This window comes from Heptranchias perlo, chromosome 6, assembly GCF_035084215.1.
Source record: "Heptranchias perlo isolate sHepPer1 chromosome 6, sHepPer1.hap1, whole genome shotgun sequence".
NCBI classification, from domain to species: Eukaryota; Metazoa; Chordata; class Chondrichthyes; order Hexanchiformes; family Hexanchidae; genus Heptranchias; species Heptranchias perlo.
Window position 1 is genome coordinate 46,276,583 of NC_090330.1, and position 72,089 is coordinate 46,348,671.

Below are 72,089 nucleotides of genomic sequence, written 5' to 3' on the forward strand. Positions count from 1 at the left end.
TTTAAGGTGAGAGGGGAGAGATACAAAAGGGTCCAGAGGGGCAATTTTTTCACTCAAAGGGTGGTGAGTGTCTGGAACGAGCTGCCAGAGGCAGTAGTAGAGGCGGGTACAATTTTGTCTTTTAAAAAGCATTTGGACAGTTACATGGGTAAGATGGGTATAGAGGGATATGGGCCAAGTGCAGGCAATTGGGACTAGCTTAGTGGTATAAACTGGGCGACATGAACATGTTGGGCCGAAGGGCCTGTTTCCATGTTGTAACTTCTATGATTCTATGATTCTATGAAAAGAAAAGGGAGAGTGGGCACATGTAAATTTGGTTTACTGCCACTCTACCTCTCGATGTGGCGATGCCGGTGATGGACTGGGGTTGACAATTGTAAACAATTTTACAACACCAAGTTATAGTCCAGCAATTTTATTTTAAATTCACAAGCCTCCGAAAGCTTGTGAATTTAAAATAAAATTGTGAATTGTGAAATTGTGAATTTAAAATAAAATTGCTGGACTATAACTTGGTGTTGTAAAATTGTTTACAACTCTACCTCTCCTCCTTTAAGACGCTCCTTTAAACCTACCTCTTTGACTAAGCCTTTGGTCACTTGACCTAATATCTCCTTATGTGAGTAGGTGTCAAATTCTGTTTGATAATTGCTCCTGTGAAGCGCCTTGGGATGTTTTACTAAGTTAAATGCGCTATGTAAATGCAAGTTGTCGTTGATAACAGAGGCAACCCAGTATAATCCTTATCAATTTGTTAGAAAAGGCAGATGCCGGCCTGACCTGTCCCACATTTCCAGCATTTTGTGTTTTCAATTCAGATTTCCAGTAATTTTTATTTTCCTGGAAAGGGACGCCTTAGTTTCCATTCATTCATTTATTTATTTATTCCTTCCTTCCGTTACTTTGAAAAAAAATGTCGCCGTGTCCAAATAATCTCTTCTCTCATGAATAAATCAGATAAAGAGACCCGAAATAAATGTTCTATTTTTAAAGCCCCGAGGCTGAAATGCGCGGGTGTCAGCTCCCTACTATTGACTCAAAGAGACGTTACACAACAGCCTGGTTATATAAATGTCCCGAGAGGCGGCGGCCCAACGGCTGTGCGAGCGCGGGGGCGGGGCACGGAGCACGGAGCACGGAGGCCGGTCTCGCGAGGCGGAGCGCTTGGTGCTGAACGAATCGCCGCTCTTCTAACTCGGTCGGTGTCGGGGCGGACGGTCCTTGGCCGTTTAGAGCAATGGAGGTGTTGGCCGCTCGTACCGAGATGCTGGAGCTGGCGGACGAGGCTTTCCGGGCGAAGAACTACGAGCTGGCGGCCGATATCTACGAGTGTCAGCTGCTGGAGTTGGGCCCCGAGCGCCTCCTGTACCTGAGAAAGGCCGACGCTCTGTCCCGTTGCGACCGCTTCAATGAGGCCTTCGAGGCATATCAGAAGGCCGCGGACCTGGATCGGCTCCGGCCCGAGAACCTGCAGAATCTGTTGGATTGCATCGCCGACAACATCCGGAGTAAAGAGGTGCTGCTGAGCAGCAGGCCGCAGGCTCGCTGCCAAACCCGGGCCAGCGCCAGCGGTCCCGGGACCCCAGCTCACGGGGACGGGGATGGGGACGATGAAGAGGAAGCTGCCTCAGACCCGTTGACCTGCCGCATGTGCCGGGCGCTGCTCTTCGAGCCCATCTCGCTGCCGTGTGGACACACTTTCTGCCGGAGATGCGTGGAGAAGGAGACGGTGACCGAGTGTAGACTCTGCAAACTCCCCATTACTGTGCGCCCCGGGGTCGGGGCTGGGGGCGCGGCCTCCTCCGACCCAAATTTCAGGCTCAACGTGGTTCTGTGTAACTTGTTGGAGAAGTGGTTCCCGTCCGAGATCCGCGCTCAGCGACTGCAGGTCGAGGCGGACAAGCTGGTCAAGAGCCGAGATTACTCGGCCGCCCTACAGCTGTATGACCAGGCGCTTTCTCTGGGTAAGAGGGACATGCAGCCGCTCGAGGAAACACCGGGGAGGGTTGAAAGATGCGAAGTTTGCTCCCAGGGCTGATTGGCGTGGGAAGACTGGCTTGTTTTTTTTTTGGTGAGGGCAGATTAATAACGTAAAGCTGTTATGGGGCTTTTATGGATCTGATCTAGTTAAGACAGTTAAAACCTAAGTGACCTACTTCTGGATTAATTTACGTAATATGCTTGGTCGAAAGGAGGGGATGAAACTCGTTTATAAACATAGGAACTGAAAAGGAAATTTTAAAAAAATTCAGCGAATCACTTCTGTTACTCAACTGTTAAACACAAATAATAATTGGGTTTTTAAATGCCTTGTCATATACCCTGTTCGGTGCGATCTGAAGATGACCATACGAAACCCAAGTAGTTAATCTACTATAAAAGATAATTTTGTAACAAACTCCGTTTGACAAGTGCTTCTTGTTTAAAATATTGAATATTACCTTTTCCAAAGATTGCAGTGCGTTACAAGTTAATGCTTTCTTGAGGTTGAGAATGTTTGTTTTTTTAAGTCTCAACTTTGCAGGAAGTTTTAAAAAAATGCTATACACAATTATAACCTTTTTAGCTAGTGAAGGTTTATTGTCTTCTAGACACGTGACGAATCATGTGGATTGTTTTAACATAATTGGTATATCAGGGTTTGGAAACCAACCGTGATTAATTTTCTTTTGTTGTAAGAGTATCATCACATATATGTTGTGGGTTTAATGACATTGCTTTGGTTTTGGAAGCAGTACAAGTGCAGATTAGTCTGCTAACGTCCGATGATTGTAAACAATTTTACAACACCAAGTTATAGTCCAGCAATTTTATTTTAAATTCACAAGCTTTCGGAGGCTTCCTCCTTCCTCAGGTAAACGTTTACCTGAGGAAGGAGGAAGCCTCCGAAAGCTTGTGAATTTAAAATAAAATTGCTGGACTATAACTTGGTGTTGTAAAATTGTTTACAATTGTCAACCCCAGTCCATCACCGGCATCTCCACATAATGTCCGATGAGGTTTTGGAACACAAGCATTGTTTCTATAATTAAATTGTGATAGTGTTTTGAACAATATTAAATGACATGACTTATGCTATACTATGAATGTGTATATTTTGGAAGCTTTTTAAATAGAATTTAAAACTTCAATTAGCATCTCAGTGGATGATGCAGGATCAAGTGTAGTGATTTTTCATATGCCTATCTTCAGTGGGAGTGGGAATTCACTAGTGCAGTTTTTGAGTATAATTTATTTGGGCTTGTATAGGAGTTTCACTTAGCATTAACCAATGCTGTATTTGATTTGCAAGTCCTTGATGTAAGTGATGAATGCTAGTGAGAATTGTTCCCTTCCACAGCACTGGGTGATCCATCATTTTGCTAAGTTTTTAGATAGCTTTCATGGTGGTGCCTTTCAATCTTTTCTGTATATGAATAAATATCAACACACTCCCAAGAATGCCATGTGCTAACTTGAGCTTGAAGTTTGGGCATTTTATCTGAAGTTTGCTGTGCTGTTTTTACAGCTTTAAATAACAATGGTTTTCTATTTCTCAACAATTTCTAAAGATAATTTTGCTTTATTACATTTAAATCCGTATGCAGTTTTTAATCCTACGAGTGCCTGCTGTTGCAACTTGGTAGCACAAACTAGAGTGTTTTCTCCCAGGCAGGCAGCTCTGCTTAAGATTTCTTTTTACTGAAATTCCCACCTCCAATGGTCAAATGACCAGATATGTTCACAGATGTAATTTTTTTGCACTAAGCATTTACTTATCACTTTTTTGCTATTATTTACAAACTGACTTGTAGTAGTATAAGAATCCTGCAGCTTGGACTATACTGGCTGGAAGATGATCCACAATAACAAATTACCTACACTCAAAGTAGAATGGGATTGTGTTTAATGTGCAATTTAAAAAAAAAAGAAAAAAATGTGGTTGCTGTTTATGGAAAAAATTGAGTTTTAGTAGCTTATTTCAAAAACTGGTGGTTAGACTTAAGGCAGACTTTACAGTTGTCTGCATTAATACCGAGGAATGAAAACGCAGAGTATTTTTAATGTCAAGAAACTTGGCACCAGTCACAAGATGTGCAAGTCAAGTTATTAAATGATACTGAAAAAGATGATGTAGTAGACCATCTTTAATTTTGATATGTAAAACATTTTCTGCAAGTGAACTTTGTCCTTAATATATTTCCTCAGTACCCCATGACTACTTGATGCTGTGTTACCGTGCAGAGCTATACATAACTATAGGAAAATACGAGGAAGCACTTTGTGATGGAGATGTAGCATGTACGCTTAAACCACTAAAGACGAAGGTAAAGCATTGTATCATGGAATTTTTTTTTGGTCTGACTTGAGAACTGCATGTGTATTTTTGAATGGCGCAATTGGCCCTGCTCACACCTTTTATTATTCAGGTTTTTTTGTACCTGTTTTCCTGATAGGGGCATTTTTGGAAAGCTCAAGCTCTTATCGAAATGAGTAGAACGGAAGAAGCTTTAAAGGAGTATTTATACTGCATTGCTCTGAGACCAGACTGGAAATCTGTAAAACTAGAAGCACAAAAGGTAATTTATGTTCATTATTCTCCTGATCCTCATGAGTTCTTCAACCACATATGTTCCAGGTTGGGCACTGGTGTGCCATCTTGCACCTGTGCTGTCCACTGGTCAGCTAGCATGAGCTACAAGTCACACAATATGAATAGAATGAGACAAAACTGGCTTCTCTCTTTCACTTGTGGAGGAAAGAAAATGCGTTGCTATGTGGTCTATCTAGCAGCTCGGCTTAGAACTGCTAACTTGCCCATATAACAAGTGGGTCAGTGTGTTTGGTAGTCCAGAAGTTTTCAAAACGTTCTACTTGTTTATTATACATCTTTATTGGATGATCTAAATGAGATATTCATTGACTTTCATTTCCATCATAGATCTTGTGTGATATGTTTTCACCTGTCTTGGAGAATATGCAGGACACTCTACCAACCAACATGCGACCGCAATCATCTTGCACAAGACCTAAGCCTACTTTTCTCAGCACTTTTAGTTCTGCCTCAGTTGCCAGAGACAGTACAGTTGCTGGGCCTTCTGAGGTATACATTCTAACTTTTAAGTGTCTGCAAATATAAATTTAGTGAAAACAGGAAACTGATCAAATTCAGACTAAACAAATAACACTTTGTATTCTACTTTTTCCAGTAATGCCTAGAAACTTAACATAGAACTTAATTTCTGCGATGAATATCTGTTTTATTCTGGACCAAATCCAAGGTTCAGATTGGATAGGATGAACCTGGTTAGTTCCACTTGACAATTTGAAATAGGAAACTGCAGTTAGTGTTAGATAATGTAAAATGGAAGCATTGCTCTTCAGAAAGTGTTAGCCCAAATAGAACATGGGGTATGTTGTACAAATAGCTAGCCGATTAAAATCAACCCAAGTTTAGCCTCTGCAGAAGCTTGTAGATTTTGAGGTAGTGGTGAGAAAACTTTCAATATAGAGCTTCTAATGTATATGCAGAAATTCTTGGTTTGAGAGCAGTTATTCAGTGACTTGTACATTAATAACTTAGAATTATATGAATGAATCTTGACTGTATTGTCAACTAAGAATTGCCTTTTATTTATGTTCTTAAAAAAAAAAGTGGCCCACGTGTGTTTGGATTTCAAATTGTGACATTCCTTACATTTTTTTTTCCATGCTAGGTTTTGTTCAAAATTTCAGCAAAAGAATCAAACACATCAAGTCAAATAAAGAAAAAGTCCAAGGCACCATTAAGTGAAACCTCTGTGCCAACTGAAGCAGTTCCATCTAGTTTATGTAATGGCAGCCAAAAGAGAAAGCTATTTGAGACAGAGATCTGCCACAGCTTCAAAACGTCCAGCAAAATGGCTAAAAAAGGTTTGATTGATATTTTGATATTCAGTTTTTGAGTGCATGCCTGACTTAGTCACTTTTTAAGTTTAGTACTTGACTATAATTTTTTCCCTGCAGAATAAACAAAATGGATGGGTGGAGATTCAGAAGTTTTTCTGAGGATTTGTGAAGCTGTTTACAGGCTAGGCACAAAACCACTAAGTGTCCAGATAGTGTAATTGCAGTGTGTCAAATTTACATAGGCGTTTGCCATGATAATTGTGAATGTTAGAACTTATAATAGAAAAAATTGACAGCGCGATATAAACATGACAAGAACTCAAGTGGAGCAGACATAAAGTGCTTTCGGGTGCAAGATTTTAAAATATTTATAGATAATCAAATTTCATCTTTCAATTTCCCAAGATGAAGTGAAGGAACATTTTGTAAAGCTTGAACATGTCAAAATTTAGTCTTGCTAAAATGAGACCATTAGAAGGAAGCTACAAGCTTTTTGTGTATTTACTGTGGTTTTAAAAATATTATCATTTTTTCCTCCTAAATTAGATGAATTTGTACCTATGAAATTTGACAATTTTAAAGCATCAAGGGAGATTCCCAATGAACTCGTGGATCCATCTGATTTTGAATGCTCTCTTTGTATGAGGTATTTAAGTTTTAAATATCTTTTCCAAATATCTGTGCAATAAATTGATTAGATATTAGCTTTGAACGCTGTATAAAATGTAGAATTCAAAATTTGATTTTAAACCATTCCTCAATTTTTCAACTTTTCTGTGTAGAGTACCTTTGTGACTCGGTGCTAGAATATGTTCTGTTTATGACCAAAATAGCCTTAGAATCATTAAGTGACTTTTTCAAGATGACTTCTGAAGAGCTAAATTCTGGAGATATGCGTGAGCTGCACTTTTGCAAGGGTGCGGAGCTACGGTAATGAGCAGGTGAGGTTTCACTGAATCGGCGTAAAAGGTCAAGGAAATTTGGGCATAGCATATAAATGGATGATGGATGTAAGTTACTTACTCCCAAATTTCCTCAATCTGTTACGTTGAAAATCGGCATTGCACCATACATGCGTTGTTCCAGGCCAATGTTGTGTATTATACCGATTAAAAGTTTAGTATCAAATGGAACTTGTTTGGTTATGTGTCGAGGAGGAGAAAAGGCCATCAAGTCAATATGTGCTGGCAGCCATCTTCGGCTGATTTCATCTCCATTTGCCAATACTTTCCCCAACCTCCTGAGAGAGGCAGAAAACCAGACCTGTAGTTAATTCAAGAATAAACTTTGATCCCTCATGTGCAATCAAGCAAGCCCTAGGAGGTTCCAAAACCATTAATTACCCAAAATAATTTACTTTCCGCTTACTGTGATCACCTCTTTTTGCAAAAGTATGTCTGTTGTCGTCTTGAACAACTATAAAGAATCAGTCTTTACTACGTTTTCTGGAATCCTATTCAGTCAATCGCCTGCCTGTAAACTAAAACTTCCAGACATCCAACCTCGTTGCCTGTTTCCTCAGTTTGAGTGGCCCCTAGTTCTACCTGTCCTTGTCACCTCAAATACACTGTCTACTTTTATGTTGTCCATGCCTTTGACAATCTTAAATACCTGGATTGGATCCCCTCTAAGTCTCCTTGTCTCGGGTGAGTACAAACCCAAGCATCAAGTCTATTTTCACATCAATGCACTCAGACCGAGGATCATCCTTGTTGCCTGTGTCTGTACCCTTTCCAGAGTCTCACTATCCTGCCTGAGGTGGGAGGAACCAAAAATGGACACTACTCCAAATGAGATCTTAACTCTACCGTTGTCCTAATTTTGTAACAAAGGGTCCGAGCAACACAACCTAGGGATCTAAGTTTTACTCCCTTTGTTGCTTGTAACCTACTCCCATTCATGTTATATTTCAAGCCCTTAAGTGTGCAGTTGCCTTATATTAAAGACCATGTGCCAATTTTGGGCCCACTTCCCCGATCTATCTAACTCCATTGGTATGCTGTTGCCTTCCAAGGTCCTGAATCTTCTTCACAATTTGGTTTCATTGGCAAATTTAAATACTGTGCTGCCAATGCAAATTTCCAGATCATTAATGAATAGAATGGAATCTAATGCTGGACCCCGGCACACCCCACTTATGACTGGATACCGTTGGGAAGCTACCCCATTGCTTACAGCTAGTTCATTACCCACCTTTTCATTTCACAATCTTGAACCCTGAAGAAGAGAAGCAGAAGTTGTCCCATTTAAGAAATGAGAGTTTATCTCCACGCAGAGTGCAAAAAAAATTGTATATGTAGACATCAATGCACACTCAGTCTGAATGGTTAAGCTTTCCTCGCAGCGTAAATGGCCATTGTAGCAGCATCCGATCTGCCAGTCCAACTTACATTGAGCTTCATTATCTGTAATTCTATAATTTATTTGTAACTTGAGCTCTGATTTAAAGTGATGGAACATTTTACACCTGCATAAAATTCAGTTTTTATTTTTTTCCACAGGTTGTTCTATGAACCTGTCACCACTTCTTGTGGACACACCTTCTGTTTGAAGTGTCTGGAACGCTGTCTGGATCATAATTCTAGCTGCCCACTCTGTAAGGAAAATGTAACAGAGGTTAGTCTTGCGTGTTATTAAATAAACAAAATTTGTACTATACTGGCAGTAGTTCCACTAATTTTCATAAATGAGTGAAAGAATTCAATTGTCCGGTATTTTTATCACTCTAAATTCTAGCATCTAGTGGAAGTAAGGCACTGCTTGCAGTGCAGTTAATTATTGCAAGGTCTTTTGGAATAGATAACTGGCTCACTGTCACTAGACATGCTGGGGGTGGAGAAGAAAAATGAATGAGTCTGTTGGCTTCAATTATTAGTGTAATCCCTTTCAATAATTAATCTTTGTTAATACTTTTACATCAATAATCATACAATTTATGGCAGATGTGCAGTTCTCTCATTTTCCCTGCATTTTCTCGTAAAGCTAGGGTTCTCCACAGACCCAACAGCATTGGAGTCCCACATTTTCATAGGATCACGAGATACTATTGGTGACGAAATTGGCCAAGTGACAGGAAACTGTAGTGGTGAACGGTTGTTTTTCGGACTGGAGGAAGGTATACAGTGGTGGTCCCCAGGGGTTGGTACTGGGATCACTGCTTTTCTTGATGTATAATAATGACTTGGGTGTACAGGGCACAATTTCAAAATTTGCAGATGACATTGAGAAGAATAGTGATAGAATTCAAGAGGACATCGACGAGCTGGTCGAATGGGTGGACATGTGGCAAATGAAATTTAACGCAGAGAAGTGCGAAGTGATACGTTTTGGTAGGAAGAACGAGGAGAGGCAATATAAATTAAAGGGTACAATTCTAAAGGGAGGTGCAGGAACAGAGACCTGGGTGGGGGTATATGCGCACAGGCCGTTGAAGGTGGTTGGGCAGGTTGAGAAAGCCGTTTTTGAAAAAAAAAGCATACAGGATCCTGGGCTTTATAAATAGAGGCATCGAGTACAAAAGCAAGGTGGTTATGATGATCCTTTATAAAACACTGGATCGGCCACAACTGGAGTATTGTGTCCAATTCTGGTCATCTCACTTTAGGAAGGATGTGAAGGCCTTGGAGAGGGTGCAGAAAAGATTTACTAGAATGGTTCCAGGGATGAGGGACTTTAGTTACGTAGATAGACTGGAGAAGCTGCGGTTGTTCTCCTTAGAGCAGAGAAGGTTGAGAGGACATTTGATAGAGGTGCTCAAAATCGTGAGGGGTTGAGACAGAGTAGATAGAGAGAAACTGCTCCCATTGGCGGAAGGGTTGAGAACCAGAGGACACAAATTTAAGGTGCTTGGCAAAAGAACCAAAGGTGACGAGGAAAAACTTTTTTATGCACAGAGTGGTTATGATCTGGAATGCACTGCCTGAAAGGGTGGTGGAGGCAGATTCATTCGTGACTTTCAAAAGGGAATTGGATAAGTACTTGAAGGGAAAAAATTTGCAGGGCTACGGGGAAGTGGGACTAGTTGGATTGCTCTTGTATAGAGTCAGCAGGTGTTCGATGGGCCGAATGCCCTCCTACTGTGCTGTAACCATTCTATGATTCTATTTTATGGTTTTTCACTTGCCTGCAAATACGCATATCTTGATTAGGAGTGATGGGATCAAAGGCAGATTGTGATTGCGAATTGGTCATTTGAGTGCCTCTTTTGGGACTGCTACTATATCCATAAAAATGCTTTGTAGACTTGGTTGTGCTTTAGTTTGCTTTGTAGCAGCCTAAAAGGAATATATACACCCTGTTAGTTAACTTAGTCTCTGTCCATCACTCTGCCTTGAAGGGCCCCAGATGTTTGGAAGCTTGAAGGGATCCATGTAATTTGAAAAAGAAAAGTGTCCTTGGCAAGTATTTTGGGAATACGGAATAGAAATTTTGAGGTTCTAGGCTTCAGCTCTTAAAATGTCGATCCTTGCAATAATTAACTTGTCTGCTAATTTTCTAGTTTTCTTTACCTTCAGTTTTTGTATGCACTATCTTCTGATTTATTAAAGACCAAAATAATATCTTCGGTATTAAACAGAGTATTCCAATGATCATGCAGGCACAAATAGCTTTTAAGATATTGAATGTTTTCAAAGATGCTTTCCGGGTTAAGTTTTTAAAAAAAAAACTACAGCATTACATGTTTATCCATCCAATTAGACTTACTAATGAACTGTAACATTTCTTTATTTTCATTTTTTGCAGTATTTGGTAACGAGAGCTTTCAGTAAGACATTCTTGACAGAAGAACTGATTGTTCGGTATCTGCCTGAAGAATTAAATGACAGGAGGAAGCTTCATGAAGAAGAAATGAAGGAACTATGCAGGTGTGTGAAACTTCATATCTGGTTTTAATGACTAGGTTAAAGAATTAAATTCCATTATCCTGAAACTTCCTGAAAATTTGTGCCATAGTAATGGCGCATTCCATTATAATGCAGATATTCCAGGAAATCATGGTGTGAATGATATGCCATTAGTTATGCCAGGCCATAATTTGTTTGGACTTTTGTGCCACTCCGCAGAGACCTTCGCTAAAAGTTGTTATAGCCCCGCCCCCATCAAAATTAATGGCAACCGCAAATTTGCTGAATTAACTCTACTTTGATTGCTGCTGCCACTTAGACCGTTACAGAATGGCGCTGGTAGGTTACTCAATGGTGCTGGAGGGCTCAGAATCTGAAGAGGACTGAGCGGTTGCAAATGTTACACCCTTGTTCAAGAAACGGGAGAGGGATAAACCCGGTAACTATAGGCCGGTCAGCCTAACGTCGTTGGTGGAGAAACTCCCAGAGACCAAAATCCGGGACAACATTATTAGTCACTTAGAAGAACATGGGTTAATAAATGCCTTTAACAAATCCATGTTGACTGTCAAATAGTGTCTGACAAACTTGATTGAGTTCTTTGATGAAATAACGGGAGAAGGTCGATGAAGGTAGTGCAGTTGAAGTTGTGTATGTGGACTTTCAAAAGGCGTTCGATTAAAGTGCCGCACAATAGACTGGTTAGCAAAATCAAAGCCTGTGTGATTAAAGGGACAGTGGGAGCGTGGGTATGAAATTGGCTGAGACATAAAGCAGAAGGTAGTGGTGACAGTCGTTTATCACAGTGGTGTCCCCTAGGGTTTGGTATTAGGACCACTGCTCTTTTTGATGTATATTAATGACCTGAACTTGGGTATAGGAGGCAAAATTTCAAAGTTTGCAGATGACACAATACTTGAAACAGTGAGGAGGATAGTAGCAGACTTCAGAAAAACATAGACTGGTAAAACGGGCAGACACATGGCAGATTAAATTTAATGCAGAGAAATGTGAAGTGACACACTTTGGAAAGAAGAATGAGGAGAGGCAGTATAAAGTAATTATGTAATACAAAAAAATACTAAATAACTCAAAGGGCAATAAACTTGCATGTCGAGAGTTACAAACACGTAAAGTTAATGGACTGTGACTTTTATGGAAATGTTAAATAACCTGTTCCATTCCATCTCCCGTCCTGGCAACTTAGCTGTGTATCGGACATTGGCTTCACTGCATCTGAATTGTTGCTATGCTTGCTGTAGTGTATTCTAATCAGTTCTCCAGCAAATTTTTGGCGTAAATTTGCCACTGGAAGATCGAGGCGCATAATGGTCGGTCTTATGGCATTTGGAGCCAAATGTGCCATTCCAGGAAATTCGGTGCCATTTAGTCATACCAGGAGGAAATTATCGTTTGGCCTTCCCTTGCTGTTTTATACTCTTTAAAAATGCTAATAGTGGGGAACAGGCATAATAAGTAGAACGTTTGAACATCCATTGACAATGCTAATGTTGAGCTGCTTCTGTTCTCCATTCGTGTCAGGTCTCAGCTGTAGCTTATTGGTAGCACACTCCCCTCTGAGTCAGAAGGTTGTGGGCTCAAGACTCACTCCAGAGATTTGAGCACAAAATCTAAGCTGACTGTGGGAATGCTGCACTTTCAGATGCAACGTTAACCCGAGGCTCCATCTGTCGTATCGGGTGGCTGTAAAAGATCCCCTGGCACTATTTCGAAGAAGAGCAAGGGCGTTTTCCTCGGTGTCTTAGCCAGTAGTTATCCCTCAATCAACATCACTAAGACACATTATTTGGTCATTATCACATTGCTGTTTGTGGGACATAAGAACATAAGAAATAGGAGCAGGAGTAGGCCATCTGGCCCCTCGAGCCTGCTCCGCCATTCAGTAAGATCATGGCTGATCTTCTACCTTAACTCCACTTTCCCGCCCGATCCCCGTTTCCCTTGATTCTTAGTGTCCAAAACTAAGTCAGAAGGTTGTGGGTTCAAGTCCCACTACAAAGATTTGAGCACAAAATCTAGGCTGACTATGGGAATGTTGGACTTTTGGATGAGACGTTAAACCGAGGCCCCATCTGCAGTCTCGGGCTTTGCAATTCACAACTTAGAATCATAGAAATTTACGGCACAGAAGGAGGCCATTCAGCCCATCATGTCTGTGTCAGCCGAGAGATCTATCCAGCCTAATCCCACTTTCCAGCTCTTGGTCCGTAGCCTTGTAGGTTACGGCGCTTCAAGTGCATATCCAAGTACTTTATAAAAGCGATGAGGGTTTCTGCCTCTACCATCCTTTCAGGGAGGGATTTCCAGACCCCCACCACCCTCTGGGTGAAAAAAATTCTCCTCCACTCCCCTCTAATCTTTCTACCAATTACTTCAAAGGGAAATTTTATTTTAAAGATGGCCCACGAGCCATTTTTGGATGTGTTAAAACTGTTTGTTTGTGAAATTAAAACTCAAGGTGACTCTAGATAGTAATGTATAAATATTTGTTAAACAAGAGGCGAATCAGTGTGGCTTAAGGTGTGGTATAGGAAGAAAGGTTTCACAGTCCTGGAGCATTGGAACTATTTTGGGAACTATACAGATAAGATGTCCCTCACCTGAATCAATGACATCTTTACCTGAACTGAGTTAGAAAGGCTTTAAACTAGTGGGAGCGGGGGGAAGGAAGACAGTTGAAAGCAGAGCAGACCACCAACTAAGATGATTTAGGGAAAATAGACTAAAGATTGTGAAGGATGACTTAAGTGTTCATATGAATGCAAGGAATTTAAGGAACCAAATGGGTCAACTGGTTGGGATAGTGAATAGGGAGCAAGTGGGCATTATAGGAATAATTGAATCTTGACACAAGAAGGCAGATAAGTGAGGAATGAGCCTGCAGGGTTTTGTTTAGTAAAGACAAAGGGAAGATTGAAGAGGGTTGGGGCTATTGATCAGCTAGGGGTTATCTGTTACTGAGAGGGTGTTGGATTTGGAAGATGAATAAGGGGAAGAAGTTAGTGATTATAAAAAATATACTATCGACCACCAGCAGTCCAAAGGAGGTGGATGCACTGCTGTGGGGAGCCATAATATAGATTAGTACTTGGTCCACTATTGTAATTATGGACGATTTCAATCTTACGCAACGTTGTTTAGGGGTTATGGGGAGCGGGCAGGAAATTGGACATGAATTTAGATTTGAGGTTGGGTCAGATCAGCCATGATCTTATTAAATGGCGGAGCAGGCTCGAAGGGCCGATTGGCCTACTCTTGCTCCTATTTCTTATGTTCTTATGATTGGGATGTACAAAAGAGGCAGTCTGTGTGAGCAGGAATTCATTGGTTATGCAGGACTTGTTTTAAAATGGTATGTGTGGAAACCTACAAGGGAGAGTGCAATATTAGATTGGTTTTCAGAGACTTCTAAGCTAAGTAAGGGATCTGGGACCTAGTTGAGGACCAAGCATAAAAGCAAGTTTATTTAAAAAGCTAAATTTTAGTTGAGCTAACTTTTAAGGCCATGACTAAATGTGTGAAAACATTAAAATAGGAGGAAATATTTAGGAAAAAAAAGATGTGGAAGGAAAATGTTTAAAGGGATTTTTATTTTTTTTAGGATGCTGAAGTAAGTTTTGAACAAGTGCAGATAAGTTAATGGAAGGCATTAGGAAAGAGAAAACATTTTTTAAATATTCAGGAATGGAGCAGGATAGGGAGATCCATAAAGATGAGGCTGAGAAATGCAAAGAAATTGAGAATTTGAGAGGAGGAAAATATTGCTGCCAACGTAGAGACCAACAAAGCCTTCAGATATGGCAGATCTGAGCAAAAGGTAGAAAGAGACTGGGTCACTAAAGACATGACAGTGAGGCAGTAGTGACTGAGGACAGGAAAACAGCTGAAATACTAAATTGTTACTTTATAAGCGTTCACAAATGAAATGGAGAAATGCCAAAAGTGAAAATGTGGTTTGATGGTGAGTGCAGATATATTGGGGAATTTGCAGAAGCTCAAGGTCGATAAAGCTTTGGCTCTGATGACTTTCATCCCAGGATTTTGAAGGAGTTGACTCAGGAGATTGATTCCTCTCACTGATTACTTTCCAGAGCTGACTGATCACATCCCAGAGGATTGGAAAGTAGCAAATGTGTTTTTTTTTAAAAAAAAGCCTGCAGGTGAATTGTCAAACTTAGATTTGTAAGCTTTTCCTCGATATATGGTTAAATTGTTTGAAACTATGGTGAGGGATAGTATAAGGGATCGTCTTGAGCAAAAGGAGTTAGAGATAGCATAGTTTTAGGAATGGCAGAATGTGCTTTAACAATTTATTGGATTTAGAAGTTTACAACGCAGAAGGGGGCCATTTGGACCACTGTCTGTTCCAACTCTTTGCTAGAGCTAAACTAATCCCATTGCCCTGCTCTTTCTCTTCCTCCCCCACCCCCCAATAGCTCTGTATCTTAGTCTGCTTCAAATATTTATCCAATTTTCCCATAAAGGTTGAACTGGCCTTTGCTTCAACACACCCTCTGGCAAAGCGTTCTGTGCCCCAACAACCATCAAGAAATTTCTCCTAACCCATCTCATTGTTCAAGTATTTTTAGATTTCTTTGAGGATGTTACAGATCTATTGGATGGGGTGAGACGGTAGATGTTATACCTGGATTTCAAAAGGCATTTGTCACTGTCCTACATAATAGACAGCTACATGACGTTCAGATCCATAGAATAGATGCCAATGTATTGGACCAGCTGATAGCAACAAGTTGTGCATGGTGGAGTATCTGGGTGGCAGCTGGTTGTTAGTAATGTGCCAAAGGGCTTGGTGCTGGGACAGCTGTTTGTATAATTTTTATAAATGATTTGGAGGCTGGAATCAAGTCTTGGATGTCTAAGTTTGCAGCAGACACAAATTCGGAGCAGACGCAAATGTACACGAATCCAAAAGGATCGTAGTAGGATAAGTTGGGCCTGCGGACAGAGAAGTGGAAGGTGCAGTTTAATATGGAGAAGTGTACAATTATATAATTTAGAAAAGATAGTTGAATTATGTGCCAAATGGAAAAATGCTGGTGATATCACATCAAAATAAATCTGGGTGTTTGTTGGACAGATTAAAAGGACCAGTACAGTGGGGTTTGGGTGAGCAGGTCAGTACAATGTTAACGAGCAATTAGGAAAGCAAACAATGTATAGCAATGGATGTAACTTGGAAGTCAAAAAATAACTCTGAAATCATATCTGGTCTTGGTGAGACCACATCTGTAGTATTGTGTGCAGTTTTGATTTCTTTTTCTATAAAAATGTTAACTTATTGTAGGGAGTGCAATTCTAGAATTAAGAGAACAGCTATGAGAAGAGGCTAGCTACCCTGGGCATATCTATTTTACAAAGAGAAAATGAAGGAGCAATTTGATAGAAGCATTTACGATTGAGGGATTTAGAGAATCTGGATTCAAGTAAGTTTTTTCTGTTGTGTATAAAATTCAAAAACAAGGGGTTGTAGTTTCAAATTAATGATGGCGAAAGAATGGAAAATTAGGCAATTTGTTTTCAGTAAAATAATTAAATAGTTATCAGCTTGCATTTCCAGCGACTTACATGGCAAAAACATTTTGAGCTGAAGAATGCAGGAGAAAGTCTAACCGGGGCTGCGAGATGCCCTGCTCCAGCAACTTCTGGGCCATTAATTGTCTTCTCATACAGATACCAACTGACTTGTGTATTTCCAGCATTTTTGTGGATTTTAAATTTCAGATGTCCAGCGTTTGCAGTTTTTTTTATAACTCTTTCACTGTAATAGCTTACATAACTGTGTACTTGTTTAATGACAGTAGGGAAAATATACTTGTATAGGAAGTAATAAGTAGAATTTGGAGGTGGTCCTTTGTTCAGGCTATCTTTTCAGTAAATGGGCTATTGGCAGCAGTGATGAATGTACTGAAGAGTAATTCTTTTGAAAGCCCTCAATAATTTCAATATTGCTAAGATTGGCTAATTCAGGTAACAATTAAATCCTCTTTCCTCGGTCTAAGAATGCCATATTAATTCTTATGTTAATCAACAGGGTTCTGGAAGTGGGTCTCTGGATTCTGTGCTTTCAGGCCTATCCAGTTTCTTATTGAGAAAACTAAGTTTGACAGTGGGATATTGTATTAATGTTCTGATCTTGAGTATTTTTCCCTGGATTAAAACAAACTAGCACCGTTAGTCATTATTTGCAAGTGGGGACATTGTTGGAGATCTCATTGTTTGCCTGCCTACGGTTTTCTAACTAAACATGTGGAAGAATCATTAAGTTGCATCTTTGGTGACTGTATTGAATTCCATGATGATTTGTTGTCTTGGGAGGGCTAAAAAATAACTAGGAAATTGTCATAGAATATTGTTGCCATGCAACTGAATCCTGCAGATTAACTCTCTATGGATTTAGCGCTCACAATTTTCAGCATATGTAAGGTTGTCCATCTCAATATTGAAGAGTACACTGTATTTTCAGTCTTTGGCTGTCTGTGAGCCTGGCATGGAGGCACTGGGATCATTGCTGCCTGGGTACCAAATGTGCCTAGCACAGTGTACACCTTGTGCTGTAAGAATTTTTTGGTGCACACTGCATGACTCAGTGGGAGCGTGCAGAGGAATAACTGGCACCAGCAACTCTCAGACTGTTGGTTGCCTTTAAAGGGGAACTGGCATTGTTGTAAAATGTAGGAGCAAGGCATAGAGGCAGAATTGCACCACTGTGACATGATGCTTTGGAGTTGCTTCAGCAGGTGGTACTGTAGAAGTATAAATCTTTGTAGAGTAGAGGGGCCATTCCAGTTAAGAATATAATCAGAGCAACCTAGATGGAAGTTGGAGAGTTAATGCTGTCTGATTCATTGCACTACTAAATTATACTGTCATTAGTATGGTAATTCTAGGATTTATCACTAGGTATAGAATATAAAATCCATGTGGTAAAGATGAGCCTATATAAAATCTTCAGAGTACCATGTGCACAATTGGGCTCCACAGTGTAGGAGGGTTATTGAGGCTTTAGAGAGGGCACAGTGCAGATTCACCAGGATTCTGTCTGGTATGAGAAAATAAAAATATGAAGAAAGGCTTGAAAAATTGGGTCTTTTTTCATTAGATATGATAGGTGTTTAAAATAATATGGAAGGGGCGGGGTAGATAGAAACAGACTTTTCAGTGGTTGAGGGTTCAAGAACAAGGGACATTAAATGCAAGAGATTTAGAACAGATAGCAGGAGATACTTCTTTACATGGAGTTGTGAGGCTGAGAAATTCATTTCCAGGATTAATGGTCGAGGCAGAAATGCAACAATCAAGATTAGATTGGATAGGTGGATGAAAGAAAAACGGTTGAAGGGATTATGGGAACAAAGCGGGTAAATGTGATTAGAACTATTTGCTTACATGAAGGGTAACTCCAACGTGGACTGGTTGGGCCAAATGACCTGTTTCACTATTGTAACTTCGATATTTGTGTATATGTTCTTAAATTTAAATAAAAACTTGGACTCCATCTAGTGGTCATTGTATAGAGTGCTTTCTATCCAGCAATCATTTTAATGTTTTAAAAAAAAATCCAGTTTAGAGGGATGCTCCACTACTGGTTGATATTTATCTCCACTTTGACACTTTAATTATAGAAAAACGCCAGAGTCAGTTTTCTAATTACTGTCACCCACTCAATCCCCTATAAAGTTTTGATGTTTTACATTGCAGGTGCTATTCACTTGGTCTTTTCTAATACTTCTACAACCAATTAGACCAGCAATAGAAGCAAGAGAACAGTGAGTGAAATGTGTCTTTATTTGCTCTTGTAGCCTAAATGAAGATGTTCCAATTTTTGTCTGCACCATGGGCTTCCCAACTATTCCATGCCCTCTTCATGTTTTTGAACCACGTTATCGGCTCATGATTCGCAGGTGTATGGAAACGGGCACCAAGCAATTTGGAATGTGCATTGGAGATGAACTTAAAGGGTAAGGATGGATAGATATATATATATTTGTGTGTGTGTGTGTGTGTGTGTTGCTAGCTTGTAATGGCTCTTAGAGAGAACCTGAATATATATGTAAGTGTCAGCCTTAGCTCAATGGTAGCACTCTTGCCTCTTCAATTTGAAGGGTGTGGGTTTAAGCCCCACTCCAGAGGCTTGACTGCATTAATTAAGGCCGACATTTGAGTGCTGCATTGTCAGGTGCCATTTTTCAAATGGAATGTTAAACTGAGACCCTGTCTGCTTGCTCAAGTGGACATGAAAAAACCCAATGGCACTGTTCAAAGAAGTGCTGTGGAATTCTGTGTCTTGACCAACATTTAACCCTTAACCAACACAGATTATCTGGTCATTTATCTCATTGATGCTGTGGGACCTTGCTGTTTGCAGATTGGCAGATCTGTTTGCCTACATTATAACAGTGACTACACTTCAAAAGTATTTCATTAGCTGTGAAGAGTTTTGGAATGTCCTGATAATGTGAAAAGTGCTATGTAAATGTGAGTTTGTTCTTCCAAGTCCTCGTGCGTTTGAGGTGAGTGGCATATGTAGTGTTTAAAAGGGAAAAAGTGAATCAGCTGCTAAGATTCTAGACTTGGGCAAGGCCGACTTCAATGGGATGAGACAGAGACTGTCCACAGTAAACTGGGCAAATCTGTTAATGGGTAAAACGACTGATGATCAGTGGGAAATGTTTAAAGAAACATTTAACGTGATACAGAATCGGTTTATATCCCTGAGGGGCAAGAACTCTACTTGCCAAAAAAAACAGCCAGGGACAACTAATGAGGTAAGGGGCAGTATAAGACATAAGGAAAGGGCATACAAAAAGGCAAAAAATGGCACAGATCCTGGCAAATGGGAAAGATACAAAGATCAACAAAGGGTCACACAAAACAGATAGTAAGGGCTACAAAAAGAGAGTATGAAAAGAAACTCGCAAGGGATATCAAAACCAATATGAAGAACTTTTATAGTTATATTAGGAAAAAGAGGGTGGTCAGGAGCAGTGTTGGCCCCTTAAAAACTGAAAGTGGGGATATTGTCATTGACAATGGGGAAATGGCGGACATGTTGAACAATTACTTTGCGGCAGTATTTACAGTCGAAAGAGGATAGCATGCCGGAAATCCCAAGAAAACTTATATTGAATCGGGGACAGGGGCTCGATAAAATTAACATAAGTAAAGCAACAGTAATGAAGAAAATAATAGCACTAAAGAGTGACAAATCCCCGTGACCAGATGGTTTCCATCCCAGGGTTTTAAAGGAAGTAGGTGAGCACGTTGCGGATGCCATAACTATAATCTTTCAAAGTTCTCTAGATTCAGGAACTGTCCCTCTAGATTGGAAAATTGCACATGTCTTTTTGAGAAAGGAGAGAGAGGGAAACCAGGGAATTATAGACCAGTTAGCCTAACATCTGTTGTGGGGAAAATGCTAGAGTCTATAATTAAGGATAGGGTGACTGAACACCTCGAGAGAGCCAGCATGGATTTGTGAAAGGTAGGTTGTGCCTGACAAACCTGATTGAATTTTTTGAAGAGGTGACTAAAGTAGTGGACAGGGGAATGTCAATGGATGTTATTTATATGGACTTCCAGAAGGCATTTGATAAGGTCCCACATAAGAGACTGTTAGCTAAGATAGAAGCCCATGGAATTGAGGGACAAGTACGGACTTGGTTAGGAAATTGGCTGAGCGAAAGGTGACAGAGAGTAGGGATAATGGGTAGGTACTCACATTGGTAGGATGTGACTAGTGGAGTCCTGCAGGGATCTGTCTTGGGGCCTCAATTATTCACAATATTTATTAACGACTTAGATGAAGGCATAGAAAATCGCATATCTAAGTTTGCCGATGACACAAAGATCGGTAGCATTGTAAGCAGTGTTGATGAAAACATAAAATTACAAAGCGATGTTGATAGATTAGGAGAATGGGCAAAACTGTGGCAAATGGAATTCAATATAGACAAATGTGAGGTCATCCACTTTGAATCAAAAAAGGATAGAACAAGGTACTTCCTAAATGGTAAAAAGTTAAAAACAGTGGATGTCCAAAGGGACTTAGGGGCTCAGGTACATAGATCATTGAAGTGTCATGAACAGGTGCAGAAAATAATCAAGAAGGCAAATGGAATGTTGGCCTTTATATCTAGAGGACTAGAGTACAAGGGGGCAGAAGTTATGCTGCAGCTATACAAATCCCTGGTTAGACTGCACCTGGAGTACTGTGAGCAGTTCTGGGCACCGCACCTTCGGAAGGACATATTGGCCTCGGAGGGAGTGCAGCGTAGGTTTACTAGAATGATACCCGGACTTCAAGGGTTAAGTTATGAGGAGAGATTACACAAATTGGGGTTGTATTCTCTAGAGTTTCGAAGGTCAAGGGGTGATCTGATCGAAGTTTATAAGATATTAAGGGGAACAGATAGGGTGGATAGAGATTTTAGGAGTAGGAGGCAGAGTCTAAAAATTAGAGCCAGACCTTTCAGGAGCGAGATTAGAAAACATTTCTACACCCAGGGTTGTAGAAGTTTGGAACACTCTTCCGCAAACGGCAATTGATACTAGCTCAATTGCTAAATTTAAATCTGAGATAGATAGCTTTTTGGCAACCAAAGGTATTAAGGGATATGGGCCAAAGGCAGGTATATGGAGTTAGATCACAGATCAGCCATGATCTTATCAAATGGCGGAGCAGGCACGAGGGGCTGAATGGCCTACTCCTGTTCCTATGTTCCTATATTTTTGCCAGTGACAATGCCAACTGAACCAGTGGATCGTGGTATTGCTGAAGGAGCAATTTGTGTTCGAATCATAGAAAGGTTACAGCATGGAAGGAGTGTTGCATGACCAGTTTATTGAAAAATTTGCAGCTTGCTACCAAAATGTAATGCAATATATAAACAATAGGAGGGCTGAAGGGCATCGGTTGCAGGATTGCAGTGGTCATCTATTTTATGTATGCCAGGAATTTTACCAGCTTTCTTTCTTTCTTCCTCCCTCCCCCAACCACCAGCCAAGGTTTGTGGAATATGTTGACTGCTTCGCAATCTGTGATAAACTTGAATAGGCTATTGTGACAGGTGCTCTCCAGTTGGACTGATAGAAAACCAGTGTGTTTACTCAAGAAAACGGGCTTACTCATATACTGCCCTTTTGTTTAAGGAATGGATGGAGGCTGACATTCTAATTGTGGAGAGGAGGCGATAGTTAATCCATTTCAGCTTATGCCAGGATTACTGCCCCATGATCATAGAATGTACAGCACAGAAACAGGCCATTGGGACCAACAGGTCCATGCCGGTGTTTATACTCAATGAGTCTACTTCATCTAACCCTAGCAGCATGTCCTTCTATTCCTTCCTAGCTTCTCCTTAAATGCATCTATGCTAGTCGCCTCAACTACTCCTTGTGGTAGCGAGTTCCATATTCTAACCACACTCTAGGTAAAGAAGTTTCTCTTGAATTCCCTATTGGGTTTTTAGTGACTATCTTATATTTATGGCCCCTAGTTCTGGTCTCCCCTGCAAGTGAAAACATCTCCTCTATGTCTACCCTATCAAACTCTTTTATAATTGTAAAGACCTCTATCAGGTCAGCCTTCAGTCTCTTTTCTGGAGAAAAGAGTCCTAACCTGCTCAATCTATCCTAATAGGTATAATCTGTCAGTCCTGATATCATCCTAGTAAATCATCTTTGCACCTTTTCTGGTGCCTCTATATCCTTTTTATAATATGGAGACCAGAACTGTTCATGGTACTCCAAGTGTGGTCTAACCAAGGTTCTATACAAGTTTAATATAACTTCTTTGCTTTTCAATTCTATCTCTCTAGCAATGAACCCCTGTGCTTGGTTTCCTTTTCATGGCCTCAATGTTATTAAGAACACAGTTTTTTGGGTGGAGTAGGTAGGTATCTGATCTCAAAGATATTGGAAAGCTTCATAAAAGGTAGATAATTTTGTAGCAAAACTACAACCTCCTTGGATATTAAGAGTCTAAATGAGATAGAGAAGCAAAGGGATCTAGGGGTACAGATACACAAAGCACTAAAAGTAGTGACACAGGTTAATAAGGCCATAAAAAAGGCAAATCAAGCACTGGGGTTCATTTCTAGAGGAATAAAATTGAAAAGCTGAGAAGTTGTTATAATTGTATAGAACCGTGGTTAGACTACATTTGGGTGTACTGTGCACAGTTCTGGTCTGCATATAATAGAAAGGCTATAGATGCATTGGAGAGGGTGCAAAAAAGATTAACAAGGATGATACCAGAACGGAGAGGATATACTTATCAGGAAAGGCTGAACAGGCTTGGGGCTCTTCTCTCCGAGAAGGCTGTGGGGTGACCTGATTGAGGTCTTTAAGTTAATGAAAGGGTTTGATAAGGTGGATGTAGAGAAAATGTTTCCACTTGTGGAGGAAGTCCAAAACTAGAGGTCACAAATACAAAATAAAATAGTTGCTAATAAATCCAATAGGGAATTTAAGAGAAACTTCTTTACCCAGAGTGGTAAGAATATGGAATGTGCTACCACAAGGAGTTGTTGAGAGAAAAAGCATGGATGCATTTAAGGGGAAACTAGATATGCACATGAGGGAAAAAGGAATAGAAGGGTATGTTTATAGGGTTAGATGGAGTAGGGAGGGAGGAGGCTCATATGGTCCACAAACGCCAGCATAGACCAGTTGGGCCGAGTGGCCTGTTTCTGTGCTGTAGCTTCGATGTAACTCTTCACAGTATCAGGGACAAGATAACAATAACGTGAAGAGTGCAGGAGACATGGGAATAAGACCTGAGAACAGATTTTAAAGACTGAAAGGAATACAATATGGCTGAATGCTCATCTAGTGTAAGAATGCAACTAACCTGTAAGTACTGAATGAAACTTCACAAACAAGCAGAATAGATATAAGCCTAAAAATATATATCTTGAGGCATGGCTGAAATTGTAGCACAAGTGTTTACTTCCAGAGTTTGTAGTGAAAGACACATCTTGTATTGGCGTGGCGGTTCAGTTCACAGCCATCTGCTTCCTACTATGTGAATGCACTTGGGAAAAAAATTAAACTTGAAATGATTGGCTTTTGCAAAGGGAAACTAAAGATATTTGATTAAATTTGGACAGACTACATGAAAACCCTAGGGTGTAAGATATAATGACCCTTTTTGTGTGTGGTGATTACGTAGACTTTTCTCTACCTGCCCCCCAGTGGGAGTTTTCTTTCTGTATTTTCTTTGATATTCCTAATGCAACACCTGAGCATAGATGTCAAAAATTTATTGTCTACAATAACTTCAACATTTTATGTTAAACAATGCTTGTCTAAGTTTATGTATAATGCTTTTTTGTTCAGGTTTGCTGATTACGGTTGCATGCTAGAAATCAGGGACGTAAAGTTTTTTCCTGATGGTCGATCTGTAGTTGATACAATTGGCAAGTGTCGATTTAAGGTTTTAAGCCATGGCCAGAGAGATGGTTATAACACTGCCAACATTGAATATCTTGAAGACAAAAAGGTATGAAAATGTTTTAAGTTTTATGTACAATTTATGCCTTCTTGGGCCTTATCATACCATTCAGCATCCCAGTTCAGAAGCTAGGGGAATGAATTTTTCCAGGTCTCCAATAGCCCAAACTCCCTGAAACCAGTCATAGAAAATCAGCCACACCCAGGGTGACTTAGTTTTTTCTATTTAACTTCATCCAAGGAGTTACTTGAGTTCTTTTCTGCATCTGCATAATAGCAAAGCAGAGATCAGAACGTTATATGGAGAATGAGTCCATGCAGTCTTCTGTTAGTGGGTTGCATCATTGAGGTGGCTTCAATAAATCTAAAAGTTAAGGAAATAAAAATTCCTTCATTCAGATTGATCAAGAATAGTTTTTAATACCTGCATTCATTCTGAAAATCCTGTTTAAAGTATGCTACCACTAAATGTTACTGGTAATACCTGAATTGTTTTTAGCATTTTCAATAAATGTGACGCCATTTTTGTTTTGCGTTAATCTCAAGTAGGAAACTTGTAATGACCTTCAAATAGATAACTCTACAGTGACTAGGATAAGTTAAGTATATCATCTATCAATGAGAGTTACTTTTGCTACACCAGGAGTTTCTATAAATGTTCAGAGACAATTGTGTTTCCATTTGATTAAACTGGGGAAATTAGTTGGTGAAATACTAGCTATATTGTCCTATTTTGGGATAATGAGCCTGACTGCAGATTTTGCAATGAAAGATTAATGTTTCCAACAGCTCAACTGGAATATGCTTTCCATTTTTTTTTAAAAAGTGACTTGACATGCAGCAAGTTTGCAGAAATGTAACACTTATGACTGGAGACATTGATTTTTTTTTCTCACTTGGAGAGGTGATTTTACTGCTTCTTGAGACTGAACAGTAAGATTAAATTTTAACCAAATGGATAGTAATTTTATTACAACAGGAGTAATATGATATTGGAACAGTTTCTCTAAATTGGGATGCGCTAATGTATGAGAGTTCCAATATGGTCATAGGTTGAATGTTTTGAAACTGATGTAGCTACCAATTTCATTGTGCAAATTAAAAAAATTTTTAAGTCAAATGTTACCAAAAGCTACCTTTTTTTTCTTATAAATGGTTTATTTTCTGGTTCCAACAGGTGGAAGGAGAGGAGTATAATGCACTTGTCTGTCTGTCTGACTCAGTATATGACCAAGCTTTCACTTGGTTTAATTCCCTCAAGGACAATATGAGAACTCAAATTCTGAATCATTTTGGGCCAATGCCAGGAAAGGAGCCAACACCTCAGGTAAATGTGATTGCACAATACTATACATCCGTGCTGTATAACTCTATGACTCTATTGCTGGAATATGGGATTAGAGTAGACAGGGCTGATGGCCGGCGCGGACACGATGGGCCGAAGGGCCTCTATCCGTGCTGTATAACTCTATGACTATGCTGTAGGCTTATGAATCATTTAACAATACAACTGTGTTGCACTGACATTAGTTGATGAGTTCCAAAGCAGTCCTTAGTCTAGAGATGGTAATACGTTTTAACAACTGTTTATAAAGTTTCTTACTTGTGAAGTAAATAAAACATGGGTTGGTGCTTCATGGAATAGTGGAATACAATTTGTTCTCCAACCCTAGACCTTGTGTTGCTTGATTTCTGATCTTGGCCACTACGGAGTAGGAGGGAGAAGAAAACCAAGTTAACCCTGTCAGTCACCCTTTAGCAATCAACTGAATGACTTTGACTTTGGTTGGAAGCCTTAGAACAGGTGGCTCAGGGAGAGGGATTTCATAGTTTAAGAGTAAATTGCAAGTGATGAATTAAGTCCATCAAAGTTTTTGTTGCAGATCCTACTGTGAAAGTTTTGAAGGTCCAGAATAAAAGTAAAAATCAGGTTTAGACCCAGGCTTGTGAATTGTGTATTCCAACTATTTACCTATTTTTAGATACCTAATAGCAGACATATTTAGAGACTCGTGGTAAAGAAGTAATTGGCATGGAACGTCTCTTTATCCTTTTTGGCATAGGGTTTGAAACTGATAACACTTGAGCACAACGTCAAACATTTTAACTGTTGTGCTTTTTATTGCAGTCAAGTCAAAATGGTCCTGCCTGGTGCTGGTGGCTGTTAGCTGTATTACCTTTAGAAAGTCGTGCTCAGCTGGCTGTTCTCGCAATGACCTCGCTCAAAGATCGCCTTATTGCCATTCGTCGTGTGTTGGTATTTGTGACCCGACGACGGCCTCGATGATTGTGATGTTGACTTCATGGGGTTTATAGCTGCATTCCAAATGTGTTTTCAAAAACTAGTGTTGGTATCAGTGTCGAAATGGCCCTGTTACCTTTTTGATCTAATCTATATATGGAAAACGTTTTTTTTAATGCCCATTTAGAACCAAAATAATATGAGCTTTAGACTTGTGTAATTAAACTGAACAGTGAGTCATTCCTTCTCATATAAATTGAGGAAATCTACACTCAAAAGAAAATGCACTCACAAGGGATTAAGTGACATAGTTAAAACTGCCCTTTCACCTCAGAGTCGTAGTTGAAACCAAGCGATGCTGATTGAAAATGTTCTCTCTCAATGCTGTAAGAGTGCTGGATAAAATGGCTTTAGGCAGAGTCAACCACTCTTACTAAATGCAGGTTCACAGCCTATAAATTGGAAGTCCTTGTCCATTGCAAGAAGCCAAAAGAGTGGCAGATCTGGGTCATAAAAATTCATAGTGCTATTCTGGAGTTGGAGTTAGGACATTGTATAGGGAGATTTACTTTGCATCAGCTATTATAATTGTGTCACTGTCACAGTCCATTTGCACTTCTTGTAGGAAGGTTTGAAGATCTGGGAGTCCACATGTCTTTCAACATGTGCAGAATGATGCACTCTGAGTTGAACTTCTGTTTCATTCTCTGCAGGTACAATGTTGTTGATACACAGCACAGATGATGCCAAGCCACCTCCTCCAGATAGTCTCATTCCTGATGCCATTTTTAGGATCACAGGAAAATGGCCATTACTAATGTTTGGGGTTAACCGCATCACTGATGCAAGATGTGCAGCTCTGTAGGAAAATATGCAGTCTCTGATTTGGGAGAGTTTGATTAAGTTAAGAAAGCTTATTCCTTAGTATTGACATTATTGCCATCAAGAGCACAATTTTTTTTGCCAGCCTGCCTCCTGTCCTAGAGGCAGTGACTCACGGTTTACAATTCCACATCTTCTGGCCCATTGATATCTCATTTCAACTGGGTGTTCGTGAGAGTCTAGCCAGTGAGCTTTGGCTGACTGCTCAAGGGTAGAGAGCAGTGCAATAAAGCCCCGATCCAGCTCTCTCTTAGTCAACACAAGCTTTTTAATCGGTCACTGGATATGGATTTAAGAGTAGAAAACCTGATGAAGTTTTCTTTTCCCACTCTAGCTTGCAGCTACTGAAGTGAACCACCTGCTTTGCAAGTGAGTTCCACCAAATCACATCAAGAATTGATTGACATCTTCGCTATGACTTTAGTACTACAATAGGCAGTGCCTTTACCCATCAGACCATCAGGAGAGCTAATTATCACACACTAAGATTTCAATATTTGAAACCTTTTGTGGTGACATAATTGATCTTTTGAGATATTTTGTTTTATTTTCAGCTAGGCCTGCTCCAAGTCTAATTATTCAGTACCACTTAAGTAAATTGTTAGGCGTGTGAAAGCAGATTGGATTGATTCCACCCACCTTTTCTTTATTTTCTCTCCCAACTTCTTTCCTCCACCAAATCACTTTAATTGCTTGTCCTCTGCCTAGTTGAGTTTATAAAGTTATATAGGGAATTTTGGTGGAAAACCACGATCCTCCCACCCTATCACATGACTTCTCGAGACTAAACCCCTCTCAGCATTTCCTGCATTTGTAACTGTTGTGTTGCCTTTAGGCTTTTTGGTAAACCACATCTCCTGAATAAGTCCCTTAAAACTTTTTTTTTTAACAATGGCTTTAATGTAGATGTATTCAACTCCGCTTAAGAATTTTAGTCCCATTGTATTAAAATTGCAAACCTTGATCTGTTTAATCGGTGTAGATGTAGGTGGGAATGAGTTCATCTTGCCTGACATTAAATTCTAGATTTCAAAGAACAAGGATATATTTTCTGTCACTAATTATGCTGGAGAAGCTTTTTGATTTTAAAAATTAACCAAAAAAGTATAACTTCAATATGCTTCTGCCATCACTGTATGCAGATGACAGGTAATGAATCTCCAGTAAATTGTATCTCCTTTACCATTCTGTTTAAGATTGTTTTTCAGCTCTCATCTTTCTCTGAAATATGACTTCAACTCCTACAAGTTAAACTGTGTTTAGAATCACTGAGGTTTAACTATAATAAGAAAGAAAGTCCTTTAGCTGGTACGGAAAACACACATTTTTCTCTTTTTTTTCCCTTCCCTCGCCCCCCCCAATCCGCTAAGTTGTTTTCTCTCTGGCACCTACTGATTTTAATTTGTTTGATTCTCCTTCTTTCCCTGCTTAGTTAGCACTAGTTTCCATGCCCAATAACACTGTGCCATTCATCAGTTTAGAATTAGTTTATTCTAATTTCTAGCACTGTTGTCAAAATCCTGTGAGCTTACTTGTTCTTAAAAATGTTGGAACATTTGGTTTGTGAAATACCCATTATGTGCTTGAAAAATCCAGTGTTCCTGTGAATTGTCACCCAGGTTTGTATATTAAACTGTGCCATCTTACTGTATTGTATTTCACTATGTGGAAATCCTTCACTAATATGTAGTAGTATGGTTGCTAAATTTGTACAATTTCATACACATTTTCACACTATAGGATTGCTTTGGATCAGTAAGCTTTATGCATTGGTTCTTGAAGTTGAAAACCAAAATGAGCAAGGATATATATTTGTTACAAGAACATGGCTCACAAAAAGCATTGTCCAAATATATCAGCTTTGATTTTAGTTTGTACTCATTTTGGTATTGTTTCTGGTGTATGTTGTGAATTAAGTAGAGTATATACAGGTGCAGAATATGTTCAAGTTTTGCAGTGCTGGTAAACACTTGCATGATGATTTTTCAGCTGTGGCTGTATTAACATACAATTGCTGCCTACAGAGCACTTTTTTAAGGGCAGTAATGTATACAAAATCTCATTCTTGGTTTTGCACACTAAATTCTTTGGAAAGTTTCTTTGAATTTAAAGTTAATGCCATGTAATGGTCGAAAATAATCTGGCATTCAGTATTTAAGCAACTAAAATACACCAATGCAAGCCCCAGACCAGTTTACATTCAGATTATTGTTGCACATGGTATGCTACCTCATTAAATTTGAACCGGAAACTGACTTTACTATAATGTTTGTAAGCTTCAAGGACCTGTGTAAAGCATTTCTCATTAAAATGTGCTGTATTTGACCAGAGGCCTTTTAATCTAAAGTCTGGATCTTTTTATTTACTGTTCAAAAGTCCTTAATAAAACTGATGTGTAGCATGTTACCATAAAATGTTTTCTTATGTTTCAATTCAATGCCTTTTCTGTGCTTCAAAAATGTTTAATACAATATGCTGCAATGTCTTGTGTATATATGTATTATACAAAGTACAAAATATATTTATTTGGATTAAAAACTACTTCTGAAATGATGTCTCTTGTCACTGCATATATTAAGTTCTTCCTTATTCACAGTTTCCATGTACTATAGGAGAAAGCCTAAGGTATCTAATTCCAAAAATGCATTCTGTCCCAAGGTGCTTCAGTGGTATGAAGAAAACGGACAAGGAGCCAAAGCAGGAGAGATTAGGAGGGCTGATCAAATACTTGGTCAGAGGTGAGTTTTAGGGCTGATCTTAAAGAAGGCAATAGAGGTAGCGGAGTTCAGGGAGGGAATTCCAGAGAGTGGAACCTAGACAACTGTTAATAAGCCATTTTTTGTCATAGCAGCATTAATGTTAACCCCAGATGAAAGATCATACTAATGCTTACGTTCAGATAAAGAATCAGCGAGTTAGTAATATAAAGCAACATATCAGTTTGCACCTTTTGTAGATCTGGATTGATACCTATCTAAGGTATCAATGAGCAAATAACAGGTGAAAGAGAGAGATGTTGCTATGGTTGTCAGAACAAGTAAATACCAGGGAAGACTACACCATTTTTATAACCACAAAAGATGAGGATTTGCAAGAGCTAAAGCAGTCATCTCCAGCACACTAAAGAGCAGCTTCCTATACATTCACTATTTATCACATTAAATTGAGTCTGTCTTTGTGAATGATATTCAACAGGTAACAAATGTCACTGATGGGGGTATCTTCCACAAATAGTCTTTCATCCAGATAAATTAATTCAGTAATAAAATTGCTCAGACATTTTTTTTAAAAAAGCAAAATATAATGACACAAAAAGACTGCCCAGATTTAAATAGAAGGAAAAATGGTAAATAGAACTATAGATCAGCAACTAAAATATTTCAACGGGAGCTGCAAAGGATACAAAAAAAGGTTTCAGTAAGGAAAAAAGGAGTGTATCAAAGACTGGGTGACTCATGGATGAATAGGGAGATTGAATCAAATTTTAAACTGAACAAAAAAACATTGTGTTTACAGGGCAGATCATAAAAATGAAAACCAGGATAAATCTTACCAATATATTGGAAAGCTACAAAAAAGGGCTTTTAGAGGCACAATGATAGTATCAGGATAGTCAAGGTAGGGATCGAGCAATTAAGAGGTGAAGGAGGCAAGATTGTGGAGAGTGAAGAATTGACCGATACAAATAAATATTTTGCCTGTTTTCATAGGATTATAGAACAACCTGAGGTGGGTGTAGCACAGTTTGTGGAGATTATTGTTCAGAGATGGTACAAAGGATGTTGCTCAAATTTAAGGCAGACAAATCATTGGAACCTGATGGTTTATATCCAAGGATCATGGGGAAATAGCATTTTCCTTAATTTTCTTTTCCAGTTTTGGAAAATTATATTTATGCCACTGGAGGGCAGCAAATATGACTCCCAAAAAGAGACACATGGATAAGACAGGAAATTATAGGCCAGTTAGTCTTTGTATTATAGGCTTTACTAATTTCCTTTTCTGCTAAAGAAAGAACTTAAAAGGGGCTATATAAATTCATGTCCTCAGCTAGTGAATTATTTCTGAAGTATAGTCACTCTTGTTAGCAAACGCAGCAAGGTCCCACAAGCAGCAAATGACATGGGGAATGAATAGTTAATCTGTTTGTGGTGTTGGGTGTATATGGATAAATATTGACTTGGATACCAGAAGAACACCCCTAACTCTTCAAATAGTGCCAGTCTGAAATTTCATCTGAAAGACAATCTCCAACAATGCAACAAAATTGCAGCAAGACCTGGACAACATCCAGGCTTGGGCTGATAAGTGGCGATGACCATCTCCAACAAGAGAGACTCTAACCACGTCCCCTTGACATTCAACGGCATTACGATCGCCAAATCCCCTACCATCAACATCCTGGGGGTCACCATTGACCAGAAACTTAACTGGACCAGCCACATGAATACTGTGGCTACAACAGTAGGTCAGAGGTTGGGTATTCTGTGGCGAGTGACTCACCTCCTGACTCCCCAAAGCCTTTCCACCATCTACAAGGCAGGAGTGTGATGGAATACTCTCCACTTGCCCGGATGAGTGCAGCTCCAACAACACTCAAGAAGCTCAACACCATCCAGGACAAAGCAACCCACTTGATTGTTACCCTAAACATTCCACCACCGGCGCACAGTGGCTGCAGTGTGTACCATTCACAGGATGCACTGCAGCAACTTGCAAAGGCTTCTTCGACAGCACCTCCCAAACCCACGACCTCTACCGCCTAGAAGGACAAGAGCAGCAGGCACGTGGGAACACCACCACCTGCACGTTCCCCCTCCAAGTCACACACCAACCTGACTTGGAAATATAACGCCGTTCCTTCATCATCGCTGGGTCAAAATCCTGGAACTCCCTACCTAACAGCACTGTGGGAGAATGTTCACTACATGGACTGCAGCGGTTCAAGGCGGCGGCTCACCACTTCCTTTTCAAGGGTAATTAGGGATGGGCAATAAATGCTGGCCTTACCAGCAACGCCCACATCCCATGAACAAATAAAAAAAAGTCAAGAGTGCTACTACTGGGCCTAGGCTGGTACTTACAAGTATTAAGCATTGGTGAAACATAAATGGTGAAAAAGGAAATTAGAAAAAAGAAAAAGGCTAACAGGGTACGTGAAGTAAGGCAAGGAAGTAATATGAAAGGAAATAGGGCTTTCATATACATATAAAAATGAAAAGAATACTTAAAGGGAATTTATATCCACTCTCAAATGAAGGAGGTCGTCTAATTGTGGACGGTGAAATAAGTGTTTTACATCAGTTTTTACAAATGATTCCACCACCCTTTCAGGCAGTCCATTCCAGATCATTACAATTCGCCGTGTTAAAAAAATGTTTCCCTATGTCACCTCTTGCTCTTTTGCCGATCACCTTAAATCTGTGTCCTTTGGTTACCGACCCTTCTGCCACTGGAAACAATTTCTCCTTATTTACTCTATCATGATTTCGAACATCTTTATCAAATCTCCCCTTAATCTTCTCTGTTCTAAGGAGAACAACCCCAGCTTCTCCAATCTCCACATAACTGAAGTCCCTCCTCCCTGGTACCATTCTAGTAAACCTCTGCTGCACCCTCTCCAAGGACTTGACTTCCTTCCTAAAGTGTAGTGCCCAAATTGAACACAATACTCCAGCTGAGGCCTAACCGGTGTTTTATAAAGGTTCAGCATAACTTCCTTGCTTTTGTATTCTATGCCTTTGGTAATAAAGCCCAGGATCCCACATGCTTTTTTAACAGCCTTCTCAACTTGTCCTGCCACCTTCAAAGATTTGTGTATGTGCACTCCCAGGTCTCTCTGTTCCTGTACCCCCTTTAAAATTGTACCATTTAGTTTATATTGTCTCTCCTCATTCTTCCTCCCAAAATATATCACTTCACACTTCTCTGTGTTAAATTTCATCTGCCATGTATCTGTCCATTTCACCAGTCTGTGTAAGTCCTCCTGAAGTCTGTTACTATCCTCCACATTGTTTATTACATTCCTGAGCTTTGTGTCATCTGCAAACTTTGAAATTATACCCTCTGTACCCAAGTCCAGGTCATTAATATATATCAAAAAGAGCAGTGGTCCTAATACTGACCCCTGGGGAACACCACTGTATACTTCCCTCCAGTCTGAAAATCAACCGTTCACCACTACTCTCTGCTTTCTGTCACTTAGCCAATTTTGTATCCATGCTGCCACTCTCCCTTTAATCTCACAGGCTTTAACTTTGCTAACAAGTCTATTATGTGGTACTTTATCAAATGCCTTTTGAAAGTACACAACAAAATACACAACATCAACCGCACTACCCTCATCAAGCCTCTCTGTTACTTCATCGAAGAACTCAATCAATTTAGTGAAACACAATTTTCCTTTAAAAAATCCATGCTGACTTTCATTTATTAGCACATACTTTTCCAAGTGCCAATTAATTTTGTCCCTGATTATTGTCTCTAAAAGTTTCCCCACCACTGATGTTTGGCTGACTGGCCTGTAATAGCCAGGTTTATCCTTTCCCCTTTTTGTGAACAGGTGACATTTGCATCCTCCGGCACCATCCCCATATCTAAGGAGGATTGGAAGATTGTGGCCAGAGCCTCTGCAATTTCCACACTTACTTCCCTCAGTAACCTAGGATGCATCCCATCTGGACCGGGTGACTTTTCTACTTTGAGTACTGCCAATCTTTTTTAAGTACCTCCTCTTTATTTTTATTCTATCCAATATCGCTACTACCAGCTCTTTTACTGCTACAATGGCAGCATCCTCTTCTCTAGTGAAGACGGATGGGAAGTATTAATTTAGTACCTCAGCCGTGCCCTCTGCCTCCACATGAAGATCTCCTTTTTGCCCCTAATTGGTCCCACCCTTCCTTTGACTACCGTTTTACTATTTATGTGTTTATAAAATACTTTTGGGTTCCCTTTTATGTTAGCCGCTAATCTATTTTCATACTCTCTCTTTGCCCCTCTTATTGCTTTTTTAGACCCACTCTGTACTTTCTGTATTCAGCCTGGTTCTCTACTGTATTATGAACCATACATTTATTGTAAGCGTCCTTTTTCTGTTTCATTTTAATTTCTATATCTTTAGTCATCCAGGGAGCTCTAGCTTTGAATGCCCTTCCTTTCCCCCTTGTGGGAATATGTCTACTCTGTATCCGAACCAACTCCTCCTTGAAAGCTTCCAATTGTTCAATTACTGTTTCCCCTGCCAATTTCTGATTACAATCCACCTATGCAAGATCCCTTTTTAATTCACTGAAATTAGCCCTCCTCCAGTTAAGTATTTTCACATTTGATTGTTCCTTGTCCTTTTCCATAACTAATCTAAACCTAATGATATTATGATCACTGTTCCCCAAATGGTTCCCCACTGAAAAATGTCCACCTGAACTAGATCCAGCATTGTTTCCTTCCTGACTGGCATTATGATATAATGGCAATAAACAGAGATCCTTCCTTCTTTGTTCCAGAAAGTTCTCATGTACACATTTCAGGAATTCCTCTCCCTCTTTGCCTTTTACACAGTTACTGACCCAGTCTATATTGGGATAATTGAAGTTCCCCATATCACTACTTTATAGTTCTTGCATCTTTCTGTAATTTGCCTGCAAATTTGTTTCTCTATCTCCTTCCCACTATTTGGTGGCCCATAGTATACACCCAATAGTGTAATAGCTCCTCTATTGTTCCTTAATTCTAACTGTAATAAATTGGATAGCCAGGTGGTGAAAGATAGCATACTAGAGCCTGGTCTTCAGTTGCTTCCAAGCCTTTATTCACAGAGATCCACATTACCCACTCCACACCCTAGATCAGCTCTCATGTAAACGGATACAAGAGAGTCCCCAATTGATACACACCACCTGAGTACAATTAACACTAATTGATATAAATTACATGGATACAATTAACTAACCAAATAGATTCTGTCTTTGATCCCTCAACTACATCATCCCTTTCCAGTGCTATAATAGTTTTTTTGTTCAATACTGCCACCCCCTCCTTTCTTCCTTTCCTTCCCTATCTTTCCTGAATATCTTGTAGCCAGGAATATTAAGTACCAATACTCTCCTTCCTTGAAATAAAAACAGAAAATGCTGGAAAAGCTCAGCAAGTCAGGAAGCATCTGTGGAGAAAGAAACAGAGTTAACATTTCAGGTCGAAGACCTTTCGTCAGAACTGGAAGATGGTAAAGAGTTAACAGTTTTTAAGCAAGTACTGAGCCAAGGAAAGTGGGGGAGGGAGGGGAGGGGAGGAAAGGACAAAAGGGAAGGTCTGTGATAGGATAGAGAGCACGAGTGATTAAATGGCAAAAGGGATAATAGTGTGTGGCAAGGAGGGTGGTAATGGGACAAGTTAAGAAACAAAAGATGGGTCTAGAAGAGCCGTACTCCCCTTCTTTGAGTCAGGTCTCTGTTATTGCCACTATATCATAGTCCCATTTGGTGACTTGAGCCTGCAGCTCACCAACCTTATTTACCACGCTACGTGCATTTACGTACATGCACTCCAAACTCATCTTAGTCTGTCTCGCATTTGCCCCCTGTCTGATCCCTCCTATTTCTGAACTATTCTTTACTCTAGTGCTATTTGACCCTCCCAGTTTTCTGTGCACCTTGTTTCTCCTCTCTAATGTTTCATCCTGGTGCCCATTCCCAGCCAAATTAGTTTAAGCTTTCCCCCACAGCACTAGTTAACCTCCCTGCAAGGACATTGGTCCCAGCTCTGTTGAAGTACAACTCATCCATCTTGAACAGATCCCTCCTGACCCAGAACTGGTCCCAATGCCCCAGGAATCTGAAGGTCTCCCTCCTTCACCATTTCTCCAGCCACGCATTAACTGTCTTATCCTATTATTCCTATACTCACTAGCACTGGCACAGGGAGTAATCCAGAGATTACTACCTTTGAGGTCTTGCTTTTTAACTTCCTCCCTAGCTCCTAAAACTCTGACTGCAGGACCTCAACCCTTTTCCTTCCTATGTCATTGGTTCCCACATGGACCATGACTTCTGGCTGTTCCCCTTCTCCCCACTCAAAATATTCTGCACCCTCTCAGTGATGTCCTTTACCCTGACAACAGGGGGGGGCAACACACCATGCGGGACTCCCGTCGGTGGTTGCAGAAACGCCTGTCTATCCCTCTGATTATTGAATCCCCTATAATAACTGCATTTCTTTTGCCCCCCTGTGCAGCTGAGTCTCCCACAGTGCCGTGGATTTGCTCTTGACTGCACTCCCCCGAGGTGTCAACAGCCTCACTGGTATTCAAAACTGAATACCAGTTTGTGAGTGTCACACTCTCAGGGGAGTCCTACACTGCCTTACCTCCTAGTCTGTCTGGTGATCACCCACTCCCTCTCCACCTGAACTCTCTGTAGCTGCGGGGTGACCACCTCAGAAACCCTGAGCTTGAGCTGGAGCAGTTGGTAGCACTTACTGCACATGTGGCCAAAACAAGTCACTTAGCTTCCTGCATGAACCTCAGGATCAGTCAAAAATAAATATTTTGCAATTGCGTCCTCTTGCTCCATGCCCCTTTAATCAGCTGTAGGTCTTTAAGAGCCAAGGTGTGGCCAAGATTCCTGTCAGCTGCAAGATAAGAAACAATCCTAGCCTTTGCGTGCTCCTGAAGTCAGCCCTCAACACACAGATGAGGGACAGCAGGAAATCCCGGTGATACTTTCCCCCCTGGGAGTAACAAACTAGTGCACTGCACTCATGATGTCACTCCACCCAGGAAAATCAGCCCTATACAGTTGCTGCTGAAATATTGTAAGGTTAATGCCTATATTGCCACTGATATCAATTCAACCTTCTATGCCTGATGGTGTCCACTTTACTCGAAAATGAAATAAAAGTATGCAATAGAAGAACAGAACAAAAAGGATTTTAATGCTAATCATAATTTTTTGTAAATATTTAGTTTTTAAAAGGATGTTTTATTTAAAGCACTGAAGTTTGACCTGTGCTCGGGAAGGGTGATTAATTTTCAGTTGTTGATCATGTGTTACCAGTAAAGAATGTGTGGTGGATTTATCATGGCAGGCATACAGAAAGTGAGGAGCAAGAGAATACTTAGGAAGAGAAAAAGGTATTAGGCCCCACAATATCTCTCTTTTTAGCAGTTATCAGACAGGTTTTGTTTAGGTTATCAGCCCATCCCCAAGAGAGGTTACCAGTTCTGTTACATTGTTATGACAGAGCAAATAAATTATTTTATATTCATTGTAAATTAATTTTTATTTCCCAACATGACTAAAATAATCTTACCTGAAAATAAAAATGTTTTGTGATTTATCTGCAGATTTTACTGCACATTTATCTGTTTGCAAATAGGCAGTTTCTTCTCTGCTGCAGCTGTGAATGGGTAATCGGATTCCAATGTGCAATATCCTTTACAAGAACCATGAACACTAATAATGTCTCCTGGGTACTGCTGCAGCTGTAATGAGAGAAAAGATTTGCTGTTTTTGCATAGTTCTCTTCATTCACCTCAATGTTCAGTGGAGCATGATAAAAAGATTTATTCTGAATTAAGCTGACAGTCATATTTACATAAATAAAACAGTCACACACATGCACAATACTGTAACTTCAGGAATTTAAACTTCAAATGGATTCACCTCCAGCTCTGCTTAAGTATTTTGTTAGTTTCTTTTTTCTATATGTAGTGGGGGTGGTGGGAGAAGGGATAAAGATTGATAATGATTGAATTTGCATATGATTAATAAGCTAAATATGGACCCATGTGACCTTTGACCTCACAGCATGAGGTATATCAAAATGATATCATAGAATCATAGAAGTTACAACATGGAAACAGGCCCTTCGGCCCAACATGTCCATGTCGCCCAGTTTATACCACTAAGCTAGTCCCAATTGCCTGCACTTGGCCCATATGCCAAAATCCAGACAACCATTGGGGTCCTATGGTGGAGGTGGAAGGCTTTAGTTTATAAAAGCAAATTTCTTTTATTTGTTATCACCACTAGTTGAAAGAAGTGTTAAAGATAACAGTTATACACAAAATTGTAGTTCCCATTTGTAGCTAAAAAGAGAAAAGATGCTAGAAATATAATTTCAACAAAATCATGCTTTTTAAAAAAAAATTCAAAAGACTCTTGAGAATGTCCAAAAATAAATCAGTGGAGACACAAGTTTCAAATCACCAGCTACTATCATGGATAATATTATCCTATGGCACCTCTACACTGAAATTACAGCTGCAAGTCCATTCATTCATTCTGGATCTATTACAAGTTGCATGTTAATTGTAAACAATCCACAAGCTTTCGGAGGCTTCCTCCTTCCTCAGGTGAATGTGAGGAAGGAGGAAGCCTCTGAAAGCTTGTGGATTTTAAAATAAAATTGTTGGACTATAACTTGGTGTTGTAAAATTGTTTACAATTGTCAACCCCAGTCCATCACCGGCATCTCCAAATCAAGTTGTACGTTAAGCAGGAGGCTGGTCAGGCACAGCTGGATTCTGTAATTTGATTTAATTACTTTTCAGAAGACCTCTTTTAAGTATTCATAATTGCTTTAAGTGGAAGAAAGCCCTGTGCATGGAAATATAACAACTGCTGAGAGCACTAGTACTTGAACTAACAGATTAAAATTTACAAAAGAAACCGATTAAGTACAATATAAACAATTAATGTTCTTTCAATGTTGGAAATGAGGCCGTGCAAATTTCAATCCTACGTCTGCATCATGTTTTAAAGAAGCTCCAAGAGATTAAAACAGCTCTAATTTCATTAGTCTATTTTAAACTTCTGGATTTCGCAAGGCATATCTGTACAGTATGGCTGCCTGGTCAGGGTAAGTAACAGACTGCCTGACCTGCTGAGTGTTTCCAGCATTTTCTGTTTTTATTTCAAGGTAAGTAGCAGACTGTTTTTAAAAATTATGACTGTCCATTACTGCTTCTGGGATTTTTACAAAGTGTTCTCCTTATACAACAACAACAACTTGCATTTATATAGCCCCTTTAATATAGTAAAACATCCATAAATACCATGAAGAGTTCAGAAGGTTCAGGAAGTGTAAATTATAAACAATTAGTGTGGGTTTGAGAATGCTGAATTTTATATATGTCATATAAAAATGGGGATGAGGGAGGGTTGACTTTTTGGCTGATCTTGTAGATCAGTTGAGTAGAATGGGCCTATACTCTCTGGAGTTTAGAAGAATGAGAGATGATCTCATTGAAACATATAAGATTCTGAGGGGGCTTGACAGGGTAGATGCTGAAAGGTTGTTTCCCCTAGCTGGAGAGTCTAGAACTAGGCATTACCACCATGCTAAATGGGATAGATTCAGAACCGATCGAGCAGCTCAAAACTGGGCATCCATGAGGCACTGTGGGCCATCAGCAGCAGCAGAATTGTATTCCAGCACAATCTGTAACCTCATGGCTTGGCATATTCCTCACTCTACCATTACCAACAAGCCAGGAGATCAACCCTGGTTCAATGAGGAGTGTAGAAGAACATGCCAGGAGCAGCATCAGGCGTACCTAAAAATGAGGTGCCAACTGGTGAAGCTACAAATCAGGACTACATGCATGCTAAACAGCGGAAGCAACATGCTATAGACAGAGCTAAGAGATTCCACAACCAACGGATCAGATCAAAGCTCTGCAGTCCTGCCACATCCAGTCGTGAATGGTGGTGGACAATTTAACAACTAACTGGAGGAGGAGGCTCTGTAAACATCCCCATCCTCAATGATGGCAGAGTCCAGCACGTGAGTGCAAAAGACAAAGCTGAAGAGTTTGCAGCCATCTTCAGCCAGAAGTGCCGAGTGGATGATCCGTCTCGACCTCCTCCCGATATCCCCACCATCACAGCAGCCAGTCTTCAGCCAATTCAATTCACTCCACGTGATATCAAGAAACGGCTGAATGCATTGGATACAGCAAAGGCTACGGGCCCCGACAACATTCCGGCTGTAGTGCTGAAGACTTGTGCTCCAGAACTAGCTGCGCCTCTAGCCAAGCTGTTCCAGTACAGCTACAACATTGGCATCTACCCAACAATATGGAAAATTGTCCAGGTATGTCCTGTCCACAAAAAGCAGGTCAAACCCAATCCGGCCAATTACCGCCCCATCAGTCTACTCTCAATCATCAGCAAAGTGATGGAAGGTGTCATCGACAGTGCTATCAAGCGGCTCTTACTCACCAATAACCTGCTCACCGATGATCAGTTTGGGTTCTGCCAAGACCACTCGGCTCCAGACCTCATTACAGCCTTGGTCCAAACATGGACAAAAGAGCTGAATTCCAGAGGTGAGGTGAGAGTGACTGCCCTTGACATCATGGCAGCACTTGACCGAGTGTGGCACCAAGGAGCCCTAGTAAAATTGAAGTCAATGGGAATCAGGGGGAAAACTCTCCAGTGGCTGGAGTCATACCTAGCACAAAGGAAGATGGTAGTGGTTGTTGGAGGCCAATCATCTCAGCCCCAGGACATTGCTGCAGGAGTTCCTCAGGCCATTGTCCTAGGCCCAACCATCTTCAGCTGCTTCATCAAAGAGCTTCCCTCCATCATAAGGTCAGAAATGGGGATGTCAGCTGATGATTGCACAATGTTCAGTTCCATTTACAACCCCTCAAATAATGAAGCAGTCCGAGCCCAAGACAACATCCAGGCTTGGGCTGACAAGTGGCAAGTAACATTCGCGCCAGATAAGTGCCAGGCAATGACCATCTCCAACAAGAGAAAGTCCAACCACCTCCCCTTGACATTTAACGGCATTACCATCGCCGAATCCCCCACCATCAACATCCTGGGGGTCACCATTGACCAGAAACTTAACTAGACCAGCCACATAAATACTGTGGCTACAAGAGCAGGTCAGAGGTTGGGTATTTTGCAGCGTGTGACTCACCTCCTGACTCCCCAAAACCTTTCTACCATCTACAAGGCACAAGTCAGGAGTGTGATGGAATACTCTCCACTTGCTTGGATGAGTGCAGCTCCAACAACACTCAAGAAGCTCAACACCATCCAGTAAAAAGCAGCCCGCTTGATTGCCACCCCATCCACCACCCTAAACATTCACTCCCTTCACCACCGGTGCACAGTGGCTGCAGTGTGTACCATCCACAGGATGCACTGCAGCAACTCGCCAAGGCTTCTTCGACTGCACCTCCCAAACCCGCGACCTCTACCACCTAGAAGGACAGGAGCAGCAGGCACATGGGAAAAACACCACCTGCACGTTCCCCTCCAAGTCACACACCATCCTGACTCGGAAATATATCGCAGTTACTTCATCATCACTGGGTCTAAATCCTGGAACTCCCTTCCTAACAGCACTGTTGGAGAACCTTCACCATACAGACTGCAGCGGTTCAAGAAAGCGGCTCACCACCACCTTCTCAAGAGCAATTAGGGATGGGCAATGTATGCTGGCCTCGCCAGCGACGCCCACATCCCATGAACGAATAAAAAAAAGGATAAAGTGCCAGCCATTGAAGACTGAGATGAGGAGGAATTTCTTCACTCTGAGAGTTGTGAATCTTTGGAATTCTTTACCCCAGAGGGCTGTGGATGCTGAGTCATTGAGTATATTCAAGGCTGAGATAGATAGATTTTTGGACTTTAGAGGAATCAAGGGATATGGGGATCGAGCAGAAAGTGGAATTGCAGTTGAAGATCAGCCAGGATCTGATTGAATGGCGGAGCAGGCTCGAGGCCTACTCCTGTTCCTATTTCTTATATTATTATGTATCTTTTCCAAAACATTGGAAAAACCCCTTGAGAGCAAGTCAAGTGATTGTGAGATCTGAATTAATTAGATTGATTTGAAATTAGCAGTTGTTGACATTGTTTAGTTTTTACAGGCTTACGTAGCAGCAAATGAAATGAAGTTAACTGATTTAACTGCAAAACAAGAAATGCATGATTGTTTCTGACTTATTACAATTGGATACAGGGTTTTGATTATAATATTAGTTCTGATATTTAACAGTCATAAAAAGTTGGCATGCTTGTATAAATACTGAACAGCGTGACTAGTTCGTATCCACTAGTAGCGTTTTGAGAAATTAGCACATATAAGATAATTGTTGATCTCTGCTGTTATTACTATTTTCATATAATTTTTGGCTCATTATTTACTGCTTTTGATTCAGTATAACCATACATTCATGTATGTAACAAGAAATGTATCTCCCTGCTTGGAGCTATAAGTAAGGAAGGATCCTCTTATACATGGCTCATGTATTCCCTCAGGTTTCCTCCTGGCTGTTTTCCCTCCTAGTGCAGCAATTTCTTCAAAAACAGTGGACTCAGCAGCTGCACCATATCAGTGTGCTCTTATCAGTGGTTGTTTTACTCCTCTAGTGCTGCGATACTTAAATGGCAATTTTCCTTCTTCACTTCTGACTTCAGTCCAGAATCCTGCTGCTGATTTACAATCTGAGACAGCTTAGTTAGATAAATGCGGGAGTAAAGGAGATTTGAAATCAACAGCAAGAGCCAGGAATGAAGTTGGCAAGGGGGGTTACCATTTAAATGCCATAAAGCTGGAGGAGCATCGCAACAGCTGACGGGAATGCATTGGTTGAAATGCTAAAGAACAGAAAGAAATATGTTTGTGAATGCCAACAAGATTAAGGCAAGAATTTTGATGGATAGAAGCTTTGTAGTATTGATCTTCATATTATAACAACAACAACTTGCATTCATATAGTGCCTTTAACGTAATAAAAGGAGCATTATCAAACAAAATTTGACATCGAGCCACATAAGGAGATATTAGGACAGGTGACCTAAAGTTTTGTCAAAGAGGTAGGTTTTAAGGAGTGTCTTAAAGGAGCAGAGAGAGGCGGAGAGATTTAGGGAAAGAATTCCAGAGCTTAGAGCCTAGGCAGCTAAAGGCACGGCTGCCAATGGTGGAGCGATTAAAATCGGGGATGCACAAGAGGCCAGAATTGGAGGAGTGCAGAGATCTCGGAAGGTTGTAGGGCTGGAGGAGGTGACAGAGATAGGGAGGGGCGAGGCCATGGAGGGATTTGAAAACAAGGATGAGAATTTTAAAATTGACGTGTTACCCTATCGGCCATGGATTCTTTTCAGGTTTTTTGGATGCAATTTGGGGGCCACATCTTATATGTGAGTTGCATTATTTTATAAGAGTTGCAGTGAAACCTATTCAATCAAAGTTTCCCTCTCCCTTTTCATAGAGGATAAAATTCAGCTCATCACCAATGAACACCAAGAGCAGTACAACGACAGCCATATGACCACCAAATGTGTCATCGAGCAAGCCATCGGCATGCTCAAGATGTGCTTCAGGTGCCTGGACAGGTCTGGAGTCACTCTTCAGTACTCGCCAGCGAAGGTCTCTAGAATGATCATGGTGTGCTGTGTTCTGCACAACATTGAGTAGCAGCGAGGATTAGAGCTGCTGGAGGAACAAGGCGCTCATCACTCATCATCTGATGATGGTTACAATGAAGAGGAGGAGGAGGAGGAGGACAAGGTGGACGAGGGGGAGGAGTAAGATGAAGATGACGCACCCAATGCCAGACCAGCCGCTCATATTGCTGCTCAGGATGCCCTAATAGCTCAAAGGTTGAATTAGTCACTCAGATTGCAGCAAAGTAACTATCACATCCCCACCGCCCCCCACCCCACTCACACAAAGCAGTCCTGTAACCAACCCCCACCCATTGCACATCCCCCAATTGGTCCTGTCAATTTATGTTTTCACATTCATCACCAACCAACTGAAAAGGTGAGTTGCCACCTGGCACGCAAGAATGGGCAACATGGGGAAGTGGTGCAAATTAATAAATTTTATGTGAGGTAATAATAGAAGGAAACTTAATAACATAACATTTTCACAAACACCCTTGTGCATACCCTCTTCTTTTGCCTACCACTCCTATGTGGTGCAACCCCAGTGGCTTCAGCAAAGGTAAAGGCAGGTTGCTCAGATCCCTGCTCTGACTGCTGAGATGCTCTTGGCCAATGACCTCTGGGTGTTGGAGCCCGTGAGGGCCCCACCAAAGACTGGTCCCCCTGCACCTGTGCAGGGCAGACTCGGCAATCGGGAGATGAAGCAGCATTTTGGGCACTGACTGAAGGGAGGGCAACGGGTGAGACATGGGATCGTTTTGAGTGGAGTTTCCACTTCCATGTCTCCTTTCACCATCATCCCTCTCCTGGGTTAGTGGCACATCGCTCCTACCTCTCTGCTGGGGAGCAGCTTGGTGCAGATCAGTGATGTCTTGTAAGGCCACGGATAAGGTATCTGTCATCCTGTTTAAGGCGGCAGACATGCTGGCTTCCAAAGTCTGCACAGCCGTGGTCATGGCCTGCATGGACTGGTTTGATTGCTGCAATTGAAGTTCCATGGAGGCGGCCACTCTCTCCATGGCAGATATTCTCGCAATTACCTGCGACATTAATCCACAAATGATCGAGCTGGACTCCTCCATCCTCTCTGTTACTGTGGAGAGTGTGCGTGGCACATCTGCCAGTACCTTGCAAATTTGCTATTGTTCCTTTATGATTCTCCTTTTCATCGATGGCCCCCGGGGTTCAGCATCTGTGTCCAGCTGAGCATTGCTTGGAGAGGAGTACACCCCCCAACGTGGACTCTCCACAGCTGTTCATGCCACCAGTGTCTGCTCGTGCTCACTTGTGAACTGTGACTCACCAGGTGAAAACCCAACTAGCTGTCGAACAGGACCCACCGAAGTGCAAGTATTTGTGCAGGTGCCTGGTAGTACATTCTGTGACAATGCACCCTCAGAGGAATCAGGTCCTCTGAGGAATCATCGTCAGCAAAGTCGACAGACTGCTGTGATTGCTGCTGTACGCATGAAGGCCCTGGAGGAGAGAAGAAACAGAAATGAACTAATACTGGCAATGTAACAATGTTACCACTCAGCATAATTACGATATCATATTTCACTCGTTGCTGAAATCAAGTCTAACTGCTCTCCCTCTCCCCTGTGTTTTGTGCTCTCTTCTCTTGCAACAGGGGAAAGAAGAGACCTATGAGTGACTGTAAGGCATGTGTTCACCCGATGGATGCAGTGCATCCGGTGTGGCTGACTATCAGGCAGGTGCATCACATTGCATAAGGACTGGGGTGAGTTGCAGTGGTGGGGAGGTAAGTAAGTGCATAGAAAGTGAACAATGGGTGCTCTTGAAACTTAAGTGGGTGTGAAGAATGATGTCATGGAGTACACTTGACAAGGCAGAGTGATGGGGGTCAGTGTGCACTACAAGATGTGGGTGAATCAGCAACTGTACTCTCCTTTCCTGACCCGGTTAGGTCATTAAAGAGCTTCCTGCACTGGATCCAGGAACGGGGCACAATGCTCTTGCTGCTGACCTCCTCAGCCACCTCCAACCACACCTTCTTTGTGACAGCAGCAGGTTTCTTCCTTTCGTTGCTGGGGAAGATTATCTCCTTCCTACTCCTTACTGCACCCAGGAGCACATCAAGTGAAAAGAGATGCAGCCTTTGACGTCCTGAGTCCATCTTTAAATTGCCATCTCTTTGCACAAATTCCTAACTCCTCCAAATTCCATCTTTGAATTGGCCCTTTAAATAGTGGAGTTTAGATCACGTCATGCGGGTGCGCCCCTCGCCTGCTGTCACGCATCGGAGAAGCGAAACTCGGAAGTAAAATTAGTAACAACTCGTGTGTAGATTTTGAGCACTTTGGATGCGTTGCAGTCTTCGAACCTCCATGCCCAATTTTCCGGGGAGCTTGCACCCACCACCATATTATTAACTTCCAAATGTCACATTTCGGCATCACACAATGGGCATAACACGTCTCGGGATGCAAATTTCTCACAACTGATTGGGCCAAATGTTGGACGCATAAAATAGCAACAAATTCAAACATGGATTGTGGGGGAACATATTAACCTATAAGTCAAAAGTGAAAAGTGAAAAAAAATTCTGAAAAACTTCCGACAAGGCAGAAGTAAGCAGCAGAAAACTGATAATTCAAATTGCTCAATTTTTTTGAATGCTACCAATCCCAAACTGGCAAATAGCTGGAAATAGCAATCTTGAATTGGCAAGTAGCAGAAAGCTGTTCTGTCCTCCCTCAATGCTGCAAATTCCATGTGCCAGTGCTTCAAAACCTATGCCCTTCCCATAAGATAATTTTACAAAGCTGGTTTGAGCCAATAACTTGAAGTTTTCTCCCAGCTGAAAATTTACTGGTAAAAGTAATATAACTTAATATACCCATTAAAAATGAATGCTCCGATTTTAGCTTTTAAATGATTAAAATTTCGTGAAACGAACAGGTGGAGGCCTAAGGGAGACTCCATTGGTTCCCAAGACCAAAGGGTCAATTTTAACCACCAGTGAGTTTCCCGTGGGAAACCCTGGGAGTCAGAAAGACTCGCTCAGCGGCAGCAATAGGCCACAGTGATTTTAATCGCTTGGCCTCATTACCGCTGGTCCTCTTCCCACTTGGTAAGTGTGGGGAAGGGGATTCCGGGAGGATCTTGCAGGAGGGAAGGGTGGAAGTCCAGGACAGGGGGACCTCTCCTGCTCCTCCTGGCCTCACAAAGGCCAAGTGGTTAAAATCACTGTGGCCTATTGCTGCCACTGAGTGAGTCTTTCTGACTATCGTGGTTTCCCACTGGAAACTCGCTGGTAGTTAAAATTGACCCTTTGGTCTTGGGAACCAAAGGAGTCTCCCTGGCCTCACAAAGTAAAGTAAAAAACTTACCTTATCTTCCTGTCCTTATCCTCTTCCGACTTGCTTCAGCCTAGCTGGCAAAACACAACCGCAACCGCTCAGGCCTGAGTTAAAATCAAGGCCCGATGACACAGCCAAGGAAAGACACACAAATAGTGAAATACTGAGAAAAAGGTTCAGAAATAAATAGATACAACAATGAGAAAAGTGTCCAATCTATACAGAGAAAGAGAAATAAAAGAGACACAAATTTTCGTCTTCACTGCCTGGGTGGTAATCTGGCGGAGCGGATCACCCACCTGTTACAGAATCTATCCAATTTTCATTCTATTGATTTCAATGGAATGAAAATCGGGAGGGTTCTATAATGGGCTGGCGATCCACTCCGCCATATTAATGCCCAGGTGGTGAAGATGAAAATTTACCCCAGAGAGAGAACACAGAAGTAATTAGAAAGTAAGAAAGAACAAGAGAGGAAGAGAGAGACCATTTTGTTTTTATTTTTATTCAGGAAATAATAATCACTGATTTATGGCTTTCATGGAAAAATGGACAAAGTCATGGATTTTATCCCCAAAATCACTAGGTAGAAATCCTAGAATTTGATTTATTCAGTCACTATAAATCAGTGGCTCTTATGATAATATATTGTGCATTGGATGGCATGTCATAATGCCCCTGTTATTAAAAATGCCGCTAATGCCCCTAATGCCCTTGTGATTAAAAAATTACATATCCTCCAACTTACCATGAGCAAACCCACAGAAGATATGCTAGTATCATAACATTTGCTGATGATGCCAAGTTATGAGTACAGCTGACAAATACAAGAAGGATAAACAGCAACTAAACAGATGGGGTATGGAATGGCAGATGGGTTTTAATGTAGATAAATGCAAAGTAACGCTTTTTGGAACAGGAGACAGCAAACATGTGTAATGGATGAAGCAGTCTTATTTTGCAATGGTGGAAAGGGAAAAGGATTTGACTGTGATAGTTAATCATTCACTGAAAATTTCCAGTTATTAATAAAACCAATCAAATACTGGGATGCATCTCAAGCACATCCGAACATAAGTCAAAACAAGTAATTTGGCTTTCTATATTTCACTGGTGCAGTTACAATTGAAACACTGGAGTAGATCTTCCAATCAGTGATGCCAGGTTTTCAGGCACAAAATGGGCAAAGTTGGGTACGGTAGCATAGTGGTTATGTTACTGCACTAGTAATCCAGCAGGCCCGGATTAATAATCCGTGGTCTTGAGTTCAAATCCTGCCACGGCAGCTGGGGAATTTAAATTCATTAAATAAAATCTGGAACTTAAAAAAAAATAGTATCAGCAATGATGGCCACGAAACTACCGGATTGTCGTAAAAACCCATCTGGTTCACTAATGCCCTTTAGGGAAGGAAACCTGCTGTCCTTACCTGGTCTGGCCAACATGTAACTCCAGACCCACAGCAATGTGGTTGATTCTTAATTGAGCTCTGAAATGGCCTAGGAAGCCACACAGTTGCAAAATCTCGCAAAAAAAAGTCATAATAAGAATAAAACCAGACAGACCACCCGGCGTTGGATCACTAGGCACCGGACACGACAAAGGCAAACAAAGCCCAGTCGGCCCTGCAAAGTCCTCCTCACTAACATCTGGGGACTTGTGCCAAAATTGGGAGAGCTGTCCCACAGACTAGTCAAGCAACAGCCTGATACAGCCATACTTACAGAATCATAGCTTTCAGCCAACGTCCCAGACACCTCCATCACCAACCCTGGGTATCTACCACCGGCAGAACAGACCAACCAGAGGTAGCAGTACAGTGATATACAGTCAGGAGGGAGTGGCCCTGGGAGTCCTCAACATTGACTCCGGACCCCATGAAATCTCATGGCATCAGGTCAAACATGGGCAAGGAAACCTCCTGCTGATTACCACCTACCATCCTCCCTCAGCTGATGAATCAGTCCTCCTCCATGTTGAGCACCACTTGGAGGAAGCACTGAGGGTAGCAAGGGCACAGAATGTACTCTGGGTGGGGGACTTCAATGTCCATCACCAAGAGTGGCTCGGTAGCACCACTACTGACTAAGACTGGCCGAGTCCTGAAGGACATAGCTACCAGACTGGCCTGCGAACCGACACGAGGGAAAAACCTACATTGATCTCGTCCTCACCAATCTACCTGTTGCAGATGCATCTGTCCATGACATTACTGGTAGGAGTGACCACCGCACAGTCCTCGTGGAGATGAAGTCCTGTCTTCGCACTGATGGACGCCATCCAATGTGTTGTTTGGCACTATCACCGTGCTAAATGGGATAGATTCAGAACAGATCTAGCAGCTCAAAACTGGGCATCCATGAGGCGCTGTGGGCCATCAGCAGCAGCAGAATTGTATTCCAGCACAATCTGTAACCTCATGGCCCGGCATATTCCTCACTCTACCATTACCAACAAGCCAGGGGATCAACCCTGGTTCAATGAGGAGTATAGAAGAGCATGCCAGGAGCAGCACCAGGCATACCCAAAAATGAGGTACCAACCTGGTGAAGCTACAACTCAGGACTACATGCATGCTAAACAGCGGAAGCAACATGCTATAGACAGAGCTAAGAGATTCCACAACCAACGGATCAGATCAAAGCTCTGCAGTCCTGCCACATCCAGTCGTGAATGGTGGTGGACAATTTAACAACTAACTGGAGGAGGAGGCTCTGTAAACATTCCCATCCTCAATGATGGCAGAGTCCAGCATGTGAGTGCAAAAGACAAGGCTGAAGCGTTTGCAGCCATCTTCAGCCAGAAGTGCCGAGTGGATGATCCATCTCGACCTCCTCCCGATATCCCCACCATCACAGAAGCCAGTCTTCAGCCAATTCGATTCACTCCACGTGATATCAAGAAACGGCTGAGTGCACTGGATACAGCAAAGGCTATGGGCCCCGACAACATCCCAGCTGTAGTGCTGAAGACTTGTGCTCCAGAACAAACTGTTCTAGTACAGCTACAACACTGGCATCTACCCGACAATGTGGAAAATTGCCCAGGTATGTCCTGTCCACAAAAAGTAGAACAAATCCAATCCGGCCAATTATCGCCCCATCAGCCTACTCTCAATCATCAGCAAAGTGATGGAAGGTGTCATCAACAGTGCTATCAAACGGCACTTACTCACCAATAACCTGCTCACCGATGCTCAGTTTGGGTTCCACCAGGACCACTCAGCTCCAGACCTCATAACAGCCTTGTTCCAAATATGGACAAAAGAGCTGAATTCCAGAGGTGAGGTGAGAGTGACTGCCCTTGACATCTCAAGGCAGCATTTGACCGAGTGTGGCACCAAGGAGCCCCAGTAAAATTGAAGTCAATGGGAATCAGAGGGACAACTCTCCAGTGGCTGGAGTCATACCTAGCACAAAGGAAGATGGTGGTGGTTGTTGGAGGCCAATCATCTCAGCCCTAGGATATTGCTGCAGGAGTTCCTCCAGGCATTGTCCTAGGCCCCACCATCTTCAGCTGCTCCATCAATGACCTTCCCTCCATCATAAGGTCAGAAATGGGGATGTTCGCTGATGATTGCACAGTGTTCAGTTCCATTCGCAACCCCTCAGATAATGAAGCGGTCCGTGGCCGCATGCAGCAAGACCTGGACAACATCCAGGCTTGGGCTGATAAGTGGCAAGTAACATTTGCTCCAGACAAGTGCCAGGCAATGACCATCTCCAACAAGAGAGAGTCTAACCACCTCCCCTTGACATTCAACGACATTACCATGGCCGAATCCCCCGCAATCAACATCCTGGGGGTCACCATTGACCAGAAACTTAACTGGACCAGGCACATAAATACTGTGGTTACAAGAGTAGGTCAGAGGCTGGGTATTCTGCGGCGAGTGACTCACCTCCTGACTCCCCAAAGCCTTTCCACCATCTACAAGGCACAAGTCAGGAGTGAGATGGAATACTCTCCACTTGCCTGGATGAGTGCAGCTCCAAAAACACTCAAGAAGCTCGACACCATCCAGGACAAAGCAGCTTGATTGCCACCCCATCCACCACCCTAAACATTCACTCCCTTCACCACCGGTGCACTGTGGCTGCAGTGTGTACCATCCACAGGATGCACTGCAGCTACTCGCCAAGGCTTCTTCGACAGCACCTCCCAAACCCGTGACCTCTACCACCTAGAAGGACAGGAGCAGTAGGCACATGGGAACAACACCACCTGCACGTTCCCCTCCAAGTCACACACCATCCCAACTCAGAAATATATCGGCGTTCCTTCATCGTCACTGGGTCAAAATCCTGGAACTCCCTTCCTAACAGCACTGTGGGAGAACCTTCACCACACGGACTGCAGCGGTTCAAGAAGGCGGCTCACCACCACCTTCTCAAGGGCAATTAGGGATGGGCAATATATGCTGGCCTTGCCAGTGACGCCCACATCTCATGAACGAATAAAAAAAAAATTACTTTTCAAATGGACAGAAATCAGTCATGCCACATCCATTTGGGAATTTGATGGGCGCAGAAACTTCCACTCAAATCAGGCGACGGCATAATTTAAATATTTAAATTACGTTTTGATGCAGATGTAATTTCCTATTGTTCATGCATGCATAGCATTGAATCTTCTACCCACTCATATAAAATGAATGCACAGGATTGCTAGGAACTGAGCTAAACATGGAAGTTCATTTGAATGAGAAGACTGTTTAAACAATTTTCATTCCATTTCACAACTGTTTTTCTTGTTTTTCATTTTGATTTTTGGTGTGTCATTTTGGTGTTCAAGATCCTTTGTGGCAACTGTTGTGCAACCTTTCTCCCCCAATAGTACCACAATGAGTTTTCCCATGGGAATCCCTCTATATTTGTGATTTTTGAAGGAAGAAGAGGAGAAGCAACAGAGGGATGTCAGACAGGCCAGGCATAAACCTGAGATGTCTCCACATCAGAATCTACGGGCAGAGGCACATTTATCTCCATTTGTTAAAAGAGCAGTGATTGCGGAAACTGTGATTTTTGTAAGGGTTGCCTCAATATAGTTATACCGCATGTACCAAGCTGACTTGCAGTCAATTTTCTCCACAGGCACATCATTGCCAGTGGTTGTGAAGATCCCAATTGTCCTTACTTTTTATGCTTTGGGATCATCAGCAATATAAGCCAATCAGCTGTTCATAAATATATAAAGCAAATGACTGGTCCCTTGTTTGCTCAAGCGAACTATTTCATCCTCTTCCTCATGGACAACCAACAGCAACAATTTTACAGTGGCAGGTTTCCTGAAAGTCCCTCGCACAATACCACTACCTACAAGACTAGGAAAGAATTACTCTCTGAAAGGCAAATGTTCATGGGCCATGATCTTAGCAGTTACGATGAAATCACAACCACCAGTGCCCTCCAGCACTGACCCTACCAGAATTTGTGGAGTCAATGGGAGGGCATCTCATTACCATGAGACAGGCACTGGCACAAACGCTACTGCGGGCACAACTCTGGTACCCATCTGCCCATGGTGGCTAGAAACTCTGGCACTTGCCTTCCTTGATGAAGGGCATTAAAACCTCGGGCCACTGCTGGCCACCGTTCACCACCCCCCTCCCAATGGCTGCCTTGACCCATCTCCCAGTTGCACCCTCTCCTAGGTGCCCCCTCACCCGGTCACCCCATCTCCTGGTTGTCCCTTCTCCCAGTTGCCCCCCTCTCCTGGTCACCTCCTTCTTGCAAGAACTATCTGTGTCGCTGGCAGCGGTCAGAAATTTAAAAGGTCTTCATCGGCGAGCTGCCTGGGGAGCCCAGCGGATGCCTGCAGCTTGTCAGTCTGTTGAAAATAAGGCCCGAAGCCCAATATCATGAGGGCCTTGGGCCTACCCGGTCGGCACAGGGATCGATCCATGTGCTCAGTTCGTGCCGGCAAATATTGTTTCCAATATACCAATTCATAATGTCATCAATAAACTGAAAACTGCCTAAAATAAAAGTGTTTTGGCAGCAAATTCTAATGCCAGATCATAGCTCAGGACGCAAACTTATAGACATATAAACAAATTGGAGGTGAGATACCTGCTCTTGCTGGACAATTATGAAAATTGTTACCAAAGAACTGACATCTGTGCTAGAATATTAGGAAATTACATAATGCTTCATGCAAATCCTGCAGTAAACACAATAGACAAGTAACATGCTCTAAAGCATCTTCCAATGTCATTCTAATCCAACCACAATGAGACGTGCAAAAATGGCCTGGGGATGAATCTGTTTCTGACTCTTATCCCCTCTTCTTCCCTGCGGAATTCAGGTTTGATAACTGACCCTGCATTTCCTCTACTCTTTTCAGGCCTCTTCCAATGCTGTTCTGCAACTGACATTCACCTGATTTGTTGCTCCCCCTTGTGAGGAACTGCCTTGTTTCTGCCTGGCAATTCCAAGAATGGCATATCTGAGATTAGGAACTCAGTGTAGGCAATCAGAGACGCTAACCTATATCCTTTCTCTCGGAATTACAGTGCATTGGGGTGCCAGCACACTGCCACTTAATAATTTAATTGTATAAAAATGATAATGATTGTTGATAACAGCTCTTTATGTGTTTAAGCATTTTGCTAGCAAATCAGCTACTTGAAAAAAATATATTTTCTGGTGAATGTCTGTATTTCTCCATTTTCATATTATCCTAACCTTCATATTTGCTTCTAAATTTTAACAACACTTTCACATTTAGAACACTTTTATGCAATCATTTGGTGGTATCTCATAATGGTGTCTTTTCTCAATAGACAAGAGGAATAAAATCTGACAAGCCAAGTAGCTGTGCTTCTCTGATGAACAGTTTTCAATAGTTCAGAGGAGAGAGCAGCGACAAAAAATCTTTATTCAATATACAGTATATGCATGATTATAGTATTGTATTATAGTATATCCATGTCATGGATAAGGGATATTGTCTTAGTGAACTGACCTTCCCATTGTTCTTTCTTAAGTGCAAAAGCACTATAAATCCTAAGTACTGCAAGCACGAATGAGTTATAATAAGATTTTCCTAATCAGTAAAACAATTTAGTGCTCCTACATATGTATTTCTACAATTAATGCTAGGCTCAGAGTTAAGATTGTTCTGGAATGTAATACACATCTTGGATAACTACAATTATTTTTACAAGTTTAGAACGTCATCATCAGGAACTGTGAAATTAATTTTTAAAAAGCTCTTGGAATAAAGCTCCTTATCATGAATGATCCTTCATTATGTCCTATAGCAAATGTTAACCCAACCGTGTGGAAATATAATAGTGTAAAATATCCAATCAAAAAAATAGAATGAAGACATCAGCTAGCTGTGTGGATAGTTCAGTGCCAAAAGTTTTGCTTTTCTCAGATTCCAGTTGTTATATTACAGAATATAGCTTTTGTTGGTTGTTTACTTTTCCAGTCTCATATCTGTACTTCCTCCTCATTGTATCCACCAGTGCTTTTATATTGTCCTTAACATGCAAGTAATTAAAATCTTACCTCTCTATCAATCCAAATGATTTGGTTTAGAAAGCACTGGGAACTAGAGATTATTTGTGAAAAATGTCTCCCCTATTATTCTCTTCTGAACCACGTGTTGGGTGTTATGGAGAAATTCTGCTTAGAACATTGCGCCCGGGGAGTTGGTAATGTCACTTCCCTTTCATGCAATAATTTTCAGTAATAGTGCAAAGTAGACCTAAATTTTTCAGATTGGGAATTTATGTTTAATTTCAGGAATTTTGTTTCAAGCGGTTGACATACAAGAAAGGTTAATGAAGTATTAATCTTTTACCTTTGGTTGTCCTAAACGTACTTGTAAAATATTTACTAAACGGGTTAATGGTATCTAGAGACGGAACATTAGTGCTGTACAAACTTACATTAACAGCTGCTGGATTTAGATGACTTGATTCTGCCCAATAGTCTAGATGGAGTGTTAATTATTGTTTAATTGGACATATGGGACTCAGAACTACATGTATATCTATAATATATTAAATTTTGCACATAGGACACATATTCCATTGAAAACTCCTATGTCAAATTGGTCTTATGCAAAAATCTCTTTATAAGTACCTACAATGCCTGTAGGTGGTGATTGTTATAGGTGTTTTGATAGTTAATGGTGTCATGGCTTGCCTGTCACAATTAATCACATCTGGTGCCACAACAGCTGCTGTTTTATAATGAGAGTATATGGTATAAAAGCTTCATATCTAATGCAGTTGCAGGCTCTGGCCACCAGGTGTCTCTGCAGATTTGTTTATTCCTGCTGAAGCGCCATATTGGTTTAAGTGGTTGGTTATTGAACATTTTAATTCTTTTATTATTGAGTGATATCCTTTTTATTTTTCCCTCCGCTAGGTCTTCTTTCCATGTTCTCAGACTGTCCTCTGCCCTCTAAAATTTATTTTCAGCCTTCTTGGCCCATTCTCGGGCTGCTCTCTGCCCCAGTATTTTTCAGCAGCTCAGGCTGTTCATCGCCACCAGCGTGTCCCATCCCTGATCCCCTCCAATACACGGACCAATGCAGCATCCCATCCCTGATCCCCTCCGATACATGGATCAATGCAGCATCCCATCTCTGTCCCCCTCCGATACATGGACCAATGCAGCATCCCATACCTGTCCCCCTCCGATACACGGACCAATGCAGCATCCCATCCCTGATCCCCTCCGATACACGGACCAATGCAGCATCCCATCCCTGATCCCCTCCGATACACGGACCAATGCAGCATCCCATCCCTGTCCCCCTCCTATACATGGACCAATGCAGCATCCCATCCCTGATCCCCTCCGATACACGGACCAATGCAGCATCCCATACCTGTCCCCCTCCGATACACGGACCAATGCAGCATCCCATCCCTGATCCCCTCCGATACACGGACCAATGCAGCATCCCATTCCTGTCGCCCTCTGATACATGGACCAATGCAGCATCCCATACCTGTCCCGCTCTGATACATGGGCCAATAACATGTTCTATACCTCCCCGCCCCCATACACGGGCCAATGACATGTTCCGTACCTGCCCACCCCTCATACACAGGATAATTATGCTGTATTGTTGCAGGCCCATTCTTGAACTATTTGTTGCTGCCACCTCTACTCTCTAGGACCACAGAAATAGGGAGAGATAGACAGAGAGAAATAGAGGTTAGGGAGGGAGGCACAGATTGGGATCACAAAGAGAGAAAGAAACACTTGGAGAACCGAGAGACAGAGATTGGAAAACCAGAAATACAGAATTTGGAGAATAGATAGCAAGAGAGATTGGGGAGATGGAGAAAGAGAGAAATTGATGGGATATAGAGAGATTATCAGCATAGAGACACAGAGTGGGGGAGGGGCAGAGACACATGGGCGAGAAATTCAACATCGTTTCACTCATTTTTTGGGTGAAAAATAATGGATAGAGGCATGAATTTCAGGTCCCGATCTTCCACGGAAGCGCACTGGCTGCCAAATTGGAAGCCAGTGACTTTTAGGTGTTATATGCGCTGCATATAATAATGCCTGACTCAGGACCCTGGTTGAAATTCATCTGAAAATTGGCAGAGCTTGCGGCCTAACCAGAGGTCCTTCAAGTGAAGATATGGTCCAAGCCGCATTAGGGTAATTCAGAGAGAGAAGTCAGGCCACAGCGAGACAGAAATCTGCCGGACATTGAGACAAAGATCAAGTCACAGTTAGAAACACAAAAGAAGACAGAAGCCCCAATTTTAACTTGGGGTGCAAGTGTGGCATGGGGGGAGGAGGGGAGGCAAGCGCGAGCGGAAAGCTCAGATGGCCTTGCTGGTATAGGGCCTGGGCCATTTTAATTGACGTAATTTGTCAAATTGGACTCCTGCTTGAAGCTGGAGTGAATGACTCAATGGTCGGCTGGCGGGAGGGGGAATTCAAGCTGCTGCTGGGGACCTAAGGAAATGGTCCCTGGCAAGGTGAATGACTGGGGGTGGACTTCCAAGACAATTGCGTTGCAGGAAGGGCAAGGGAAGCCCAGGGCAGCAGTTTGGCAGCATATAAGAAATGGGTACACAACAGTCCCAAAATTATGGTTCAGTAATCCTCCATTGATGCAAACATTACGATTAAAGCTGCTTGTAACTTCCAAGCTATCTAGTTTTCTCACCTCACTCCAGTGTCTTAATTTATTTTTGTGTCAGCATTTCAAGCCTGATTCCTATGTAGATTGAGTTGACAAGAGAAATTATCTCCTCCATGTAAATGTTTTACTTGAGTTCATGTCCAAAATATCCACTCAGAATAGGTCACTCATACTATGTAGTGCAAAGAGGGTTCATTACACAGAATGCAGTGATGCCTAACTGGGTAAAATAAGTCAGCATCACTGAAAATGCTTCTACATACATTTGGGATACCTCCCTCAAAATTCTTTAATATCGTCAATAACAAAGGTGCTTCAACAATCTTGTCATTTCAATTACATGTCAATTAATCTCACATAATGTTGGGCTTGTTGGCTCCATCCATCCAATTCTCCTGATGATAGTATTAGTATTAACTGTTCCTTTTCCCCCATTTTTAAAAAACATGAATAGATATAAAGGACTAATTTTTTTAAAACTGCACTATCAGCAGGCACCCTTGCTTGCCAGAAACACAGATCAGGGAGTAGTGGGTGCGCTTTCCATCATTTTCTACCCATAGATGCAAAATTGAGGGAGTGGGTGAGGGCAGAAGTGCGCATTGATAAAATAGCCATAAAAATATATTAAAGGTACCTATAATTATTTTTAACCAATTGATTTTTAAAATGCGATACTTTCCTTAACATTCTGGTAGGATATCTACAACATCTTTTCCACTGAAAAGATAAGAACATGAGAGGGCAGCATTACAATGCTTTGCCACAAGCTGTACATGTTTATAATACTTAATAACAGAGAAAAAAATGATAAATCTTCACTGCAGCTGGTTAACTCAATGGACTGAATAGTCCACTAATTTATCCAGGACAAGTTTTACATATGAAAGCATCATAAAATAATAAAAATAGATGCATTATAAAAGATATTGCCTTTGGGGGATAGGGCCATCAACAGATTGCATGAGAATAACTATTCACTCAATCCTAAAGTCCACCATCTGCCCTGAATCCCTTAACAACATCTAGAGTACTAATGTACAGCATCATCATCATCTTCCTCTCGCAACAATCTGTTCATCTGATAACATCATCCACTGGAACATTTCAATTCACAGCAGGACAACAGATTAGAATTGAAGAATAAAATACAAGGTGCGAATGCAGAACTTTTATTTTCATATATGTTTTTAGTATTAAAAATTTTGCTGTGATTTAATTTAGGGTTTCACTATATAGATTTTAAATTACTGCATTAGCTGTGATTTATTGAAAAATGACAAAAAATGGTTCAGTTGGCCCATGGTGCAGGTAAGGGGGTAGATTGTGCTGAATTTTGCGATAGGCATCCTTCCCTCTAATTTGAATAGACTTACTGGCACATGAAAAGCTTGCCCAGAGAGTTTGGCCTGTAGTACATTTTGCTGGGGAGTGGAAAATCTGGTGGGACAGCAGTTTTAAAAGGTTGTGGTGGTGGCATGAAAGTTGACTAATTGTTTACGATTGCTCAGTGGAGACTTGTGGCCAACACTGCTCCCTTTGTTGGAGGCCCCATCAAGCTTGGCTCAAACCTAAGTTGGCAACCACTGCACTATCTTGAAGATACAATTTCAAGTATTTTACTTTTCTTGGTGGTGGGGGTGGCAAAGTGATGCACAGGCTTCTAGCCTGAGGTGCTCCTCTGCTGCTCAGAGTTTTCTCAGTGAGGTCAGCAGCCATGGATGCAGAGGAAAGAGCCATCTACCCAATTTTTTACTCCTTTCAAAAATGCAGGCACGATGGACTGCTGCATAATGAAGACATCATGGCTGCTTCCTGGATAATGACCATTGATGTGCACGTTGATGTTTCTGTAGTTGGGTACCATCTGAACAGGAATTCAGTGTAAACCCTTGTTGTTTATGTAAGCCGTGGAGTTGATATGAGCAGGCCTGATTCTCACGTGAGTGCTACTTACAACGTCTTGCACTGAAGGAACCATGTCACCTTGGTGAAAGTTCTATATCCTGTCCAGCTGATGCCTCCTTTCCATAAATAAAATTATGAAATGATATGACAAACATATCATTTGTCAGATATGGCAAATGCCCTCTGTCTTGGGAGGATCCATGTGGTAACCTTCATTTCAACGGGAAGAGCTATCCTTGTTCCTAATGTTGTCTGAAGGGCAACCTGTAACAGATCCTACAGTTCTGTGAATACCTGTCTTGTGAAGTGGAGGCGATGAAGGCAGGTTTCCTCTAACATGTCCAGGTATGTGTGTAAGAGTCTATAAATGTGGGTCCAGAGAGGGAATAGGTGCAGACAAAATGCCTGTGCTGGCCCCTTATGAACTCCTATTCTTCATCTATATCATATAGTACATTCGGCACCCCTAAAGCAATTCCCAATTTAAATGGCAGTAGCAACCAAGAATAACAAAGGAAAGTATTGGCAAACAAAAAAACAAAGTTGCAAAGATGGAGCAAAATACAGCAAAAGCACCCCCCGAAGGTCATCCAAATTTTGATGGTTTACTAGGGCAAAAACACAGCAGAACTATCTGGAGGGGAGGAATTTGGAATGTAACCTGGATCCGCCTGGCTTACCCCCTACTTAAGTTCTACCATAAATTCTGCCGGAAGTTTGGAACCTTACTTCTGGAATGATTTTTTTGGAATTTGTTTTTTGTGCACTTTATTTTTGAGGCTCCTAGCTTCATTTGGAGGTCTCTCTCTAGATTGTTTTTGTTTGGGGAATTTTCTTAAAATATAAGGTAGAGCTGCAGTATGGATTGCGCAATCGGGATTCCCCTTTTTATGATGTATACTTTGGAGGAGGAGCAGAATGAAGGCCAAGCTAACACGGCAACACTGCAAGAGATTCAGATTCCCAGCCATCAGGGTGTATAGTTCCAGAAGATCTTATTTGAATTTATTACTGGAGTTATACACAAGGAGGCTGTGGTTCAGAAGCCTAGAAGCCCTGGAAGAGCTTTCCTCCATCCTACTTGGACTTGCAAACTTCCTCAAGAACTAGAACAATGCTTACTTTGGATCAGGAATTGTAAACAATTTTACAACACCAAGTTATAGTCCAACAATTTTATTTTTAATCCCACAAGCTTTCGGAGCTTCCCCCTTCCTCAGGTGGTGTGGAAATGACATTTTGGATCAGGAAGTCATTTCTGCGCTTAATTTCCTAGCTACTGGATCATTCGAAGGAGCAACAGCTGACCTGATGGGTCAATCAATTCGCTGTCCATTTTTGCATAAGGCAAGTAGTTAATGTCCTGTCTCCCAGCCTGGATCATTACATTTGATGCAGGATCAAGACAAATGAGTGAGCGAGCCATTAATTATTTATCAGATCTCTGTATTTTATCATGGTTCTATCCCTCCTATGCCTAATATCAGTTGAATATTATTCAGATGTTGAACATTATTCTTGGTGAAGTTTGCAGTTCTTCTTTTGGTTCCTCTGCCTGGTGCCATTTTCCTATCCTCTTGCCTGCGGTACTGTATCACCTTTAAGGACAGTCTGGCTTTAAATGCCAAAGGTGCATCCTAGCAACACCTTCCTCTGCCCCCCTTCCCTTCACCCCCCCCCCCCCCCTCCCCAGTTTTCTGGACGCCCCTGGTGTAACTAACCAATTGCCGGTGTTACTTGTGTCTTTTTTCAGCCCAGCAATATTAAAATCAGCTGACCCCAGGATTTTTGATGGGGGTCAGCGTTGGTGCTATAGGGTGGGTGGAAGTCTGGCTTCCAGCATTTTACCAGTATGTGGGTGAGGTGCCGCTGTGGCCAGAGCCTAACTCAAAGTCTGCAGATTTGGAGTGGGACTGGTTTTAAATAATTATTCTTTTTAAATGAGGCTGTTATGCAGTCTCACTTTTGATCCAAATGAGCCACAAAATGCATTTGTGGCATACCAGCACCCACTGCCAATAGGACCTTGCAAAATTGTCCCTATTACATATAAGAGCAAGTAATGTAAGTGTGTAAGAACACTTCTGAATTTAGATGGTGTGCAAGCTGCTCAAGATATGTTTTTATGGTTTATGACAGCAGACCTCCCCCTTTATTTATGCAACTACTCTGTATCTCATATTTGTATCTCATTCTATTACTACATATGCATTTTCTGAATTACGTTAGAAAATAACAAATTCACATTAATATAGCACGTCCTCAGGATGTCCCAAAGCATTTCACAGCCAAGTATTTTTTGGAGTGTAGTCACTGTTGTTTTGTTAGGAAACGTGACAGCCAATTTGCGCACAGCAAAATCCCAAAAACAGCAATGAGATAAATGACCACATAATCTGTTTTGGAGGCGTTGGTTGAGGGATAAATGTTGCCCAGGACACCAGGAGAACCCCCCTGCTCTTTTTCAAATAGTGCCATGGGATCTTCTACGTGAACAGGCATCGGTTTAGCATTTGATCCGAAGACAGCAGTTCCTACAGCACAGCACTTAAGTGTCAGCCTAGATTATGTGCTCCAGTCTCTGCAGTGGGGCTTGAACTCACAAACTTCTGACTCAGGGGCAAGAATGCTTCACTGAACCAATTAAGTATGGTACAATGAAACATGCAATAGCTGTATCAAAGTACTTTTGACAAATTAAGTTAAGGCATATATTTTCACGATCAATAAAGCTTTGATGTATTAAAATACATATGCTGCTAACCAAGGTCATGGATTTCATGAGCATTTTGCAAGCCCCATTCCAAGGAGGAGCTACTTATTTCCATTGTTACTTATGTAACTATGCAGCACTGGTTGCATTACTTTGATGTTTCAGAACAAGCTCTGCGAACAAAGCAAATGGTATGAGTGTTAATAGGAGTTCAGCCATGGGTCAGTATGTCTTTTTAGATAAACAGCCCCAATTCTGCATTTAGCTATATAAAGTAGGTCACAGCTGTTGCCAAACCCAACATTTTTCTTCTGACAGCTTAAAATCATTGAACAGAATGTTAGCACAAAACCTGCAAGGCAGCTTTGTCAGTGCAAATTGATTTTAAAAAATTGCAGGAGGATTTTTACAATTAAAATGTAATATAGATGAGATGCTTTGCAAAGGCTTTCGTTGAGAGAATCCTCCTTGTTTTTCTGTCTTTTAATATAAGCTCCAATAATTTTTTGATAACTAGGTTTATTTTGAAACACTGGCAGATATAATTTATTAATGTAATGTAACATCTCACACAATACATTACAGATATATTGTAACAGTGCATTGTTTCACTAAAATATAAGTTGAGCATGGTATCTGCCAATGAAACTGTGTCTAATTTATCTAAATAAATGAGTTGTTATCTTGGATTTAACCACTGCTAATACAAATATGGAAATTTTCATTCCTATGCCCTTATAACAGGCAGATAGAAACTTAAAAAACATTTATAATACCCTAGAATGACCAAATATTGGATGATATGCCCTGTCTTTGGAGAGATACAAAAACATTGCTTTTACAATTCGGGACATTTTATAATCCATGGCCCTTCCAGAAGGAGTGCACTGGAAGGGTTGCAAATTTGGTCAGGACCCAGTCACCCCAGCAGTTTCCAGGATGGCCTACAGCCTGCCCCAAACAAGACCAGCAGTGTAAGAAGGAACAGGGCCAGAGGGTGATTCTTTACGTTGGATATTCCTGCTTTTCCAGCCTTCAGAAGGACCCAATGTAGGGTCAGTGGAAGTACTCCTGGTGAGACCAGACACACCTACCTGGCATATGGTGAAAGTGGGAATCTAAGCGTGATTGCGGGCTGGCTGGAATCTTGTCTTGACCCCAAAGAAAAATGTATTTTATCATCTTAAAGCAGTCCGCTTATAAAGGGGACTGTGGAGGGGGTACCTGTAACTTATTTCCAGGAAGGGACCCATACCTTCTGCACCAGAATCGGACTTTCCAGCCTCTAAACCATGGTTGGCAGCTTAAATGTGTCCTTAATGGCATGGGTGCCGCCATTTTTAATATAACAAAGGGACCTCCCCTTGACATTGCGGTGGAGGTCCGAGGTGGCATATCTCAGCCCTTCTGCTGAGGTGCCACCCTCCCATCCCTGGATTTTCAGGGCCAGTGTGTTTCTTACAGGTGTTCTATTAGGGAGGTAACTGAAATGAATTTATGATATATCTGAGGTTATGATACTGATATATTATTAATACAGTGAGGAATTACTATGTAAGATTTATCGTCAAACCACAGAGCGTGTTCAGGGTAGATTTGCCATGATCATGTCATGGATGGAAAATTGTAGTTATGAGAAGAGACTTGAGATACTGAAACTATTTCCATTAGAACAGAGAAGGCTAAGAGCAGACTTAATAGAAGTTTTAAAAATTATCAAGGGCTTTCATAGAGTTAATAGAGAAAGGCTATTTTCTCTGGTTGGGAAATCAGTGACAAGGGATCATCAATTTAAAATTGTCACTAAAAGGGAGGAGAGAGATTAGGAAAAGTGTATTTACGCAGAAGGTCATTGGCATGGATGCTTGAGGCAGACTTAATAGCATTTTTAAGGGAAAACTGGATAGATATTTGAAGCTGAGGAAGATACAAGGCTACCGGGAGAGAGCAGGGCAGTGGGATTAGTTTTGGATTGCTCTAGCAAAGAGTTGTCACAGACACAATGGGCCATATAGCCCCTTCTGTGCTGGAAACTTCTATGGTGCTATGCTTATGGAGCCCCAACAAACTATGCCGCAGAATATTGGGAGGAGGGTTTACATCCCATGATCATGTTGAAATCCTGATGTCAGCTGTGCCATGGTGAGAAGGTGCCAATTTGAGGCCTAGAGTTTCCTCAGAGAAAATAAGAGAAAGTTGGACTGTTCTTACTCTATCCCTGGTAACTATTTTCATAGCAGCATTATCAGAAACCTGGGAGTAAATCACCCACTAGCTTTCTTGGCTATGAATGGTACATAGCTGAAAAGAACAATAAAAAGGAAAGGTAAGAAAATACTTCAAAAATTACCTTGCATACATCACAGGGTTTAGTCCAAGCAACTAAGCTGTCAACTTCCTGCTCAATTTAATATGTTTGTATAACACATCTGATCTGTGGAATTTTTTTTTAAAAATGGCAGTATTTAAGTTTTGCATAACTTCTTGCTTTTGACATTCTTCCAGGTGTCTTGTTATAAAACTATCAGCTCAGTAATGTTATCTGTTGCTTATGCTAGCTGTTAATCAGCACAGTAATAATTATGTGACATTTAGAAAATATCAGCGGGATTATACAAAGTCAACATGGATTTATGAAAGGGAAATCATGTTTGACAAACCTACTGGAGTTTTTTGAGGATGTAACTGGTAGAATAGATAAGGGAGAACCAGTGGATGTGGTTAATTTGGATTTTCAGATGGCCTTTGATAAAGTCCCACATAGGAGGTTAGTGTGCAAAGTTAAAGCACATGGGATTGGTGGTAATATACTGGCATGGATTGAAAATTGGTTAACAGACAGGAAACAGAGAATAGGAATAAATGGGTCTTTTTCAAGGTGGCAGGCAGTGACTAGTGGGGTTCCGCAGGGATCAGTGCTTGGGCCCCAGCTATTCACAATATATATCAATGATTTGGATGAGGGAACCAAATGTAATATTTCCAAGTTTGCTGATGACACAAAAACGAGGTGGGATCGTGAGTTGTAAGGAGGATGCAAAAATGCTTCAAGGCGATTCAGACAAGTTGAGTGAGTGGGCAAATACATGGCAGATGCAGTATAATGTGGATAAATGTGAAGTTATCTACTTTGGAAGGAAAAACAGAAAGGCAGAGTATTATTTAAATGGTGGTAGATTGGGAAATGTTGATGTACAAAGGGACGTGGTTGTCCTTGTACACCAGTCACTGAAAGAAAACATGCAGGTGCAGCAAGCAGTCAAGAAGGCAAATGGTATGTTGGCCTTCATTGCAAGAGGATTTGAGTACAGGAGCAAGGTGGGATCACACCTGGAGGATTGTGTGCAGTTTTGGTCTCCTTACCTAAGAAAGGATATACTTGCCATAGAGGGAGTGCAGCGATGGTTCACCAGACTGATTCCTGGGATGGCAGGGCTGTCGTATGAGGAGCGATTGGGTCGACTCGGCCTGTATTCACTCGAGTTTAGAAGAATGCGAGGGGATCTCATTGAAACATATAAAATTCTGACAGGCTAGACAAACTGGATGCAGGGAGGATGTTTCCCCTGGCTGAGGGGTCCAGAATGAGAAGTCACAGACTCAGGATACAGGATAGGACATTTAGGACTGAGATGAGGAGAAATTTCTTCGCTCAGAGGATGGTGAACCTGTGGAATTCTTTACCACAGAAGGCTGTGGAGGCCAAGTCACTGAATATATTTAAGAAGGAGTTAGATAGATTTCTAGACGCAAAAGGCATCAAGGGGTATGGGGAGAGAGCAGGAATATGGTATTGAGATAGAGGATCAGCCATGATCATATTAAATGGCGGAGCAGGCTCAAAGGGCCAAATGGCCTACTCCTGCTCCTATTTTCTATGTTTCTATGTGAGAGGGACAGTAACTTAATGCTGTGTTTATATCAGTAATGGATGAGCAGAAGTTTCCTCCAATTAAATATTGGGAAGACTGAAGCCATTGTCTTCAGCCCCCGACAAAAATTCCGTTCCCTAGCCACTGACTCCATCGCCCTCCCTAGAAGTGTCAAAGACTGAACCAGACTGCTCGCAACCTCGGCATCCTATTTGACTATGAGTTGAGCTTCCGACCCCATATCCTCCTCATCACCAAGACAGCTTACTTCCACCTCCATAATATCTCCTGTCTCCGCCCCTGCCTCAGCCCATTGGCTGCTGAAACCCTCATCCATGCATTTGTTACCTCCAGATTCGACTAGTCCAAAGCTATCTTGGCCAGCCTCCCAACTTCCACCCTCCGTAAACTTCAGCTCATCCAAAACTCTGCTTTCCGTATCCTAACTCACACCAAGTCCTGTTCACCCATCACCCATGTGCTCGCTGACCTATGTTGGCTCCTGGTCTGTCAACTCCTCAAATTTAGAATTCTTATTCTTGTGTTCAGATCCTTCCATTGCATTGCCCCTCCTTATCTCTGGAACCTCCTCCAGCTCTACAATCCTTCGAGATCTCTGCACACCGCCAATTCTGGCCTCTTGCACATCCCTGATTTCCATCGCCCCACCATTGGTGGCCATGTCTTCAGCTGCCAAGGTCTTAAGTTCTTAAATTTCCTCCCTAAACCTCTCGCCTTTCTCTCCTCCTTTAAGATGCTCCTTAAAACCTGTCTCTTTGACGAAGCTCTAAGTCACCTGTCCTAATATCTCTTTATGTGGCTTGATGTCAAATTTTGTTTGATATCACTCCTGTAAATCATAGAATCATAGAAATTTACAGCACAGAAGGAGGCCATTCGGCCCATCGTGTCTGTGCCAGCCGAAAAGAGCGATCCCACTTTCCAGCTCTTGGTCCGTAGCCTTGTAGGTTATGGCATTTCGAGTGCACATCCAAGCACTTTTAAATGCAATGAGGGTTTCTGCTTCTACCACCCTTTCAGGCAGTGAGTTCCAGACCCCTATCACCCTCTGGGTGCAAAGAATTTTCCTCAGCTCCCCTCTAATCCTTCTACCAATTACTTTAAATCTATGCCCCCTGGTTATTGACCCCTCTGCTTTGGGAAATAGATCCTTCCTATCTACTCTATCTAGGCCCCTCATAATTTTATACACCTCAATTAAATCTCCCATCAGCCTCCTCTGTTCTAAAGAAAACAACCCCAGCCTATCCAATCTTTCCTCATAGCTAAAATTCTCCAGTCCTGGCAACATCCTCATAAATCTCCTCTGTACCCTCTCCAGTGCAATCACATCTTTCCTGTAATGTGTTGACCAGAACTGTACGCAGTACTCTAGCTGTGGCCTAACTAATGTTTTATACGGTTCAAGCAAAACCTCCCTGCTCTTATATTTAGTGCCTCGGCTAATAGAGGCAAGTATCCCATATGCCTTCTTAACCACCTTATATACCTGCCCTGTTACCTTCAGGGATTTGTGGAAATGCACTCCAAGGTCCCTTTGTTCCTCTTCACCTCTCAGTATCCTCCCATTTATTGTGTATTCCCTTGCCTTGTTTGCCCTCCCCAAATGTATTACCTCACACTTCTCAGGATTGAATTCCATTTGCCACCTTTCTGCCCACCTGACCAGTCCATTGATATCTTCCTGCAGTCTACAGCTTTCCTCCTCACTATCAACCACATGGCCAATTTTCGTACCATCTGCAAACTTCTTAATCTTCCTCCCCACATTTAAGTCTAAATCATTGATATATACCACAAAAGGCAAGGGACCTAGTACTGAGCCCTGCAGAACCCCACTGGGGATCCTCCACCCCCACTGAAGTGCCTTGGGAGGTTTTACTACATTAAAGGCACTATATAAATGCAAGTTGTTGTTGTTAAGGCTTAGAATTACTATAGTTGGACATGCTCCTGCTTGGCTTAATGGGTGGAGTAACTTTAGAAATGTCACATCTAGAGATTTTCCAGTGATGGTGGGGATTGGAAGGGTATCTCTTGGGAGGCAGGTAGGCTAGCAGTGAGTAAAACTTGAGAACATTTTTGATTCTTCTATCTTACTTTTTCATTTATCTTTTCATTCTGTTTTGGTATTTATTTATTCTACTCTAGGATGCTGTTAGTGATATTAATGGATAATTGCTTGTTTGTATGATACTTCTTTGTGTGCTATGTTTATCTGTTTAAAATAAGCATTGGATTCCCCACTAAAGCTTAACAAGTTTCAGTCAATCCTCAAATGACTTTCAAATTAATTTACACTCATTAGACAAGTTTTGCAGGTTTTAGCCTGCATCATAAATGGAGGACTTCATCTCAGCAGGGGGAGGGGGATGTTTGAAAACGCACAGAAACAACAGACTCCCCAGTTGGTCAATTACTGAATACCAGCAACAGTGGCCACAAAAATGTTGTGTCCCTGACCATGCTACGATCCCATCTGAAAGTATGGCAGGACTCTCAGTAGTGAGAGTCGAAAAAGGGTAAAGAATTGGCCCCATAGTTTAATTTTTTTCTCTATTTCCTTCCTCACCTGAAGGTGAGGTACAGTTCCATAGGCATTGGTTGTCTTTCTGCGCCTTGCCCAAGTAGCTATTATTTATGTACGAGCCTTGACAGTGAGTGACGGCAAGCTATTCAATTGTGGGGCACCACAGTCACGCCCAATCTTGTACTTGCTGGATGTCCATGGCACTAAATTACATGTATGAGTTCCTGTAGTTACCATTTAATAGATAAATCGTTTCTCCTTTCTCTTCAACCATAGTGTTATCCATCATAATGTTGCACACTTAAAACTAATTTATAAATAGTTTCATCAAAATTTAGAGGAGCGTCTTATTGATAAAGTGTTCAAGATAATTTAACACAACCAAGACACTATTTTAATTAATAAGATAAAGACCAAATAAATTATATTAGGCAGAGGTGAAAAGCTAATCTTAACAATGATGCATCATCACAGTTAAATGACTTTTCAGGAAAATTTAAATTTGATCACATGTATGATCTTCTTGTAAGCTCCTCTTTAGGTTTCTTCCATTGTCAGAAGTCTTTCAACCCCACCCCCCACCCAATTTACATGGAGAAAGCTAAATAATCACAGAATGAAAAAATGCAGAAAAAAGCTGTCTTGAAATACATTTTGTCAGCAAATGTATTCGGTGTCAAAAAGACATGTAAACTAGCTCCTATGTCTATCAAAAGCCTAACATGATTTCAAAGACCAATAAAAAATGTTTGATTAATTAACAAATTAAGATGGAATAGCACACACATTTACATTCAAGTCAATGAATACATTTTTGGTATAATTAAAGGAGAGGTCTTTACTTAATTTCCTAATTAGATACAAACAGGCTGTGTAATATTCTAGCTGAAAAACACAAATTTAAAAGTGAAACTTTTTTTAAAGTAATAGTATTCTATTAGTTGTCCTGGATAGCCTAGATTTAAAAACAAATTAAGAGCAAATTTATTTTCTCTTAGATATTATAGCCTTTCATAAAATTTAAAAGTGTTTAATGTAATGTAACACACAACAGCAAAACAACTGCCTGCTTTTTTTTAATTACAAACCATTACAAAACAAGTCTACTATATGATGAATATCTTAAAAGCGTATATTGGTGAAAAAAAGTATTATTAATCAGCTATACCGTAAAAAGAAACAGTAGTAAGTTTTATGAGTATTTGCTCCCAGTATGGAGTTTCCCATGCTGGTGCACATATCATGACTATGGGTGCAGAGGTCAGTAGGCCCTGCAGGATTTTTCATCCAATAAGATGAATAAATGCATAAAATTTATCCTAATATTTCTTTGCAATCCTAGAATTTAATAAAAAGGTACACAAATCCGCGCCTCTAGCCAAACTGTTCCAGTACAGCTACAACACTGGTATCTACCAACAATGTGGAAAATTGCCCAGGTATGTCCTATCCACAAAAAGCAGGACAAATCCAATATGGACAATTACCGCTCCATCAGTCTACTCTCAATCATCAGCAAAGTGATGGAAGGTGTCATCGACAGTGCTATCAAGCGGCACTTACTCACCAACAACCTGCTCACCGATGCTCAGTTTGGGTTCCCCCAGGCCCACTCGGCTCCAGACCTCATTACAGCCTTGGTCCAAACATGAACAAAAGAGCTGAATTCCAGAGGTGAGGTGAGAGAGACTGCCCTTGACATCAAGGCAGCATTTGACCGAGTGTGGCACCAAGGAGCCCTAGTAAAATTGAAGTCAATGGGAATCAGGGGGAAAACTCTCCAGTGGCTGGAGTCATACCTAGCACAAAGGAAGATGGTAGTGGTTGTTAGAGGCCAATCACCTCAGCCCCAGGACATTGCTGCAGGAGTTCCTCAGGGCAGTGTCCTAGGCCCAACCATCTTCAGCTGCTTCATCAATGACCTTCCCTCCATCATAAGGTCAGAAATGGGGATGTTCGCTGATGATTGCAGTGTACAGTTCCATTCGCAACCCCTCAGATAATGAAGCAGTCCATGCCCGCATGCAGCAAGACCTGGACAACATCCAGGCTTGGGCTGATAAATGGCAAGTAACATTCGCGCCAGACAAGTGTCAGGCAAAGACCATCTCCAACAAGAGAGAGTCTAATCACCTCCCCTTGGCATTTAACAGCATTACCATCGCCAAATGCCCCACCATCAACAGCCTGGAGGTCACCATTAACCAGAAATTTAACTGGACCAGCCACATAAAGACTGTGGCTACAAGAGCAGGTCAGAGGCTGGGTATTCTGCGGCAAGTGACTCACCTCCTGACTCCCCAAAGCCTTTCCATTAACTACGAGGCACAAGTCAGGAGAGTGATGGAATACTCTCCACTTACCTGGATGAGTGCAGCTCCAACAACACTCAAGAAGCTCAACACCATTTAGGACAAAGCAGCCCGCTTGATTGGCACCCCATCCACCACCTTAAACATTCACTCCCTTCACCACCGGTGCACCGTGGCTACAGTGTGTACCATCCACAGGATGCACTGCAGCAACTCACCCAGGCTTCTTCGACAGCACCTCCCAAACCCGCGACCTCTACCACCTAGAAGGACAAGGGCAGCAGGCACATAGGGACAACACCACCCGCACGTTCCCCTCCAAGTCACACACCATTGGAAATATATCGCTGTTCCTTCATCGTCGCTGGGTCAAAATCCTGGAACTCCCTAGCTAACAGCACTGTGGGAGAACCTTCACCACACGGACTGCAGCAGTTCAAGAGGGCGGCTCACCACCACCTTCTCAAGGGCAATTAGGGATGGCCAATAAATGCTGGCCTTGCCAGCGATGCCCACATCCCATGAATGAATATTAAACAAAAAATTTCTGAAGTAAATCTGCCTATATGATGAGAGGTGTGCGTTTGTACTAGGTTATCAGTGACACTGGCCAAGTAAGTTGAAATCATGCAGACAGGACCTTGGTAGATTTTGAAAACACCTCTGATTGGGAGCTCAACCATTAGTAGGTAGGAAATCATATACTGTCTCATGATTTAAAGCACTGCAGCAGCTTAAAGGGGCAGGCATTTATCAAATTTGAAAGACAACAAGCTTGTAATAAAAAAGCAGACCTGAAGTGATGCATTTTGGAAGAAAAAATGAGGAGAGGCAGTATAAACTAAATGGTAAAATTTTAAATGGAGTGCAGGAACAGAGAGACCTGGGGGTTCACATATACAAATCTTTGACGGTGGCAGGACAAGTGGATAAAGCGGTTAAAAAAGCATACGGGATTCTTGGCTTTATAAATAGAGTACAAAAGCAAGGAAGGTATGGTAAACCTTTATAAGTCACTGGTTATACCTCAGCTAGAGTACTGTGTCCAATTCTGTGCACCACACTTTAGAAACTGTTTCCACTGGCAGAAGAGTTGTTAACCAGAGGACACCGATTTAAAATCCAGGAGAGAAATGAGAAGAAATTTTTCTATGCAGCCAGTTGTTATGATCTGGAATGCACTACCTGAAAAGGTGAAGGAAGCAGATTCTATAGTAACTTTCAAAAGGGAATTGGATATATACTTGAAAAGGAGAAATTTGCAGGGCTATGGGGAAAGAGCAGAGGAGTGGGACTAATTGGATAGCTCTTTCAAAGAGTCAGCACAGACACAATGGGCTGAATGGCCTCCTTCTGTGCTGTATGATTCCATGAACTGTCCTTTACATTTTCTCTTCCCATTGGGAAACATCAAGCCTTTGTTTAATAACTCTACATACTGGTCTGGGCTCTTCCCTCTCTCGCAGCTTTAACAATATAAAACTTGTGAACCTAGATTTTCCTCCCTGGTGTCACCTGATTTTGGGAGGTA

The 72,089-nt window shown here is 41.5% G+C and overlaps 1 protein-coding gene across 1 annotated transcript; it reads left to right on the top strand.

The window, feature by feature from the left end:
* The first annotated feature begins 1,074 nt into the window (after nucleotides 1–1,074).
* Nucleotides 1,075–29,840, top strand: lonrf2 (LON peptidase N-terminal domain and ring finger 2). The gene is made up of 12 exons (XM_067986235.1): nucleotides 1,075–1,967; nucleotides 4,192–4,310; nucleotides 4,440–4,562; nucleotides 4,925–5,086; nucleotides 5,700–5,895; nucleotides 6,418–6,517; nucleotides 8,373–8,487; nucleotides 10,615–10,736; nucleotides 18,557–18,715; nucleotides 24,096–24,258; nucleotides 25,387–25,536; nucleotides 26,338–29,840. Exons 1-12 carry the CDS (start codon nucleotides 1,241–1,243, stop codon nucleotides 26,494–26,496), a joined length of 2,295 nt encoding a protein of 764 aa, XP_067842336.1. The 5' UTR covers nucleotides 1,075–1,240; the 3' UTR covers nucleotides 26,497–29,840.
* Nucleotides 29,841–72,089: the final 42,249 nt, after the last annotated feature.

Bases quoted from the DNA above. Each gene is read 5' to 3' on its own strand.
- lonrf2 (XM_067986235.1), top strand. From the start codon at position 1,241: ATGGAGGTGTTGGCCGCTCGTACCGAGATGCTGGAGCTGGCGGACGAG. The intron at 1,968-4,191 runs GTAAGAGGGACA...ATATTTCCTCAG, and splicing joins TGACCAGGCGCTTTCTCTGG to TACCCCATGACTACTTGATG. The intron at 5,896-6,417 runs GTTTGATTGATA...CTCCTAAATTAG, and splicing joins CAGCAAAATGGCTAAAAAAG to ATGAATTTGTACCTATGAAA.